Source organism: Salmo salar, chromosome 15 (assembly GCF_965601325.2).
Source record: "Salmo salar chromosome 15, fSalSal1, whole genome shotgun sequence".
NCBI classification, from domain to species: Eukaryota; Metazoa; Chordata; class Actinopteri; order Salmoniformes; family Salmonidae; genus Salmo; species Salmo salar.
In genome coordinates this window covers 84,553,535-84,625,623 of record NC_138305.1, presented here as the reverse complement: position 1 = coordinate 84,625,623, position 72,089 = coordinate 84,553,535, and the positions used below count along the sequence as shown (strand labels likewise).

Below are 72,089 nucleotides of genomic sequence, written 5' to 3'. Positions count from 1 at the left end.
GGCATTGGGCGAACTGGACCCTCCCAGCGCTCTGGAGACACAGTGCGCAACGCCGGCGCAGGATAACCTGGACCGAGGAGGCGCACTGGAGACCAGACACGCTGAGCTGGCACAACCCGTCCTGACTTGCGGGGGGCTGGCATGTAGCGCTCCGGGCTATCAACGCGTACTGGGGACACCGTGCGCTTTACCACATAACACGGTGCCTGACCAGTACTGCGCTGCCTCCTGTACGCACGGGGAGTTGGCCCAGAATTAAATCCTGGCTCTGCCACACTCCCCGTGTGACCCCCCCAAAAAAATGTTTTGGGGCTGCCTCTCGTGTCCGTCACACTCCCTTGCCTCGTACCAGCGCCTCTCAGCTATTGCCGCCTCGATCTCCCACTGCGGGCGGCGATACTCCCCAGCTTGAGCCCATGGTCCACCTTCATCCAGTAATTCCTCCCATCTCCAGGAATCCTGAACGATCCTCTCCATTTTTTTCAACGTCCATGAGTCCCGATAGCTCTTCTCCTTCCTCCGCTGCTTGGTCCGTTTCTTGGTTGGGGATTCTGTAACGGCTGTCATCGCAAGAAAACCAAGATGCAGCGGAGGTTGTGGATTCATTATAAATATTTAATAAAATGAACCACTATAAACAAAACATCAAACAGCAACGATAGCTAACAGTCCTGTCTGGTCAAAAACGAACGAGACAGAAAACAATCCCCCACAAAACCCAAGGGAAAAACATGCTCCTTATGTGTGACTCCCAATCAACAACAACGAACTTCAGCTGTGCCTGATTAGGAGCCACACACGGCCCAAAACAAAGAAATACAAAAAACCTAGAAAATGAACATAGAACGCCCACCCAATGTAACACCCTGGCCTAACCAAAATTAAGAACAAAAAACCCCTCTCCATGGCCAGGGCGTTACAGCATCACAATGGAAATCCCATTTCATTAGTAAAGACAGTTCTCTCCTTCACCACTTGCCAGTTATTCCCCCTCCTTTGGTGAGTTTGAGAAATTTTAGGTTTATGTAGCATGCCATGTTCTGATAGATTTGACTTGGACAGCCATAAATAAAAGTATAAATAAGTCAGGAAGGGGAAGTTAGAGGGGTTTCCCATCACTGGGCCGTGTTGAAGTTCTTATTTGCCAAAAATGCACAGCGTCTTCCTGGCACGCTCTGACCCTTCTGTTCCTGCATCACTAGATCTTCCTGCTCATGGTGTCTGGATCCTGCACATTGCTCATCGTGCAAGCTTTTTTACCAGGTCTGTTTGTGAAGTCCTGATAGTTTTTATTTTACAGTTTCCTGTCTGCTCTCAGGGGGATGGTGGGATACTGGTCCAAAGGGTAACAGAGGAATTCCAAGCCAAGGGCAGATGCTATGCACACTGTTACTGTTTTATGGAGGCTTCTTAATAAACCGCTCAGGACAAAATGACTAGCCAAATGCAGGATATCCCGTCTTCACCTCACATGTGAATTGCAAGTTCACATTTGAAAAACATTAACATGTGAAAATCCATTTGCAGTTGTACATGTAAGAAACCTCCACATGTGTAAATCTCACTTTCTCATGTAGAATTGCAAGTTCACATGTAAAAAACAATCACGTGACAATCACATTTGCAGTTTCACATGTAAGAAAACTCCACATGGGAAAATTGCAAGTTAACATGTGGGGGTGAAATTGTGTTATTCTCCTCATTTGAAAAGGTGGTGTTAACATGTTGCAGTAGCAATGTTTCCTCAAATTCTGTAATGCCATTCTGTAAAAAGGTTACTTAGCCTACCTGAGTAGAATAATTGAAGTGCATTAAAATGAGTGATTTCTTATTTCTGAGCCATCCACTCCATTATTACTGTAGTCCTCCATGGTGTTGCTTTGGATATATATGTATACTTAGCGCTACCACTAGGGAGAGTCATTTGGAGTGTTACTGCTGCAGGGGCGCACCTCTTCTTCGAACGCGTTGCTCCGTGACAATTGGAAGAAACACAGAAAAAGAACAAAGAAGCTAGCTCTCTGTGTCTCTTTATTTTCTTAATCCTCTTTTCTGGTTTGTAGGTTAGGTAACTTTTTTTTAAATCCAGAGATTACATGTTTAACTAAATTGTGTTGTGTTTTCTGGTCATATTGAGTGTATTTAAATGTGTACATGTATTTTAGAAGGTTAATTTTTATGAACTTTGTATCTAATGGTCGCATGCTAATTGTTAACCGCTAGCTAGCTTATTGATAGGTGATGGCTAGCCTTCCATTTCCTCCTAGCTAGCTATTTTTAGCTTCTGTAATTGTTAGCGGTCCATTGATTTTTGTTACATTTAATACACAGGCCTAAAAGGGATTTTAAGGAATTTGAAAATGTGTGAATGTGTTTGCTTTAGGAACGAATGTTGACAGATTCTTTTCCACAAAAAGATGATTTTGAATTAGGGCTGTCAGAGTTAATCAGTTAACTCGAGCACATTTTTGTGCACCATTTAAAAAAAAATCTTGATTATTGCATTGTCTGAAAGCATTCAAAATGCACAAAAAGCATCATAAATACATCATCTTTACAGCTAAAAATGCAATGTCAAAACAAGTTGACATTGAGGTTAAAGAAAGAAAGTGTGCTTAATCAATTTAACAGATTTTGCTAACCGTTACTTTCGACAAAATCAAGATGTCAGTATTCTGGTAATGCTTTTTACATAAAATATCTTAAATTAAATTATTACTTGAATTCTGAATTTGTGATAAATTGTGATTCTGAATTTGTGATTTTCAGATTTGTGATCCTTCGATTAACTTGATTACATTTTTAAACATTTGACAGACCTATTTTGAATTGAACAGTCAATATTCTGAGATTGAGTGAAATTGATAATAAATGGGAAGAAAACCCAGTGTCGGCCCTCTTGGTCAAATGGTCAAGACATTGGCTGAGACCCGGGTTGTAATCCCACCGTTTACAAAGATACACATGTGAAGCTTAGAATATCACATGTGAAAGGTTGGGAAACCGTGTGTCTGAGTCATGTGAAAAATGACAAATAACATGAAAAAAAAGTATGTGAAAAATCCACATACACTACATGACCAAAAGTATGTGGACAACTGCTTGTCGAAAGTCTCATTCCAAAATCATAGCCATTAACACGGAGTTGGTTCCCCTTTGCTGCTATAACAGCCTCCACTCTTCTGGGAAGGCTTTCCACTAGATGTTTGAACATTGCTGCTGGGATTTGCTACCATTCAGCCACAAGAGCATTAGTGGGGTCGGGCACTGATGTTGGGCGATTAGGCCTGGCTCGCAGTCGGTGTTCCAATTCATCCCAAAGGTGTTCAGTGGGGTTGAGGTGTGGCTGAAATTGTCGAATCCACTATTTGAAGTGGTGTCCATATACTTTTGTACATGGTGGATTCGGTTATTTCAGCCACACCCGTGGCTAACAGGTGTATAAAATCGAGCACACAGCCATGCAATTTACCATTGACAAACATTGGGAGTAGAATGGCCTTACTGAAGAGCTCAGTGACTTTCAACCTGCCACCTTTCCAAGTGTCTTACTCTTATGAAAAAAACAAATTCACATGTGAAAAATGTACATGTGAAAGTTCCATGTGAAACTTCACACGTCTGAAAAATATGTGTCTGACTCGTGGAAAAAAATATATAAATGTTTTTTAACATGTGATTTGTTCATACATGTGTCCAAAAACCACGTGATTTTGTCATGTTTTCTTTTGTAAGGGATGCACCATGCTTTGGGAGCCAGCAGCCAAACTGCATCGAGCTCACAGGGAAACGATCATCCATCATAAGACCTCAAAAACAAATATGACAAGTTACATTAAACACAGCGTACCGTATAGTGCACAGTACTTTTGACTTAATTTTCATGGATATGTCAAACATTACGTATGTTGAATTTAGGGAGTAAAACATACTACACTCGTCTGTGCACTGTCTTTGTGTGAATGAATGACAACTGCCATATTCATCTAGCAATGATAAACATCTGTGCTAAAATCTGCATTGAGTCTTTCCCAAATTCTAGGGGCCCTCTATGCAACATTTCAAGATTCCATAGTGAAATATTACAGTTTCCCATATTGCCAAGATCGACTCATGGAAGTTCTCTCTAAAGATGTGCTGTCTTCTCCAGAGGACTGGCCTTATTGTGACAAGGACTGTCTATATTTAGAGTTGGGGTCCAATGTGGTCATGTTGATAAATGGCTTATTTACAGAGAAACAGATGGGGGTAAGTCTTTCACAATTTACACTGAAATGGATATATCTAAATAGCCTGTCTAAGAGTCATGATAACTGGCTTTGTAATCCATTTCTCTTAACAATTTGTTCAGATGTGGTTACAGTACTAATTATATTCTACAATTTAATAGATAAACAGAAAATGAATGATTTTCATACAATACTGTTAATAACTTTGTTAATAACATTGAATAGAAAATGTCCTTTTTTCTTGTACAATGACTTGAACTTCCATTCAATAGCTTGTCATTTGGTAAAAATATACAGCAAGTTATTCAGTAGCCATGGACCAAGGTCAGTGTCATGAGTCATCGATGTCAGAGTTCCACAAGCCAAGCTCTTACTCCCACATTCTGTCATACAACCTGGTGGAAAAGACTGCAAAATTAAAATGTACCACAACACAAGTGCTCACAAACCTCCAACTCTGTGCAGAAGTGTTTTTGTCACTGTTCACATTATAAGGATTCCACTTCTCCAGCTACAAGGACACACTCTTCTATCTCCTTCTCTTCTCCTCCGCCTAGGCCCCCTTTTATCCTTTGATCTCTCTCTTCTTCTCCACCTAGGCACCCCTTTATCCTTCGTTCTCTCTCTTCTCAAGCACCACTGTGATCCTCTCCCTTAACCCTTTTAATTATTTGTTTTTCTCTGACCCTCTTCCTCCCATACTGTGTGAGTTGTTCTGTCCTTCTCTCAGTGTATTTTTCAGCACGTCTTGACCTTGGCCGAATACAACTGCATTCTCCATTCCTTCCTCCCTTCGTGATATCATGACCTTAATACGTCACACACTCCCTTTGTGTCACAGCTGCCTTGCATCCTTAGTAACACTCATGTATACACATACAGTGCCTTCAGAAAGTATTTACACCCCTCAACTTTTTCAAAATGTTGTTGTGTTACAGTCTGAATTTAAAATTGATTAAATTGAGATTTTATGTCACTGGCCTATACACAATACCCCATAATGTGAAAGTGGAATTGTTTTTCACATTTTTTACAAATTAATAAAAAATGAAAAGCTGAAATGTCTTGAGTCAATAAGTATTCAACCCCTTTGTTATGGCAAGCCTCAATAATTCAGGAGTAAAAATGAGCTTAACAAGTCACAAAATAAGTTGCATGTATTCACTCTGTGTGCAATAATAGTGTTTAACATTATTTTTGTATGACTTCCTCATCTCTGTACCCCACACACAATTATATGTAAGGTCCCTCAGTCGAGCAGTGAATTTCCAACACAGATTCAACCACAAAGACTAGGGAGGTTTTTCCAACGCCTCACAAAGAAGGGCACCTATTGGTATATGGGTAGAAATAAAGAAAGCAGACATTGAATATCCCTTTGAGCATGCTGAAGTAATTAATTACACTTTGGATGGTGTATCAATACATCCAGTCCCTACAAAGATACAGGCGTCCTTCCTAAATCAGTTGCCAGAGGGGAAGGAAACCACTCAGGGAATTCACCTTTTGGACAATGGTGACTTTAAAACAGTAACAGAGTTGAATGACTGTGATAGGAGAAAACTGAGGATGGATCAACACATTGTAGTTACTCCACAATACTAACCTAAATGACAGAGTGAAAAGAAGGATGCCTGTTCAGAATAAAAAATATTCCAAAACATGCATCCTGTTTGCAATAAGGCACAAAAGTAAAACTGTTAAAAATGTGGCAAACTATTGAACTTTATGTCCTGAGTGTTATGCTTGGGGCAAATCCAACACAACACATCACTGAGTGTCATATTTTCAAGCACGGTGGTGGCTGAATCATGCTATGGGTATGCCTGTCATTGGCAAGGACTAGGGAGTTTTTCAGGATGAAAATAAACGGAATAGAGCTAAGCACAGGCAGAATCCTAGAGGATAATCTGCTTGTCTGCCTTCCAACAGATACTGGGAGACAAATTCACCTTTCAGCAGGACAATAACCAAAACAAAAGACCAAATATACACTGCAGTTGCGTACCAAGATGACATTGAATGTTCCTGAGTGGCCTAGTTACAGTTTTGACATATGGCAAGACTTGAAAATAGCTATCTAGCAATGATCAACAACCAACTTGACAGAATTTTTTTTAAAGAATAATGTGAAAACTATTGTACAATCCAGGTGTGCAAAGCTCTTAGAGACTTACCCAGAAAGACTCATAGCTGTAGTCACTGCCAAAGGTGATTGTAACACGTATTGGCTCAGGGGTGTGAATACTTATGTCAATGAGATATTTCTGTTTTTTATTTTCAATAAATTTGCTAAAATCTCTAAAAATATGTTTTGACTTTGTCATTATGGGGTATTGTCTGTAGATGAGTGAAAAATGTTTTTTATGTAATCCATTTTTAATTCAGGCTATAACACAACAAAATGTTGACTAAATCAAGGGGTATGAATACTTTCTGAAGGCACTGTTTACACACACTGCTTACATACGTGCAAACCATACTTTCCGTTATATCCGTACTCACTAGTATTCACTAGTCCTCTAAGCAAAGATCTGCTAAGTTGGCCATTGTGTTTTCCTGATCCAGGTACCGTAGCTGGGGGTCATAGACTATATGAATGTGTTTGTGTGCATTCTTCTTTTGCTTCTTTATTTCTGGAGCGAGTGGATGCAAGTAAGTGTTTACTTTATGAAACCTTTGATTGGTTGCCAAGTTCTCCAAATCTCTCTGAACCTGCCCTAACAGATTCCACTGCGGATGTACCCACAGCTGCACATCCCAGTTTCTGTGAGCTAAACACAACAACAGTGTGTGTATGTGTGTTTGTGTGTGTATCTGCGTGTGCAACTGCGTGTACATCTTGTGGAGACAGACAGCAGTGCAAACCTGCACTCATATCTCTCACAAGATGTATAATGTGGTGCAACCAGAAGTTGCACTTGACACATTTATGAAATTGCTTATTCCAGTTACTAATAAGCATCCACCATTAAGAAAATGAAGAAAAAATTGTATGAATGAGAGGGACGAGGCAAAAGGAATGGCAAATAAGTCTGGCTACACAGCTGATTGGCAAACGTACTGTATATTGAGAAATCATGTGACTAAACTTAACAAAAAGAAGAAGAAACTGTATTATGAAACAAAGAACAATTATATAAAGGATGATAGTAAAAAGCTTTGGAGCACCTTAAATTACATTTTGTGTAAAAAAATGTGAACTCTGCTCCATCCTTCATTGAATCAGATGGCTCATTCATCACAAAACCAATGACATTGTCAACTACTTTAATGATTTTTTGCATTGCAAAATTAGCAAACTTAGGCATGACATCCCAACAACAAACTCTGAACCTACAGATCCATGCATAACTAACCAAATTATGAAAGACAAGCATTGTAATTATTTATTTATTAAAGTGAGTGTGGAAAATGATATTTTTTGTTGTTGTCTATCAACAATGACAAACCACCTAGGACTGACAATTTGGATGGAAAATGACTGAGGATGATAGCGGACTATATTGCCACCCCTATTTGCCATCTCTTCAATCTAAGCCTACAGGAAAGTGTGAGCACTCAGGCCTGGAGGGAAGCAAAAGTCATTCCGCTACCCAAGAACAGCACCCTTTACTGGTTCAAACAGACGACCAATCAGCCTACTACCAAGCCTTAGTAAACTTCTGGAAAAAAATGGTGTTTGACCAGATACAAAGCTATTTCACAGTAAACAAATGAACAACTGACTTTCAGCACATTTATAGGGAAGTGCACTCAACATGTATGGCACTTACATAAATGACTGATGATTGGTTGAAAGAAATTGATAATAAGAAGATTGTGGGCACTGTTTTGTTAGACTTCAGTGCAGCTTTTGACATCATCGATCATAGTCTGGTGCTGAAAAAAATGGTGTTATGGATTTACAACTTCTGCTATATCGTGGATCGAGAGTTACCTATGTAACAGTTCTTTAATAGAAGCCTCTCCAACAGATTCCAGGTATAGTTGGGCATACCCCAGGGCAGCTGTCTAAGCCCCCTACTTTTTAAATGTTTTTACTAATGACCTGCCACTGGCACTAGTAAAGACTGTGTGTCTATGTATGATGACTCAACATTATTCATGTCAGCTACCACAGCAAGTGAAATCATTGCAACACTTAACAAAGAGCTGTAGTCAGTTTTATAATGGGTGGCAAGTAATAAGCTAGTCCTAAATATTTCAAAAACTAAAAGTATTGTATTTGGGACAAATCCTTCACTAAACCCTAAACCTCCACCAATTCTTCTAATGAATAACGTAGAAAATGAGCAAGTTGAGGAGACTAAACTGTAACCCTGGATTGTAAACTGCCATGGTCAAAACATATTGATTCAACGGTAGCTAAGATGTGAAGAGGTCTGTTTGTAATAAAGCGCTGCTCTGCTTTCTTGACATCTTTATCAACAAAACAAGTCCTACAGGCCCTAGTTTTATCGCACCTGGTCTACTGCCCAGTCATATGATCAAGTGCCACAAAGAGGGACATAGGCAAATTACAGTTGGCCCACTACAGAGCAGCATAGCTGGTCCTTAAGTGTATACGGAGAGCTAACATCAATAATATGCATGTCAATCTCTCCTGGCTCAAAGTGGAGGAGAGACTGACTGCATCACTACTTGTCTTTGTGAGAGGTATTGACATGTTGAAAGCACAGAGGTTTCTGTTCAAACGACTAGTACACAGCTCAGACACCCATGCGTACCCCAAACAACATGCCACCAAGTGTCTCTTCACAGTCCCCAAGTCCAGAACAGACTCTGGGAAACGCACAGTACTACATAGATCTATGACTACATGGAACTCTGTTCCACATCAAGTAACTCATGCAAGCAGTAAAATCAGATAAAAAAAAAAGATAAAATCTTATGGAACAACATGGACTGTGAAGAGAGACACACACAGGCACACACACGCTTTACGCACACACAAGCACGATACACACATGTACATTGTAATGTATTATTGTTGTATTGTGGTATTATACAATTTGTATTGTAGATATGTAGTGGTAGAATAGTGGTGTAATAATGTGGTGTATGATGTACTGTTATATTTTTATTTTTTTGTGATGTAATTGCCTTAATCTTGTTTTGGACCCTAGGAAGAGTCCAAACATGAACAAACTAATGGGGATCCTTAATAAATACAAAGACAAATTACTTCTCAATCACAGGAAGATGACAGTCAGTGTGCCCAGCTCATCCTGCCTGTTAACATACTCTACTATTATCAATGTTTTCCTTTCATTCCACATGTTTCACTTCTCCTTTATCTCTCCCTCCCTTTCTCAGTGCCCTAGGGTCAGTCCGTGATGCTGTCTGCCTTATTTTAATTTGTCAAGGAACGAGAGGGAGGCGAAAAGAGGCATCACATTGTCCGTCAGTGATATGGTACCAGTGGGGTTGTGTTTGAACTTGTCTGCAAGAGTGTTGCTGTCTACCTGTCTGCGGTAAAAGTGTAATCAATCCATCCTTTGTCTAAGGCTGATCTCACACAGAATTGAAGCGTGTCACATAGCTCAGAGTAGACGCATGCGGAAATGTGTGTTTTACCTGGGGGGATAGATAAAGGAGATAGTCAGGAGTGTTCCAAGGTTAAAGGATTGACGGCTACCTCCTACAAAATCAAGATAGGATCTGTCGGATATATATCAAGGAATATTTATGGTATATAATGTATAGCAAAAGTTGTTTCGCAAACTTGATACATAGGCTACAAGTAATCACTTATAACAGTGATTATAACTTTTTTCACTGTGTCGCATGGCTTTCAGACTTTTCCTTTTACCCACCAAAAAAACAAACGTTTTTTTCTTGCAAAACCAAAAAGTAATGGGCTGCGACCCACCAGTGGGTCCTGTCCCACCCTTTGGGAAACACTCACTTCATTTTGTCACCAGCGAACCACATCAAAGTATTTCTCTTTGCTGCCACATTGTAAGTAAATGCAATCTCTTTTTTCCAGAGTCAAATTAATGACTTGTGAACAGGGCTATTTAACCAAATCAAATCAAATGAAATCAAATTGTATTAGTCACATGCGCAGAAAACAATAGGTGTAGACCTTACAGTGAAATGCTTACTTACAAGCCCCTAACCAACAATGCAGTTTAAAAAATACAAATAAGAATAAGAAATAAAAGGAACAAGTAATTAAAGAGCAGCAGTAAAAGAATAATAGCGAGACTATATACAGGGGGTACCGGTACAAAGTCAATGTGTGGGGGCACCGGTTAATCAAGGTAATTGAGGTAGTATGTACATGTAGGTAGAGTTATTAAAGTGACTATGCATAGTTAATAACAGAGAGTAGCAGCAGCGTAAAAGAGGGGGTGGGGGGGCAATGCAAGTAGTCTGGGTAGCCATTTGATTAGATGCTCAGGAGTCTTATGGCTTGGGAGTAGAAGCTGTTTAAAAGTATCTTGGTCCTAGACTTGGTGCTCCGGTACCGCTTGCCATGCGGTAGCAGAGAGAACAGTCTATAACTAGGGTGGCTGGAGTCTTTGACCATTTTTAGGGCCTTCCTCTGACACCGCCTGGTATAGAGGTGCTGGATGGCAGGAAGCTTGGCCCCAGTGATGTACTGGGCCGTACGCACTGCCCTCTGTAGTGCCTTGCGGACGGAGGCTGAGCAGTTGCCATACCAGGCAGTGATGCAATCAGTCAGGATGCTCTCGATGATGCAGCTGTAGAACCTTTTGAGGATCTGAGGACCCATGCCAAATCTTTTCAGTCCTCTGAGGAGGAATAGGTTTTGTCGTGCCCTCTTCATGACTGTCTTGGTGTGCTTGGACCATGTTAGTTTGTTGGTGATGTGGACACCAAGGAACTTGAAGCTCTCAACCTGCTCCACTTCAGCCCCGTTGATGAGAACGGGGGCGTGCTCGGTCCTCCTTTTCCTGTAGTCCACAATCATATCCTTTGTCTTGATCACGTTGAGGGAGAGGTTGTTGTCCTGGCACCACACGGCCAGGTCTCTGACCTCCTCCCTATAGTGTCTCGTCAATGTCAGTGATCAGGCCTACCACTGTTGTGTCATCGGCAAACTTAATGATGGTGTTGGAGTCGTACCTGGCCATGCAGTTATGAGTGAACAGGGAGTACAGGAGGGGACTGAGCACGCACCACTGAGGGGCCCCTGTGTTGAGGATCAGTGTGGCGGATGTGTTGTTACCTACCCTTACCACCTGGGGCAGCCCGTCAGGAAGTCCAGGATAATTGTGTTGATGTGAGCCATGACCAGCCTTTCAAAGCACTTCATGGCTACAGACGTAGTCATTTAGGCAGGTTACCTTAGTGTTCTTGGGCACAGGGACTATGGTGGTCTGCTTAAAACATGTTGGTATTATAGACTCAGACAGGGAGAGGTTGAAAATGTCAGTGAAGACACTTGCCAGTTGGTCAGCGCATTGCTCGCAGTACACGTCCTGGTAATCCGTCTGGCTCTGCGGCCTTGTGAATGTTAACCTGTTTAAAGGTCTTACTCACATTGGCTGCAGAGAGCGTGATCACACCGTCGTCCTGAACAGCTGGTGCTCTCATGCATGTTTCAGTGTTATTTGCCTCGAAGCGAGCATAGAAGTAGTTTAGCTCGTCTGGTAGGCTCGTGTCACTGGGCAGCTCTCGGCTGTGCTTCCCTTTGTAGTCTCTAATGGTTTGCAAGCCCTGCCACATCTGACGATCGTCGGAGCTGGTGTAGTACGATTCGATCTTAGTCCTGTATTGACACTTTTCCTGTTCGATGGTTCGTCAGAGGGCATAGCGGGATTTCTTATAAGCTTCCGGGTTAGAGTCCCGCTCCTTGAAAGTGGCAGCTCTAGCCTTTAGCTCAGTGCGGATGTTGCCTGTAATCCATGGCTTCTGTTTGGGGTATGTACATACGGTCACTGTGGGGTTGACGTCATCGATGCACTTATTGATGAAGCCAATGACTGATGTGGTGTACTCCTCAATGCCATCGGAAGAATCGCGGAGACCCACAATTGCACATGCCCATATCCATGAGTTCATCCAACTCTGTGTAAGAGGAAGGGCTGCGTTCATTGCCCAAATCTCTTAATGTGGTTGTTATTAGCTGTGTGTGCAGGCAATGGTCTTGTGAGTGCTGAGCAGCAGACAAACAAAGCAGTTGCTATGGCTACTCACAACCCAAAGCGGGAGACAGACGATTTCCACTAGATGGCACAGCCACAAAGTCAAAATTGCCTATATCGTAAAAATGCATGGAAACTCAAATGAAGTTTTAGGTTAGAGTTAGGCAGTGTGATTAAGGTTAGGCGGTGTTTATGACTTTGTTACTGTGGTAACTAGTGATGACTAGGACAAACAGACAGCAGCTAATGGAGGAAGTTACTTCTGATTTCCACTTGTAAAAATGGGCCCGGGAGGGATTTTTATCGGGGTGGGACAGGAACATTTCCGGGGTTATAGAACTTTTGTGGGATCAGGACTGTATGGGGATTTTTCTTTTACAGGACAAGACGGGACAGGAATACATTTTCACTCCCGTGTCAACCTGTAATTTGACATCCCAAGTGCTATTCTGATACCAGCTGCTATGGAAAGAGGTGCTCTGCTTTATAAGCAGTAGGCCTAATATAAATGTGTGTTTTACGTCACATTGAGCTATGATATAATGTGTTTACATGCATACCCACATATGTACTGTGTTTTATAGAGCTTTATAAACTTCTGAAACTGTGGTTTTGAGTCAAACTTTTGTCTGGTCTTTTCTCTTTGAAACCTCTTGTGAAGTGCACATATGCTCATCAATTGAAAAGCATATGATCAGTGTTGCATCCCGAGAAATCGGATTTGACTATGAAATGTTTCAATCAGTGTTAGCCTACATCTGATTACTATGCAATGTTTCAATCAGTTTTGTTTGCTAGGTTTTCTTGCTATTAATTTGTCATTAGGTGGCATCATATGAACTGAACTTGTAGCTCCTGCACAGAATGCCTCATATTTCTTATTTTCCCATGGTGTTCCTTCTAGATAACATATTGGGGTATGTACGTACGGTCACTGTGGGGTTGACTTCATCGATGCACTTATTGATGAAGCCAATGACTGATGTGGTGTACTACTCAATGCCATCGGAAGAATCTCGGAACATATTGTGCTAGCAAATATAATATTGTGCTAGCAAAACAGTACTGTAGCTTAGCATCTGCTTCATCTGACCACTTTTTTGATTGACCGAGTCACTGGTGCTTCCTACTTTCATTTTTGCTTGTAAGCAGGAATCAGGAGGATAGAATTATGGTCAGATTTGCCAAATGGAGGGCAAGGGAGCGCTTTGTATGCGTCTCTGTGTGTGGAGTAAAGGTGGTCTAGAGTTTTTTTCCCTCTGGTTGCACATTTAACATGCTGATAGAAATTTGGTAAAACGGATTTAAATTTCCCTGGATTAAAGTCCCCAGCCACTAGGAGTGCCACCTCTGGATGAGCGTTTTCCTCTTTGCTTATGGCGGAATACATCTCATTGAGTGCGGCCTTAGTGCCAGCATTGGTCTGTAGTGGTATGTAGACAGCTATGAAAAATACAGATGAAAACTCTCTAGGTAGATAGTGTGGTCTACAGCTTATCATGAGATACTCTACCTCAGGCGAGCAAAACCTTGAGACTTCCTTAGATATTGTGCACCAGCTGTTGTTTGCAAATATACATAGTCCTCTCCCCTTGTCTTACCAGACGCCGCTGTTCTATCCTGCCGATATAGGGTATAACCAGCCACAACTCCCTGAAGCATAAGATATTACAGTTTTTAATGTCCCGTTGCTGAATTGCTGAATTGAATCATTTGTTTTATTCAAATCTGCCTTTTTTCCCCCTTTATTCATTTCAATATCAGCTGCAGCTTGATGGCATCTACTGGCAGCATTTACCTGCCAGATTCAGATGCTCAAAAACCCCATTAGCTAAAAAGCTTGAAAACACCTTTTGATTTTTGCTCAAAGTTTATAAGAAAAAAACGAAAACTAAATATCATTTATGAAGTTTTTTTTACTTATTTTAATTCGTTTTGAAGTCAAAGATAATAGTTTCAGTATAGGTTTAGTTTTTCAAATGTTTTTCGTAAAAAAAATGATCAGTTTACCAAATAGTTTTTCTAATTGTAGTTTTTATTTTAGATTCAGTTTTTTGTTTACTATAATAACCTTGGAAGCTGCAGAAACAGATGAGAAGCACACAGTCAGACAAGATCATGGCAAGAGTAATACTATGTGATGAGTGAAAATACATAGAATTTGTTTAGATCAGATGCACACATATTCACACTCTGTTGCCCCGGAAAGCCACAATAATAAGTGTAATAACATGTAACATGTATTAGTCTCCTCAAATAATAGTGCAGCACACTCTTATTTATTCATGTTATATGGTTTCATGATATATAGTGTTCATACATGTTCATAATTCAAGTATGATGGTACATTTGTTTATGCGACTGTTCTGGATGTGTCTTTGAAAATATCTCCATAAACCCCCCCACCCCCCTCTCTTTCTGACTCACTGGTTCATCCTTGGCACCATTTGCGGGACCGGCACATCTTACAGTGCATCTGTATAATGACAAGGGGTCTATGGAAAGACAGGAAAGTGTGTGTGGGTGGATTAAGAGCAAGGCCTTTATGCAGTGAAACTGTTCATACAACCTGAGTACTCTGTCAAACTAATATCCTGCCTCATCAGTGTGGAATCCCCCGCCTAGCTGGTGTATATTAAGGACACGTCCCAAACGGCACCATTTCCCCAATTTAGTTCACTACTTACAGAATAGGGTGCCATTTGGGATGCAGACTAGGTCTCTGTAAAGCATCCTGCTTACACTGTCTTTCCATTCTTGAGTCTTCATTGTATTATAAACATTTCTTTATTTAGTAGGGACACAAATCATAAGTAGCCTATACAAATATTAAAAGTAAAGTAATTAAGTAAGTATAACAATTAAGAATAAGAGGCATGTGAAATATTTTCTAGTGAATCTGGCTAGAATTGCTGTAATCTCGTTGTCCACCCGACCTGCTAGTGTGTAGTGTGTACGGCCCAGTACATCACTGGGGCCAAGCTTCCTGCCATCCAGGACCTCTATACCAGGCAGTGTCAGAGGAAGGCTCTAAAAATTGCCGAAGACTCCAGCCACCCTACTCATAGACTGTTCTCTCTGCTACCGCACGGCAAGCAGTACCAGAGCGCCAAGTCTAGGTCCAAAAGGCTTCTTTTGTACCCCCCAGCCCTATTTTTATGCTGCTACTACTCTCTGTTTATTATCTATGCATAGTCACTTTACCTCTACCTACAAGTACATATTACCTCAATGACCTCGACTAACCTGTGCCCCCATACATTGACACTGTACATGTACCCCTGTATATTTTAATTTTTTTTACTTCAGTTTATTCTATTAAATACTTTCTTAACATGTATTTTTCTTAAAACTGCATTGTTGGGTAAGGGCTTGTAAGTAAGCATTTCACAGTAAGGTTGTACCTGTTGTATTTGGCGCATATGACAAATACAATTTTATTTTATTTTATTTTGATTTGCAGCAGCTTGCCTGATGGACCCACGTGTGTCTCTGGTACTTATCTCAACAGAGATGGAGCCACTAAGGAGGGTAGCAGAGTCGGTTGTATTTCAGAAAATCAGAGAGTACAGCCATGGAGCAGCAGGACCCCAGGAAGATGCCAGCACGATGAATCCAGAAAGCATCTCAACCACAGTGCTTCAGAAATATAGCTTTGTCGTATCGAAGATTGTGTCTGAGGTCACTGTACAGCTGGAGGGTCAACCTGGCAGGGCATTAAGTTCCCCATGTAAGCTGTGGAAATACCTGGAAGAGGTAAAAGGGGGTATATTTACAAAGTCACCTCTCCAGTTCTGGCAGTGCAACACACATTTTTTATTGGTCGCAAGGACGCTAGTGAAATGTTTTTACCTGGTCATGTTAGTTTTTGGTTCACAAAGCTTTTTTAATAATCATGTTTTATTCAAACAGTAATGTGCAATTGACCAAACATAAACCAAGTTTCTGAAGAGGCAACAGCTGCACGGGAATGTCCGTCTGTGTGTGTCAGGGCTCTACATACAGGGAAGATTTTGGAAACCCTCTGGGCCAGTCGATCTTCCTTGTCAGTGGCCCACTTTGGGCCAGTGAAAAATATATTATATTTTTAATCTAGGCTATATAATTGATAAATGGCTTTCCATACAAAGCGTTCCATTACAAAGGGAACCTGGTTTTTGGTTGCTTTCTTGTTTTAAAACGTGATACAATAACCCCTCTAACTCTCAACATTATAAATGGAAAGACTGACTAGATACCACATTGACAGATACTACATTGGTGTGTTTGTGTCGGGAGCATGTCTATTTAGCTAGGCAATGCCCACATTATTCTGACATATTTTAGAAAGTAAAAATAATGTGAATGTCAATGATATTGGGTAGGCCGATTAAAAAAAGTAATTATTTTTTAAGTGGTAAAGCAAACATTTTTGCATTCATTTTGGGGGAGTTGGTTTTCTATAGGCTATTACAACAATTAAATATAAAGGTCCTTGAAAATTACAATTAAGTGCTTGAATGTAATTGAAAGTCCTTGAATGTGACTTGCCAATGTCTGTATAAACCATGTATATGCTACATCTTGAAAATCAGATTTCATGTACCGCATAAAAATCTAAAGTTCAATGTGTATCCATCGCATTTACTTCCGATATTTTTCTCACAAAAACTGGGTCAAATAGCAAATGTGCCGACTCTGGTCTTGGCACGCGTGCTCTAGTCAACAGCAAGCAGATTCAGTACAGGTAGGATAGTCTACATGATGAGATAATTAAGCGAGATAATATTTTTATTTGTCAAATGGGAATCAAGCATCAATCATCACCTCGCCAGAATAAGACCCTTGATATTTATTGGAAAGGAGCATCAAGATCACTTTCGCTACACTGTGAAGTTCATCATAAATTATTTAAATCTGTAGCCTAACTAATAAACTGTATGGTTTCCCGAGTCAGTGGGAGGACCACACACCATATCATCGTGTGATTCCAAGTTTACTTTTATATGATGGTTATTAGGGTATATCCATATTTGCGCATCCCACCGCTATTTCTCGCTTAATTCAATTTACCTACACAAAAAGATCCCACCATGTCAGATGAACAAATGTTCTGTCAGCATTTATAAAATTGTGACGAAACTTACAGTTTCCATCACAGCTGTCATGATTTTATTAATATGGTTGGCCTACGACATTACTTGCATAAAAACTGTGGATGTAAACATGGTTAGTGGTGGGAAAATGCGCATATTTTTGTTTATGTGGATTTTCGAATATTCGCATGAAAATCTGTTGTCAATTGGAAACCTAGTTTGTGGTTAACAAATAGTTTTGTGAGAGATTAACAAAGGTCCTCTTTGCTTGTTATCTCTTTTGTTGTCTTCAGAAGAAGTTACAACCTCTTGAGAGACATCAATCTAAATTCTGAGTTGAACAAATGGGAGCAGGACAAAACTAAAATATGTGTCTTGTATTATTATTCAATAAATCTTTGTTGTTGATCTTTTTAAATGACCAGGTTTCAATTCAACCTTTTTATGCGAGTAAAGTAGCCTACTACATGTTAGATAAAAAATGTCAGGACAGGCCTGATGGAAATAGACCATTTTTATTGGTAAACTTTCCAAATGTCCACAAAACAAAATACGATGGAAAAGTTGGGATATTTTTGTGTTAGTAAAATTAATTGTGTTGTGTGGTCCTCCCACTACGACTCGGGAAAGCATGCAGTGTTGCCAACTTAGCGACTTTGTCGCTATATTTAGCTAGTATTCAGACCCCTCTAGCGACACATTTTCAAAAAAATCTACTAACGACTTTTTCTGGTGTTATTGGAGACTTTTGGAGACTTTGACGTGAAAGCACGTATCGTTCTTACTCTTCTCAACGAGCAGCGGGTGCTGCCGTGGGCCCCACCCCCGTCCCAAAGCACTCATAGGCGGCCCAGTTCTCGTGCAGCAGTCCCTCCCAGCTGCAGTCAGAGCAGGAGATGTTCACCCCTCCACGTCCAGACTGCAAATGAATCGCGCATGCGGGAAGCCGCCGCTGGCTGATCCCGCCCTGGCTTACATTCAGGGCGGGATGTAAATGTAAACTGTTCTTTGTCTAAAATAAATCACTGCATTTGACTCACACAACCTGTCACTTACTCACCTTGTCCACTGTGTGTGTGTGTGCCTCTCTGTGACATAAGCTAAACATCTAGCTGGCTAGCTCATCATGTCTCAGTCTAAACTGTACACTCAAAAATACAGAAAGGAGTGGGAATCAAACCCTGAATTCAAAGGCTGGTTGAAGCCGTTTATTGGAGATGATACACGGGCATACTGCCTGTATTGTAAGGCTGATTTCTACGCCAAACTTAGTGATGTAAAAAAACACATGACAACTCAAAAACATACTCAAAAGGCAAAGCCTTATAACAGTTCCACCCAAAACAAGCTGCCATTTATGGTTAAAAAAATTGACTCTGCAAAAAAGGCTGAGGCCACCATGGCATTAGCTATCGCTGAACACTGTTCCATGCTGGCATGTGATCACATTGGAGAAGCATGTAGAGCTGCTTTCTCAGACTCCACTGCTGCTACCCACTTCAAAATGCACAGGACAAAGTGCACAGAAATGATTAATGCACAGAAATTATTAATGGTGTTCTAGCACCATACTTTCTGAAAAAGTTGGTCGCAAATGTGGGTGACCAGCGTTTCAGCCTCCTCCTCGATGAGTCCACGGATGTAAGTGTTTCTAAGTACCTCGGGGTTGTGATAAGGTACTTTAGTGACACCAAGCAGACAATTGTATCAACACTTCTGGGGCTTGTTGAGTTGGAGGGAGGAGATGCCAAATCTATAGCCCGTGCTGTTGTGGCTTTCCTCGAGGAGTGTCGTCTTAAAAAAGAGAAACTCCTGGGGATAGGGACTGACAATGCCTCTGTTATGACGGGGATTAACAATGGGGTCCATAAAGTGCTGAAGGAGGAGTCTGGCCTCAAATATCTGGTTCTTATTCGCTGTGTGTGCCACTCACTGCAGCTTGCTGTAAGTCATGCTTCCAATGACACAATCCCCCATAGTGTGGAGTACTTGGTACAAGAGACTTATAACTGGTTTTCAGTGTCTCCAAAGCGCAGGGAGGCCTACAAGGCCATATATGAGACCATCAACTGAGGGGAGAAACCTTTACAGATAACCAAGGTGTGTGCCACACGTTGGCTCTCCGTTGAACCCGTGGTTTCATGCATTTTGGACCAGAGGGAGGAGCTTAGGCTGCATTTCGCAGTCACCAAGTCCAGTGAACACTACTACATGGCTCAGGTTTTATACTCCATGTACAGTGATCCTCAAAACATATTGTATCTGACTTTTTTGAAGTCAGTGCTGGATGAGGTACAGTTGGCCATCAAGGCTTTTGAGGGAAAGCAAGTAGATCCTCTTAAGCTACTTGACAGCTTGGTTAGCCTGATCAAGTCTGTGAGCAGCAGGGTGTTGAGTCCACTGGCAAATGTTGATGTACTCAAAGGGCCAATAGATGGATACATCAGTCCCAAACCGTACCTTGGTTACCTTCTTGAGTCAAAGGCAGCTGAGCTCCACCTTGCGCCTGAGGATGAAAACAATGTCCGAAAGCGGTGTGTAGCCTTCACCATCTCCCTCACTAATGAGTTGAGGGTGAGACTGCCGGACAACATCGAAGCATTGCAGTACATGTCAGTTTTAAATGTGGAGGAAACGCTAAAGCACAATAAGAGCTCTGGAGAAATAGAAAAAATAGCCAAGCTCCTTGGCTACTCCCCTGCAGAGACAGACAAGATTGTCCAGCAATGGCGTGCCATCCATCTTAGTAAATGGAATGAGACAAAAAACACACTGGGCTTCTGGAGTGCGATTTGGAAGTTCAGGGATGTAGCTGATATCAAACTGTTTCCAAGAACTTGCCATGGCTGCGATGTCTGTGTTGTCCTTGCCACACTCGAATGCTGAAGTCGAGAGAGTATTCAGCCAGATGAGTGTGGTAAAAAGCAAACTTAGAAATCGGATGTCCTTGCAGACATACATCCTCAGCCTTTGCCACCTTCTATAGGAATTGAACGACTGCATAGGGCTATGTTTTGGATGACTGGCTGCGAATGTTTGAGTTGTTTTATTTTCTGCCTTTCCTATTCCAGACATTCTGAAATTCACTAAAGCATCCCATGTATGTAGCTTTAGTCTTTCACTTTTCAATGATTCAATGTCCTTAACTCCATACTGTACATTCGATATGGACTGAAGCTGTCTGGTGAGGCTTGCTATGAGCACCAACTGCCTGATAATGTTTTGCAGCTTTTTGGCACATCAGCTGCTAACTCATTTAAGTCAGCTCCCTCAGTTGCTGAACCTGCCATAGAGAGCCTTGACCAAAATGATGATGGCCCACTCTTTCTGTGAGCCAGCACAGCCTGTGTGTGTGTGTGTGTGTGTGTGTGTGGAGGGGGGTCTGAAAAAAAAACAATTAACCTGAATTAGGGCCAGACTAGCTCCCATAATTTTCTCACATTGCCATTGACAGTTTTTCTATTGTCTCTTCTTGGGCCATTTAGATTGTATACAAAAAAAATGTATGGTTAAAAATGTTCATGTTTTACTGTGACTTATTGTAGGCTCCTAAGTGGACCATAAGGTTAAAAACCGAACCAAATTAAGAAAATTAAACAAAAAAACAAACAAAAAAAGAAATTAAATTAAATTACAAATTTTGTAAAAAACTAAGCAACTCCGCCAGAGTGTCTCTTTTGTGTCACTTTTGCCGGTCCCAAGCCCGGATAAAGGAGGAGGGTTGGAATTGTGACATAAAATAAAACAAGAATCGACAGAAGAAAGTTCATTTGTAGTTCTAAATATATTTAGGGTGTTTTTTACTCACTTTTTGTCTCTCCCACAAAGTTATTCCTCTCTCCTACAGCATCCATCACAATTACATGCACATGGCCAATTACGCAAATTGAGTGATGACGTCATTTAGCGACTTTTAGGACAGCCAATAGCTACTTTCCTTACTGAGGAGTTGGCAACACTGAAAGTGTGCAGTTTATTAGGCTACAGATGAAAAGTTATGATGAACTTCACAGTATGGTGAAAGTGCACGTTGATGAGCTTGAAGCTCCTTTCCAATAAATATCGAGGGTCATATAATAATTTCCCCCCATCCATTTACTCTTGCTGAATGAACGAACGAGGTGTTTCAGATCGTTCTACGTCTGTACAAGCTGTGTCTCAACGTTACAATTTTGAACACGACCTTGCTTGGACGCGTCAGCTCTTTGGTCAAATTGCAAAAAGTTCATTGAACTTTCAACCACAAGTAGATAACAACAACCTAGCTGAGCCATCATGCTAACAAAGTGAAATGGAGGAGGAAAGAACAAAACAACACTGTTTTAATCCAGTGTTGACTCCAGGTAATCGATAATGTTTTGCATTTATAAAGAAACATCAAGTGGGGTTATCTAGCTAGTTAACTTAAACTAGCTAACGTAAGCTAGCTAACTTAACATAGCTAACGTTAGCTGTCTATCCGCCAGCTGTTTCGAACAGTGAGTGCACATTAGCTAGAGAACTTGTATCGTAGTCCCCAGTTTATTTGGCTAGATAGCTAACTAGAACACTTAACTTATTTGTGTTGTCTAACTAGTTAGTGAACGTACTCATTTGAGGCAGCGTATGGAAGGAGGTAGCTACCTAACTAGCAAGTAGCTAAATATTTTTTTGGGGGGGACTTATTTTTGCCTGGGTTCAGTGAGTTTCTCCGTGATGCAGGAGAACATTTGTTTTTCATGTAGCTAGTTAGCACATTTTTGTAGATTTGTTGTTGCCCTTCACTGACTGTTCTAGTGCAGCATTCTTGAAAATATGTCAGATGTATCAAACCTTTATCAAGATATGATACATTTTGTTCATGTGTAATAGCAGTAACATTATCTGTCAATATCTTCAGATCCAGGGGGGGAGAAACCCGGTCGAGATAGGCCGGATGAACCTATCGCTGTGGCAGTGATTGGCAGGCAGCTGACTGAACCAGGGCGCTTTGCCTACGCTGGGCTCTGTGGGGTCTCCTTGGGCCAGCTATTTCCTGGACCTGAGAACAGGTACTGTACTGCAGGGGTTACCAAACTGTTTCACACGGGCCCTTTTCAGCATTGGGGAACATCCCCCCCGACGCACATGCCACGTCTATTTCTATGGGCACATGCACTGTACATGACAAACTGTTCACACCCCTCTTGTTGGAGAGAATTTTGCAGTTTTAAAGCAAATATTCTTGCAATTATATACATTTTGCCATGTCTAATGTGTATTCATGTTATATTTGAGTGACAAATTATAACTATCTATGGGCTAAAAAACATAAATAAAAAAACGTTAGCTGACATGGGCTAGTTGATCTGGACATTTCAGCCAAGTTATAAATATCTCTAAGGTATACAATGACAAGAGGAACTGATGATGCACCACCCAATTTCGAAATTGAGGTGGTGCATCATCAGCTACTATTACAACTCTGAAGAGTAAATTTAAAGCCGGACTGCATTCCTTAAAAAAAATTTTTTTAAAATATATATATATAACCTTGTTTTTGAAAGAAAAGCGCATTTTTTGTCCATTAAAATAACATCAAATTGATCAGAAATACAGTGTAGACATTGTTAACCTCTCTGGGGTATGTGGGACGCTAGCGTCGCCAACACTCAGTGAAATAGCAGAGCGCCAAATTCAAAACAAAAATCTCATAATTCAAATTTCTCACACATACAAGTATTATACACCATTTTAAAGATACACTTCTCGTTAATCCAACCACAGTGTACGATTTCAAAAGGGCGAAAGCATACCATTAGATTATGTTATGACAGCACCTAGACAAGAAAAACCACACAGCCATTTTCCAAGCAAGGAGAGGCATCACAGAAACCAGAAATACAGCTGAAATGAATCACTAACCTTTGATGATCTTCATCAGATGGCACTCATAGGACTTCATGTTACACAATACATGTATGTTTTGCTCGATAAAATTAATATTTATCCATAAACCCCATTTTACATTGGCATGTAATGTTCAGAAATGTTTTGCCTCCAAAACATCCGGTGAATGAGCACGTCAATTTACAGAAATACTCATCATAAACGTTGATAAACTATACAACTGTTATGCATAGAATTAAAGATAAACTTCTCCTTAATGCAACCGCTGTGTCAGATTTCAAAAAAGCGCGGCCCTTTGCATCGGCAGCGCCAGCACCACGCACAGGCCCGCCTGTTGGGGCAACGTCAGATGCTCCCCGACCCGGTGCACCCAGCCCCCCGCGTGCGAGTCCAGCCAAAACAAGGCTATGACCCCACGCCGTATTTGGTGGCTCCTGCACCCCGCCCCCCGGTTGGTTTCCGGGCCTGCCATATGAGTTCTGTTATACTCACATACATCATTCAAACAGTTTTAGAAACTTCAGTGTTTTCTATCCAAATCTACTAATAATATGCATATCCTAGCTTCTGGGCCGGAGTAGCAGGCAGTTTACTCTGGGCACGCTTTTCATCCGGACGTGAAAATACTGCCCCCTACCCCAAACAAGTTAATTTTGTAAATTACTATTGTAGCTGGAAACGGCAGATTTTTTTTTCAATGGAATATCTACGTAGGCGTACAGAGGGCCATTATCAGCAACTATCACTCCTGTGTTCCAATGGCATGTTGTGTTAGCTAATCCAAGTTTATCATTTTAAAAGGCTAATTGATCATTAGCAAACCCTTTTGCAATTATGTTAGCACAGCTGAAAACTGTTCTGATTAAAGAAGCTATAAAAGTGCTGCAGAGATAGTTGTCCTTCTGTAAGGTTCTTTTAATACATTTGTTGATATGAATATGAACAATATGAACGTCTTGCTGGCTTTGCCTAAACTTTGTCCTCTAATCGTTGTACAGGTGTTTCCGGGAGCAGTACCTGGAGGGGCTGGTGCAATGGCTGGGTCTGGACGAGTCGGTGATGCCCGTCATGGGGGCCTTTCTGGCAGGCCTGGGATTCGAGGGCAGCGACACCTTCCTCTCTATCCTTCAGGCTGAGCCACTACTGTCTGCAGGGGCCACTCCCATCACACAGGTGGGTTCGGTCACTGCCCTGCACCTATCCAATCAAATGCTGGAATGATTAATCAGTGTATTGGTGATATGACCATGCTCTTTCTTTTTTGCACAAGTGTCCTGCATGTAACTTATTATGTTTGTTGACCAGCACTTCAAAACAAAGTAAGCTTTGGGCATACTGACACTTCTAAGATCATTCACAAGTTCCTTGTGTCATTCTCTCTCACTCACAGGACCTTGTGTCTTTTTCCGTCAAAGATGGTAAGTAGCTTACATTAATTAATTAGTAGAGTTGGCCTTAATCATAACTGGAAAGTTCATAAAGTACTAACAATGTCTCTGAATGTGACCAAAACATACTTTGTCCACAGGCCTGTACGACTCCAGATCACGAGTCCTAATTCGCCATGTCAGCTGTCTACTGCGAGTGTCCCCTCAGCAACTGGAGGAGTTTGAGGCGACGCTGGGCGAACGACTGAGGGAGGGAGTGGTGGAGAGCGCGTAAGTTAGGGAGAGAAGAATGAATAACAACAAGCTTCCCTAGTCATGAAGATGTTTAACTAGATAAAATGTTTAACTATGTAAGCGGCAGTGGGATTTTTGCATGGGTAATTACATTGTGTACTCTCTTTTATGTGTCATTGCTTTGCCTCAGGACTGACTACAACAGTAAGTTTGTTTATCCTTTATGGTCTACTTGGTTTGGTTTCAGTATGGAATAACCCTGTGGTGAAACATGTATTCATAAACTGTAGTACTTCCGTCACATTGTAAACATTGTCGTTGAGTAGCCTATATGAATGCACCAATACATATATTGTTTATAGACCATTATGTATCTCACTGTATGTTCAGATTGTCTTTCTTTTATCTCTCAGAGAGGAGTCATCTCGGCGACAGACAAAAGAGAGAGGACGCAAGTTACGACGTTACCTCCTCATTGGCCTGGCCACTGTGGGTGGAGGAGCTGTGATTGGTCAGTGCTTTTACTTGGGCCAATCGCTAGTATGAGAGGCAACATTGAGAAATTCCCCCAAAAATCTATTACTCACTCATTAGAAAATTATGCCATTATTTAATGTACAGTTGAAGTCGGAAGTTTACTTACATTGGAGTCATTAAAACTAGTTTTTCAACCACTCCACAAAGATCTTGTTAACAAACTATAGTTTTGTCAAGTCGGTTAGGACATCTACTTTGTGCATGACACAAGTCATTTTTCCAACAATTATTTACAGACAGATTATTTCACTTATAATTCACTGTATCACAATTCCAGTGGGTCAGAAGTTTAAATACACTAAGTTGACTGTGCCTTTAAATAGCTTGGAAAATTCCAGAAAATGATGTCATGGCTTTAGAAGCTTCTGATAGGCTAATTGACATCATTTGAGTTAATTGGAGGTGTACCTGTGGATGTACTTCAAGGCCTACCTTCAAACTCAGTGTCTCTTTGCTTGACAACATGGGAAAATCAAAAGAAATCAGCCAAGACTTCAGAAAAAAAAAATTGTAGACCTCCACAAGTCTGGTTCATCCTTGGGAGCAATTTCCAAATGCCTGAAGGTACCACGTTCATCTGTACTAACAATAGTATGCAAGTATAAACACCATGGGACCACGCAGCCGCCATACCGCTCAGGAAGGAGACGCGTTCCGTCTCCTAGAGATGAACGTACTTTGATGCGAAAAGTGCAAATCAATCACAGAACAACAGCAAACGACCTTGTGAAGATGCTGGAGGAAACGGGTACAAAAGTATCTTTATCCACAGTAAAACGAGTCCTGTTTCGACATAACCTGAAAGGCCGCTCAGCAAGGAAGAAGCCACTGCTCCAAAACCGCCATAAAAAAACCAGACTACGGTTTTCAACTGCACTTGGGGACAAAGATCGTACTTTTTGGAGAAATGTCCTCTGGTCTGATGAAACAAAAATAGAACTGTTTGGCCATAATGACCATCTTTATGTTTGGAGGAAAAAGAGGGAAGCTTGTAAGCCCGAAGAACACCATCCCAACCGTGAAACATGGGGGTGGCAGGATCATGTTGTGGGGGTGCTTTGCTGCAGGAGGGACTGATGCACTTCACAAAATAGATGGCATCATGAGGAAGTAAAATGATGAGGATATATTGAAGCAACATCTCAAGACATCAGTCAGGAAGTTAAAGCTTGGTCGCAAATGGGTCTTCCCAATGGACAATGACCCCAAGCATACTTCCAAAGTTGTGGTAAAATGGCTTAAGGACAACAAAGTCAAGGTATTGGAGTGGCCATCACAAAGCCCTGACCTCAATGCTATAGAAAATTTGTGGGCAGAACTGAAACAGCGTGTGCGAGCAAGGAGGCCTACAAACCTGACTGTTACACCAGCTCTGTCAGGAGGAATGGGCCAAAATTCACCCAACTTATTGTGGAAGGCTACACGAAACGTTTGACCCACTTTAACTTCTTATGGCTTGAATCCCGTTAGCGGGATCGATATGACGACAGCCAGTGACAGTACACGGCAACAAATTCAAAACAACAATCTCATAATTAAAATTTCTCAAACTTACAAATATTATACACCATTTTAAAGATAAGATTCTCCTTAATCTAACCACAGTGTCCGATTTCAAAAAGGCTTTACGGCGAAAGCAAAACATTAGATTATGTTAGGACTGCACCTAAACAAGAAAAACCACACAGCCATTTTCCAAGCAAGGAGAGGCGTCACAAAAAACAGAAAGTCAGCTAAAATTAATTACTAACCTTTTGATGATCTTCATCAGATGACACTCCCAGGACTCAATGTTACAAAATACATGTATGTTTTGTTCGATAAAGTTCATATTTATATCCATAAACCCCATTTTACATTGGCGCGTGATGTTCAGAAAATGTATGCCCACCAAAACCTCCGGTGAATGAGCACATCAATTTACAAAAATACTCATCATAAACGTTGATAAAAATTTACAACAGTTATTGAAAGAATTATAGATATACAACTCCTTAATGCAACCACTGTGTCAGATTTTAAAATAGCTTTTCGGCAAAAGCACATTTTTCAATATTCTGAGTACACAGCTCAGCCATCAAAGCAAGCTATACAGATACCAGCAAAGTTCTGGAGTCAACTAAACTCAGAATTAGTATTATAAATCTTCCCTTACCTTTGCTGATCTTAGTCGAAATGCACTACCAGGACTCCTACTTCCACAAGAAATGTTCTTTTTGTTCGAAATACTCCATATTTATGTCCAAATACCTCCGTTTTGTTCATGTGTTCAGATCACTCTCCAAAGGCATAACGCGTGAGCGTAAAACAAGAGACAAAAAGTCAAATAGTTCCATTACTGTTTGTAGAAACATGTCAAATGATGTTTACAATCAATCCTTAGGGTCTTTTTAACATAATTCGTCGATAATATTCCAACTGGACAATAGCGTATTCATTACAGAAGAAAAAGAAGGAGCGGTGCGCCAAACGTGCTCGCGCAGTAAACAACTCACTGCTCCCAGGCAGTCCACTGATTTACTGAGCTCCTATTCTCTGCCCAGTAACAGGAGACGCATGAAACAAGTTTCTAAAGGCTGTTGACAGCCAATGGAAGCCTTAGGAAGTTCAAAATGACCCCAGACACTGTAGTTTGAACAGGGATTAGATAGAAAAACTACAAATCACTTCCTGGTTGGATTTTTTTCTCATGTTTTTGACTGCCATATGAGTTCTGTTATACTCACAGACATCATTCAAACAGTTTTAGAAACTTCAGAGTGTGTTCTATCCAAATCTACTAATAATATGCACATCTTAGTTTCTGGGAGTGAGTAGGAGGCAGTTTACTCTGGGCACATCAGTCATCCAAGCGACTCAATACTGCCACCATCCATAAGAAGTTAAACAATTTAAAGGCAATGCTACCAAATACTAATTGAGTGTATGTAAACTTCTGACCCACTGGGAATGTGATGAAATAAATAAAAGCTGAAATAAATCATTCTCTACTATTATTCTGACATTTCACATTGTTCAAATAAAGTGGTGATCCTAACTGACCTATGACAGGGAATTTTTACTAGGATTAAATGTCAGGAATTGTGAAAAACAGTTTAAATGTATTTGGCTAAGGTGTATTTAAACTTCCAACTTCAACTGTAGGTGTGACGGGCGGGTTGGCGGCGCCACTGGTAGCGGCGGGGGCATCGGCCGTACTTGGGGCTGGAGGGGCGGCTGTTCTGGGCTCAGCCACTGGCATCGCCATCATGGCCTCCCTGTTTGGAGCAGCAGGGGCTGGCTTAACTGGTGAGATCACTGGGAGATGAAGGGGCTTTGGCAGTGTATGAAGATAGTTGGTCTCCTTTTTGATTGGAGATAGTTTGTCTACTTTTTACATTTTTTGTTTGAGATCAGAATCTCTTTCCTATGATCGTTTACCTTATTGTCTCACTCGCTCTTTCTCTGTTTCTCGCTAGGCTATAAGATGAATAAGCGGGTGGGAGCAATAGAGGAGTTTGAGTTTCTGCCACTGAGCTCAGGGAAGCACCTACACCTGACTGTGGCTGTGACTGGCTGGCTGTGCACTGGAAAATACAGTGAGTGAGCACTGACTACCACTTAAAAACTACCAAGGTCATCTACTGTACATACTTTACAAACCCATGGAGGCAAAATGTAGGAGAATCTTGACGGAACAGGAAGTTGCAATGTTATTCATAAACCCATATGATATCGGTAGTGAATTCAAAAAAATGCAACTGATATAGATTTTCCATATTGGTGTCCATCACTATTACAACTAATAGTTTCATGGGACGCACACCTACTGGTATCCACTTTGCTGAACTCTCGCTTCCTGTCCTCTCTCCCACCCTCAGGTTCGTTCCAGGCTCCTTGGTGCAGTCTGGGTGCGTGCGGGGAGCAGTACTGTCTGGTGTGGGAGTCTCGTTTCCTTAGGGACCTGGGTTCCACCATGGCTGCTCTTCTTGACGGCCTGGTCAGCATGGTGGCCCAGGAGGCCCTCAAGTATACCGTGCTGTCAGGTAGGTAATCACACCACTCCTCCCCATCAGAACATGCCTCACCCCTGGCTAGTTGTTTTTAAAAAAATGGAGAGTGGAATTCCACTAAATTGTACACGTTTTTATTTATTTTATTTAGACAGACATTGCATTGAAATGAGAGGGAAGACATGGCGAGGGATACATTCAGAGAAGCTGGTTGAACAGATGATATCTTATGTTGATCTTGTCAAGGGGAGGCATATTTTTATGGGTTACAATATCTTGTGCTGAAAATGCCATCAATAGGGATGACACGTCGTGATGCGGAGGCTTGTCTGATAGAACGTCGGCAACAGCTGTTAGAAAGAAGCCTGAGGGTTCCTTTGATATTTGTGTTGGTGGAAATAAGGGGCCATGTGAGGTTATATGCAAGCAATGTGACTGAGTTAAATTAGCCTTTGTTTGGTTGAATGGGATTTTGTAGTAGGCTACACCATTGAGAATTATTTTTGGTTTCACCCAGGAGTTCAAGGACTAACTTTGAACATGCCCCTCATTCAATTAACCCTGCACTGTATAAACAATGTCTAAATACATTTTTGTTTAAGGTAAAACTTTTTCCATGAATATAGCAAGTTTGATTGATTGTTGAATTCCAACCAGCATCCTAAATTGAGTGTTGTCCTCCAGTCTCATAGATAGCCTAGTAACCCTCCACTACTGAGAAGCTCTTTCTCCTACTTGTCCTTGTCTAGGTATTGTGACTGCGCTTATGTGGCCTGCCTCTCTGCTTGCGGTGGCCAGTGTTATAGACAATCCCTGGTCTGTGTGTCTTAGTCGCTCAGCTGAGGTGGGAAAACACCTAGCCCAGGTGCTGAGGAGTAGGCAGCAGGTACGCTTCTCACTACTGATAACAGCTGCCACCACACACCAGCATGACCGCTCAGTAGGATTCAATCCCGTTGAAACGGGGATCTCTTGTTAATTACATAAGTAAATACTAATACGTTTAAGGATGGATGAAATATAGATTTACAGTGCCCTCCATAATTATTGGGACGGTGAAGCATTTTTTTTCTTCTTTTGGCTATATACTTCAAAGATATGGATATGAAATCAAACCATGACTGAGGTTAAAGTGCAGACTGTCACCTTTAGTTTGAGGGTCTTTACACCCATTATGGGTGAACCGTTTACAAATTACAGCACTTTGTGTACATAGTCCCCCCCCAGTGGAGCAAAAGTATTGGGACAAATTCACTTGTGTATCATTATTCACAATTCATTCAGGATTATCTGTAATCATGGTAGCATCTACATTAATGTAGAAGTGTTCAGAAACATATTCTATTTTTATTTACAATAAAAGTGACTCCAAAATGGCACAGTACATTATTTACCATTCATTTCTGTTGGGCACAAAATCATGTGAAACAACCAAAACAAAGAGTCACAGGCTTGATGTAGTCATTGCATGCTATGAATATGGGAACATATACTTAACTTTTTACTACACAAGTGAATTTGTACCAATACTTTGATGTACAAAAACTGCTGTAATTTCTAAATCCTTCACCCGATAAGGATGAAAATACCCTAAAATTAAAGCTGACAGTCTGCACTTTTAACCTTATAGTCATTGTTTGATTTCAAATTCGAACTTTTGGAGTATAGAGCCAAAAGAAGAAAAAATGCTTCACTGTCCAAATAATTACGGAGACACTGTAGCTGTAATTGGGGCTCGGCGATACATCAAATTAATAAAAATGATGTGAGACGTATTTGAAATAAATAAATGAAATAATGGAGTTTTATTTAATTTTTGTATGAGCGTTAATGTCCACTTGTTCGCATGTCTTTTTGTCTCGTCTCCTTCACTTCTTCTGCTGTGACTGTGCACCTTCCCATTTACACACACCAAGCCCCTGCCACTCACAACAACAAAGAAGAGAGATCACTTCTTCCTCTGTGACAAACTGTTTCAACTTGCTATTTGCATTTGAGGTTTGGTCCAACAGAATAGGTCATATGGACACCGAAAGACATTGAGACATTATTTTACTTTAAAAGAACATAACCTTGCTAACAATGCCCTTTTTCTGTCTCAACTCCTGAAATTGCACTCAGAACACACTACTAAAACAGGAGCATCAATTAACATTGATTCTGGAAAATGAATGCTCAGTTTGAACAAAGTGGACAGGCTAGCATGCTGTTCAAACAGTTGGAGACGGACAGAGGGGTGTGTTCATAACAGTTCAACTGTTCTACCTTGTTAGCTAGCAAGCAGTGTGCATTAGTCTCCGGAGTGGCGCAGCGGTCTAAGGCACTGCATCTCAGTGCAAGTGGCGTTACTACAGTCCCTGGTTCGAATTCAGGCTGTATCACATCCGGCCGTGATTGGGAGTCCCATAGGGCGGTGCACAATTGGCCCAGCGTCGTCTGGGGTAGGCCGTCATTGTAAATAATGTTTGTTTTTTTCTTAACTGACTTGCCTAGTTAAATAAAGGTATTTTTCAGTGAGATCTGCTATTGGCTCCTTGATTTGTCGCTAGATTATGTTTTTTCGTGACGACGTCACAGCACCAATTTGCCTTGCTGCGGTCCCGGACTTAGATTTTCACCCCCACCCCTTGTGCTTCTACACCTGTGTGTGCGCAGTTGCTGTAATTTTTGTTGCACAGACCGTTTCTCCTGCTCTCGTTTGTGGCAGAATTGAGTGGGAAAAGTTTAATGCTTTTCAAAACCGTAGTAACCCTTGGTGTCATAACTCCCGAAAGGCAGCCTGAAAAGTAGCTGAATTTGTTGCTAGAATCTTTTACCAATACAAGTTGCTGGAGGGGTATGAAAACTCGCAAAATATATCGACAACGTTGCTAATTTGGCTTACTTGAAATATAAAGATGAGCTGGCTACTCAAGAACACGTGGGCTTGTGCTTGAGAGATTGTTTGAGACCTGGTATTTTTTTAAATGCCTGCTACAAGAAGTTAGTCGTTATTAGTGAATGTGCATTATGCATGGTTCTGGTTAAATTGAGACAAAAAGGGCATTTTCATAGCCAGATCAGTGATTTTTGCAAAAAAGCTGGTTTAAACCATTTTGATAATACAATTATTTTTGTGGGTCTTATGGTTGTGGAAGGCTTATTTATCCTAGGTATAATTTCACAAGCACTGAATTCATTAGATTATTGCAGACTGTTTGAAATGCAGTGTGTAAAAATGTTACAAAATGTAAAAATATCGTGAAAATCCTGTAAATTAAAACTAAATCCAGATTTTTATGCCATATCGCTGAGCTCTAGCTGTAATTGTCATTGGAATTTGAACATTCACATTGAAGGTTTTACAATGAACATGTCCTTATACAACTAAAGTTAGATTTTATAGATTTTTTGCTGTAGATGTTTACAATTATCTGGATTTTGAAAGCCTGTGTCATGATGTTTGTTGTGTCAACAAATCAGCATTGTTTTTTTTAAAGGGAAAGCGTCCTGTCAGTCTCATTGGCTTCAGTCTTGGTGCGAGGGTTATCTACTTCTGCCTTCAGGAACTTGCCAAAGATCAAGGTATAGCAAACACACTAAACCCTTGCCTGACTTTATACATAGTATAACAAGCCTAACAATAGTCAAATTGTATTGTTGCATTTAACTGAAATGCCTTAAAAGAAATTGAAGAATCATCTAGGTATGCTTTTGATCTATTAATCAAAAGATTCATTTTTGTGAGAGATTTTTGCCAGATACATGTCACCGCTTCCACACACACACACAACTGCAATACAGAACTGTTCAAATTAACAAACTCTCTCTTTCTATCCTGTTGTACATGTTCTCAGGTTGTGAGGGCGTGGTGGAGGATGTTGTCCTATTGGGTGCCCCAGTAGATGGCACCGCCCAAGCCTGGGAGAGAATGGTCAAGGTGGTCGCTGGGAAGATAGTGAATGGATACTGCAGGTGAGAAAGATATCCCATCTTACCTTGGGGGGGTGAGATTGTTGTCTGGGTGATGCAAAATATGTATACAGCAAATTTTGAATTTGAGCTACTGTCAATTAAAAATATTTATATGACCATTTCGAAATTAGAAAAATGCATGAAATATTTTCATATGCATGCATTCTTTATCTACTAGGAATGGCATAAATAAGCATAGAAATTATTTAGTCTCTTCATTGATAAAGGTAGCATATTCATGATACAAAGGTGCTGTGGTTTTTATTAATTGGTCCATCAACCTGTCAGAGGGGACTGGCTACTGGGATACGTGTACAGGGGTTCGTCGGCACAGCTGTCTGTTGCAGGGCTTCAGCCAATCAGCTTGAATGATCGCCGCATATTCAACGTGGATCTATCTTCTGTGGTGAGTTAGACTATTGTACCTCAATTAGTCATTTCCAAATGAAAAGTGGCAGCTTTTACATGACATGACACTAGGTTTCAGCTTAGTCCATTTGTTTTCTGTCCAACACAGCATCATTGTGCTTTTGTTATTGCACTGACTGTTGTTGTTTAGCACATGCTGCTTAACAAAATAATTTGCCTGAAGTCAATAAGTACCAGGTGTAAGCAGAGGGAGAATTCACAGATCACTGTGCAGTACTGACTCACCAGGTGATTTTTATTTTTTATTTCACCTTTATTTAACCAGGTAGGTCAGTTGAGAACAAGTTCTCATTTACAACTGCGACCTGGCCAAGATGGAGCAAAGCAGTGCGACACAAGCAACACAGAGTTACACATGGGCTTAACAAACGTACAGTCAAAAACACAATAGAAAAGTCTATATACAGTGTGTGCAAATGTAGTAAGATTAGGGAGGCAATAAATAGGCCATAGTGGCGAAATAATTACAATTTAGCAATTAAACACTGGCGTGATAGATGTGCAGAAGATGACTGTGCAAGTATAAAGTTAGTTAGGGAGATTTAAGTCTCCAGCTTCAGTGATTTTTGCAATTTGTTCCAGTCATTGGCAGCAGAGAAATGGAAAGGCGGCCAAAAGAGGAGTTGGCTTTGGGGGTGACCAGTGAAATATACCTGCTGGAGCACGTGCTACGGGTGGGTGCTGCTATGGTAACCAGTGAGCTGAGATGAGGAGTGGCTTTACCACGCAAAGACTTATTGATGACCTGGAGCCAGTGGGTTTGGCGACAAATATGAAGCGAGGGCCAGCCAACGAGAGCATACAGGTCGCAGTGGTGGGTAGTATATGGGGCTTTGGTGACAAAACGGATGGCACTGTGATAGACTACATCCAATTTGCTGAGTAGAGTGTTGGAGGCTATTTTGTAAATGACATCGCCAAAGTCAAGGACGGTAGGATAGTCAGTTTTACGAGGGTGTGTCTGGCAGCCTGAGTGAAGGATGCTTTGTTGCAAAATTCTAGATTTAATTTTGGATTGGAGATGCTTAATGTGAGTCTGGAAGGAGAGTTGACAGTCTAACCAGACCTAGGTATTTGTAGTTGTCCACATATTCAGAACCGTCCAGAGTAGTGATGCTAGACGGGTGGGTGGTTGCGGGAAGTGATCGGTTGAAGAGCATGCATTTAGTTTTGCTTGCATTTAAGAGCAGTTGGAGGCCACGGAAAGAGTGTTGTATGGCATTGAAGCTCGTCTGGAGGTTTGTTAACAGCGTCCAAAGAAGGGCCAGAAGTATACAGAATGGTGTCGTCTGCGTAGAGGTGGATCAGAGAATCACCAGCAGCAAGAGCGACATCATTGATATATACAGAGAAAAGAGTCGTCCCGAGAATTGAACCCTGTGGCACCCCCATAGACTGCCAGAGGTCCAGACAACAGGCCCTCCGATTTGACACACTGAACTCTAACTGAGAAGTAGTTAGTGAACCAGACGAGGCAGTCATTAGAGAAACCAAGGCTATTGAGTCTGCCGATAAGAATGCGGTGATTGACAATCAAAAGCCTTGGCCAGGTCGATTGAATACGGCTGCGCAGTACTGTCTTTTATCGATGGCGGTTATGATATCGTTTAGGACCTTGAGCGTGGCTGTGGTGCACTCGTGATCAACTCGGAAACCATATTGCATAGCGGAGAAGGTATGGTGGGATTCAAAATGGTCGGTGATCTGTTTGTTAACTTGGCTTTTGAAGACTTTAGAAAGGCAGGGTAGGATAGATATAGGTCTGTAACAGTTTGGGTCTGGAGTGTCTCCCCCTTGAAGAGGGGGATGACCGCTGCAGCTTTCCAATCTTTAGGGATCTCAGACGATACGAAAGAGAGGTTGAACAGGCTAGTAATCGGGGTTGCAACAATTGTGGCAGATAATAGCCAGGTGGAAAGGATGGCCAGCCATAGAATTGCCATTAAAGCCATTAAATCATTATGTTGTTATCCAGAGCACATGTATTTATTTTCCAAGCTATAGCACACAATATTTTACATACAGCAGGTTTTTAGAGGACCAGAGTTTGGTCTGCTTCGTGTTTTCATTTTTGCCATGATGTATGATGTGAGTACAGTGGAGGTAAACCTAGGCGTTGAGTGATAATGAGAGAGGTTTTGTCTCTGGAGGGACAAGTTAAGCCAGGTGAGGTCTCCGCATGTGTGTGGGGTGGGACGAAAGAGCTATCTAAGGCATTTTGAGCAGGACTGAAGGCTCTACAGTGAAATAAAACCGTAAAAACTAGCCAAGACAGCAGTAGACAAGGCATATTGACATTAGAGAGAGGCATAAAGAAATCACAGGTGTTGATCAGGTGTGATCCTTTCATCCTCTAAACGCCCATTGTAGCTTCATGATGCTACAGGCCTCAATGCCTCCACGGCCTTAGGAATGGAGTTAGAGGCCAAGCTATTGAGATCTGAAAACGTTTACTATTGAGCTGCCGGGAGGCATTGATTGCGTGAGTTTTTCAGCAGACTGAAGGTTGAGAAGACTTCTAGCTACACAATGGCTGTATTCAATAGTACATTTTAGTTGGTGTCAGGTAACCTTGTACTTTTTCTTGTTTGCCAATACTGTCTCTCTAAAACCTTTTATTACTATAACATAATAGACATGTATTCATAATACACCATTTATTTCAAGTTGAAGGAAAACTATGTTAAGGTAACTGCAGCTTGTACTGTCAATTCACAGCCAGGCTTAGGTATTCAGCCATGGACTTGTCATATGAAAAGACAACCTTTGACAGAAAATCATGATGGTAGATTTTTATTTTATTTTAAATGTAACCTTTACTTAACTAGGCAATGCACAAAGGACAACTTTGAGAGCATTACCTTGACATGTGTTGAATAGGGTCGGGATGATACCAGTATCGTGGCAAGGAAACAAAACACAAAGCATCATTAAATCATTATGTTGTTATCCAGAGCACATGTATTTATTTTCCAAGCTATAGCACACAATATTTTACATACAGCAGGTTTTTAGAGGACCAGAGTTTGGTCTGCTTCGTGTTTTCATTTTTGCCATGAAAAAATATTGCGACACTGGTATTGTCCTGGCCCTAGTGTTTGAATGGAAATGATGGAACTCTACGTTTGCGGGTTATAAAGTGGCCTATTCATGGCCACTTTATGGCCACTCTATTCAGTTACCACGGCGTGAAATCAAAAGTGTAACGTAATTTCCAGGTATTAAAACAAGCCCACGGTATGTTTTTAATTTCCAGCGGTAAAAGGGTGAAAATGTGTCTACAAAGCCCAATTTTCCTTCTTCGCACATACTCAAATGATTTTAACCCCCCCTCCCCTTCTTTTAGGTGAAAGGTCACTTGGACTACATGCGTCAGATGGATACCATCCTCGTAGCAGTGGGCGTGCCTACCAGAGAAGTTCCAGGAGCTGGGGGCGGACCTCTTCAACCACTTACTATGACCGAGAGAATACTGGACATAGCCATGGTCCAATCAGTACAAGGGGACGTGGCTGAAGAGCAAAAACTGGTTGGTGCTTCGGCTGGAGCAGATGAGACTTGCATGGGTGAGGGAGGGCAGCTGGAGGAAAAAGAGGATATGGGAGACGGTTGGGATATCCCCGACATATCAGATCTATTGGACTCGCTAAACGAGATCGATGTTGTTTCAACTGAAAACATTCTTGAGGGTAACCTGCAACAGAGTTCTGAGAGGAATGCCACCCATGAGGACAACGGTGCACCTTCCCATCTAGAGTTTGATGGATGGGGAAAAGACCTGGAGGAGGAATGGGGGGAGGGAGTGGAGGGGACAGAGTCTGACACTGAACACACGTCCTGGAGTTGGGAGGACACACGCTGGACTTCCGAGCACAAGCACATGGGACCAAACAGGCGGACATAGGAGGTTACAGGACCAACTGCCTCACTGCAGTTTGTCTGCCTCTTCTCAACTTGAATTACCAACAACATCCCAATCGTGTGTAGAAAGACCTCCTTTACCTTCACAGCACACTCAGGTGCCAGAACACTCAGCTAAGGCGTCAGTACCACAAATCTAAAAGAAAAAGTCTTTAATTGAACTAGTCATGAACATGTGAACTCCTTAAGGGCTTTTTTATTTTTTTTATTTAACTATGGCAGTCTAAGTTTTGTCAATCATTTCATTTACCAGTTAATCTGAAGAAAAAATAGTGTTGCATAATGTATAGTGTGTTAAAGTATTGTCGGTTTTATGTAGGCAGGATGTAAATTTAAAAACATTTCATTACAAAACATTTAATTATAGACATCCCCCACTTTTATGGATATTAAGACAATGCAGCATGAATGAATTCTAACTATATTCCTGAATTCCTCCGGTCGATTATTCCATCTGTTGGGGATTATAGTTATCACAGTGACGTCACCCAGTGATTCTCAGTGCCTAGCTCTTCCTCATCCACTCCTGCCCTGTATGCTAAATTACACCTTCTAGATAATATTTCCATCTTGCTACCAACCCCAACAAGACACACCTTCCTCCAACCAACCTTTCCCCTCAGCCAAGTTTCCCATCCTCCACTCTTGGTCATACTTTAGTATGTAACACAGCATCTGTTCATGCTCTCTTCTTCATCATCCCCTTCAGTCCAGCGTGTCCACCTGATTGGGCAGCAGCAAGGGCAGCTCAATCCCAGCATGCTCTGCGTCATACAAGTTGACGGTGTCTGTGGCGGTGGGCTGTCGGGGATCAGAAGCCAGGGAGGGGGGCTCTGCTGTGGGCAGGTTGGGCTCACCAGAGTTGCAGAGGGAGAGCTCCGGCGAGGGTCTGCGGGGCGAGCGGGTAGAGCAGCAGGGCAGCAGTCGCCCCAGGGCCCGTTTGAAGTCACGCATGAACAGCGGGTAGATAATGGGGTTCATGGTGCTGTTACAGTAGCCCAGCCAAGTGATGGCATCGAAGAGGGCCGGGGGAACACACTCGCATACCGCCTGACAGGTGAGAGAGAGGGCAACAGACAGGCATTGGGGTTGTGTTCAGTATGTACACAACATTTAAGATTTTGTGAAACAAATATTCTTATCAAAAATATGTAGCTTGTCGGAAATATAGTGCCTATCATAAGTATGCACCCCCCTTGTATTTTTTTTCACGTTTTGTTGTGTTACAAAGTGGGATTGAATTTTATAGGGGGTCACCGATCTACACACAACTTTTTTTATATAAATGTTTACAAATGAATGAAAAAAGAATATTCAGACCGTTACAGCCTTATTCTAAATAAATAAATAACCTCATCAATCTACACACAATACCTCATAATGACTAAACAAAAACAGGTTTTTAGACATTTTTGCTAGTTATTAAAAATAAAAACTATTAAATTCACATGCACTACTGGTTCAAAAGTTTTAGAACACCTACTCATTCAAGGGTTTTTCTTTATTTTGACTATTTCTACAATAATAATAGTGAAGAAATAACACGTAGTCACGTGGTAACCAAGGAAGTGTTAAACAAATCAAAATATATTTTACACTTTGCCTTGATGTCAGCTTTGTACACACTTGACATTCTCTCAACCAGCTTTACCTGGAATGCTTTTCCAACAGTCTTGAAGGAGTTCCCACATATGCTGAGCACTTTTTGGCTGCTTTTCCTTCACTCTGCGGTCCGACTCATCCCAAACCATCTCAATTTGGTTGAGGTCGGGGGATTGTGGAGGCCAGGTCATCTGATGCAGCACTCCATCACTCTCCTTCTTGGTAAAATAGCCCTTACACAGTCTGGAGGTGTGTTGCGTCATTGTCCTGTTGAACAACAAATGATAGTCCCACTAAACCCAAACCAGATGGGATTGCATATCGCTGTGGTAGCCATGCTGGTTAAGTGTGCCTTGAATTCTAAATAAATCACAGCAGTGTCACCAGCAAAGCACACCCACACCATAACACCACCACCTCCATGCTTTACGGTGAGAAATACACATGCAGAGATCATCCGTTCACCCACACCACGTCGCACAAATACAGTGGTTGGAACCAAAAATCTCACATTTGGACTCCAGACCAAAGGACAAATGTCCACCGGTCTAATGTCCATTGCTTGTGTTTCTTGGCCCAAGCAAGTCTCTTCTTATTATTGGTGTCCTTTAGTAGTGGTTTCTTTGCAGCAATTCAACCATGAAGGCCTGATTCACGCAGTCTCCTCTGAACAGTTGATGCTGAATTTTTTTGGCCTGTAATTTCTGAGACAGTTAACTCTAATGAATTTATCCTCTGCAGCAGAGGTAACTCTGGGTCTTCCATTTCTTTGGCGGTCCTCATGAGAGCCAGTTTCATCATAGAGCTTGATGGTTTTTGCGACTGCACTTGCAGAAACTTTAAAAGTTCTTGAAATGTTCCGTGTTGACTGACCTTCATGTCTTAAAGTAATGGACTGTCGTTTCTCTTTGCTTATTTGAGCTGTTCTTGCAATAATATGGACTTGGTCTTTTACCAAATAGTTATATGTTCTGTATACCCCCTACCTTGTCACAACACTACTGATTGGCTCAAACTCATTAAGAAGGGAAGGAATTCCATAATTTAACTTTTAACAAGGCACACTTGGTAATTGAAATGCATTCCAGGTGACTACCTCATGAAGCTGGTTGAGAGAATGCCAAGAGTATGCAAAGCTGTCATCAAGGCAAAGGGTAGTTATTTGAAGAATCTGAAATATAACATATTTTGATTTAACACTTTTTGGGTTACTACATAAAAAATAAATTACAATTTCACCTTTATTTTACCAGGTAGGCCAGTTGAGAACAAGTTCTCATTTACAACTGCAACCTGGCCAAGATAAAGCAAAGCAGTGCGACATAAACAACAACACAGAGGTACACACAAACAAAAGTACAGTCCTTTTTTTTTCTTTTTTTTTAAACCAAGTAGGCTAGTTGAGAACAAGTTCTCATTTACAACTGCGACCTGGCCAAGATAAAGCAAAGCAGTGCAACACAAACAACAACACAGAGTTACACATGGAATAAACAAACAGTCAATAATAAAATAGAAAAAGTCTGTATACAGTGTGTGCAAATGAGGTAAGGCAATAAATAGGCCACAGTGGGGAAATAATTACAATATAGCAATTAAACACTGGAGTGATAGATTTGCAGAAGATGAGTGTGCAAGTAGAGATACTGGGGTGCAATGGAGCAAAATACATATTATAACAGTATGGGGATAAGGTAGTCGGATGGGCTATTTACAGATGGGCTATGTGCAGTGATCGGTGAGCTGCTCTGACAGCTGGTACTTAAAGTTAGTGAGGGAGATATTAGTCTCCAGCTTCAGTGATTTTTGCAGTTCATCCCAGCCATTGGCAGCAGAGAACTTGAAGGAAAGGCGGCCAAAGGAGGAATTGGCATTGGGGGTGACCAGTGAAATATACCTGCTGGAGCGCGTGCTACAGGTGGGTGCTGCTATGGTGACCAGTGAGCTGCGATAAGGTGGGGCTTTACCTAGCAAGGACTTATAGATGACCTGGAGCCAGTGGGTTTGGCGACGAATATGAAGCGAGGGCCAGCCAACGAGAGCATACAGGTCGCATTGGTGGGTAGTATATGGGGCTTTGGTGACAAAACAGATGGCACTGTGATAGACTACATCCAGTTTGCTGAGTAGAGTGTTGGAGGCTATTTTGTAAATGACAAGGCCGAAGTCAAGGATCGGTAGGAGAGTCAGTTTTACGAGGGTATGTTTGGCAGCCTGAGTGAAGGAGGCTTTGTTGTGAAATAGGAAGCCGATTCTAGATTTAATTTTGGATTGGAGATGCTTAATGTGAGTGGAAGGAGAGTTTACAGTCTAACCAGACACCTAGGTATTTGTAGTTGTCCACATATTCTAAGTCAGAACCGTCCAGAGTAGTGATGCTGGACGGGCGGACAGGTGTGGGCAGTGATCGGTTGAAGAGCATGCATTTAGTTTTACTTGCATTTAAGAGAAGTTGGAGGCCATGGAAAGAGAGTTGTATGGCATTGAAGCTCGTCTGGAGGTTAGTTAACACAGTGTCCAAAGAAGGGCCAGAAGTATACAGAATGGTGTCGTCTGCGTAGAGGTGGATCAGAGAATTACCAGCAGCAAGAGCGACATCATTGATATATACAGAGAAAAGAGTCGGCCCGAGAATTGAACCCTATGGCACCCCCATAGAGACTGCCAGAGGTCCGGACAACAGGCCCTCCGATTTGACACACTGAACTCTGTCTGAGCAGTAGTTGGTGAACCAGGCGTGGCAGTCATTTTGAGAAACCAAGGCTGTTGAGTCTGCCGATAAGAATGTGGTGATTGACAGAGTCAAAAGCCTTGGCCAGGTCGATGAATACAGCTGCACAGTATGACAGCTTGAACAATCTTTGAAAAGAATAATGGGCAAGTATTGCACAATCTAGGTGTGCAAAGCTTAGAGACTTAACCCCCCAAAACTCAGCTATAATTGCTGCCAAAGGTGTATTTTTTGTATTGACTCGGGGGATGAATGCTTATCTATTCAATATATATATATATATTTATATGTTTATATATTTATTTTACTTTGTAACACAAAATGTGAAGAAATCCAGGTGGGGGGGTCAATACTTATGATAGGCACAGTTTGTATCCAATGGAAATATGTAGCCAATAAGAGGTAAAACAGCAAATATTATTTCAAATGCTCTTTTCGTCAGTGTACAGCTACTGTAATTGGGCCTGAGTAGAACATATATATGTAAATTAGGGACATAACCCATAGAAGGGTGAGAAACTGGCTCACAATGGCATATCAGAGAGAGAGGGAGGAGACTGCTGTTGGAGGAAAGTGTCCTATCTTATCAAGATGGAAGGAGGCAGGGAGTGAGAAAGTGAAAAAAGGGAGGGGGTGTTCACATACCACATGGAGTGTGAAGGGAGGGGGGAGGACGGCAGACACACTGAAACCTCTGTTGGCTATATTCTGGAGGAGTGAAGTGAAGGACACAGATGGGAAATGAAATGACTGGATCATTGAAAGCCTGAAAGCAGGAAAACAATAATTACCAATTTAGATTAAATCCTTTTATGTTACACACTGAGCTGACACCTTTCCCAGTCAGAGGAATAAGGTAACCTCAGAGTTAGAGCACAGACAAAGGGGAGCTTAATTGCTATAAGACGATGCATCAGGCATTGAATTTATGTGATCTAGGTTCTGTAATACAGGGAATTAATTTCAATGAATAGGCTGTACACAATGAACATAAGGAGAACAGATAGACAATATACTGTGTGCTTGTGGTTTGCAAATTTCGACCCTGAGAAGATGAGCAGCAACCAATTTAAAGATTTCTATTAGTCTCAGCTCAGAGCAGCTAGCTGATCCCATAGTGTTTTGGCTCATCGTTCTTCCTGAAAATCCCTCGATTTAAGATAAGAGAGTCCTTTGAATCTAAAAGTTTACAGCAACAAGGCACAATATCATTGATAAAGAAAAAATAATGGCCAGATTTGATTACGCATCTTATAAGCCAATTTCATTTATTAACTTGGACGTAAAGTGCAAGTTTGGAAATTGAGATTTCACTAGAATTTCAGGAGAACATGTATACTCTTCAAAGCTTGACATTAAAGGGATGGATTGGTTAAATCACTGAACTATCCCTTTAATCCAGAGTCTCACCTAGTCTGAGCCACTGACCTGGGCTATGTTGGTGATGAAGAAGGGCAGCCAGGCGCTGAAGAAGAGGCCCAGCAGGACTCCCAGGGTCAGACTGGCCTTCACTGCCCTCCGGCCCTGCCTGTGGGCCAGCCGCCGCTCGCTGTTCACTGACAACTGAGGATAGAGGGACAGACAGGGCAGTCCGAGACGAGGACTGCATCACAATGTGTCCAAATCCTAGGTATTTAAATTTACATGGTAGCTAGGTCCACATTGTTACATGATTCTTAACTGTTACACACGTTTGCGGCATGCACATTTTCAAGGATTTTCAAATTAACTAAATGGAATTAAAACAATAATTCCAGGGTGAGTACAAATCTAATGCATAGAAAATTCGTTATGTAGAAACAGCAAACGGGTATAAATAGCTGTAAGTATTGTGTAACAATGTGCACTTACTCTGTACCTAAGAGCTACCATGTAAATACTTAGGTTTTATAATTGGAGTGGCGAAAGAAAATAAACTATAGCTTCCACCATATTGCTTTCAAGAGCAGAAGATGACACACTTTAGATGCATCCTTGGCCTGATATTGTCGAGGAGTCTGAAAAAAGTTAACGCTTGCATTTAACAAGATGTAATTATCACATTGAAAGAGATGTGACGTGTTGCTGAATACATTGAAATGTCTCTGCGTGGAACAACATTGTTATGAATTACTGTCCTTGGCACTCAATCTCAGGAGTGGAGACGCAGGCCCTTGACTACATAAATACAATGCAAGGTCTGTGCCATTTATTCTAACTAGCAACCACTTTGCCTTCAACAGGCGCCATCGTCTCTCCTCCCTCTGTCTCTTTCAGATGTTTTTTAATCGTTTCATTTCTGAATTTCAAGCTCTTTCCCATCTTTCATCTTAAACTGTCTTTCACTTATTTCACTCTATTCAGTTTCTTTTATTTTAATGGATGTAAGAAAATGTATTCAGTGTGTCAATTCCTCAGCTGCCCACCTCACTTTAATAGAGGGGAGATCAACGAGTGCAAAGTGGCTAAGCCAACACTCACACTCACAAACACACACTTACCTACAGTGCCTTCAGAAAGTATTCATAACCCTTGACTTATTCCACATTTTGTTGTGTTACAGCCTGAATTCAAAATGTATTAAATGTTGTTTTTTTCTCACCCATGTACACACAATACCCCATAATGACAAAGTAAAAACATGTTTTTAGACATTTTTGCAAATGTATTTGAAAATGAAATATAGAAATCTAATTTACATAAGTATCCACAACCTTTTGCTATGATACTTCAAATTTCTTTCATCATCCTTGAGATGTCAGTACAACTTGATTGGAGTCCAACTGCGGCCAATTTTTTTGGACATGATTTAGAAAGAAACACACCTGTCTATATACGGTCCCACAGTTGACTATGTCAGATCACAAAATATACCATGAAGTCCAAGGAACTGTCTGTAGATCTCTGACATATAATTGTGATGAGGCATGACTTAAATGTAAATGTAAATATATCTGGGGAAGGATATAAAACCATTTCTAGTGTGTTGAAAGTTTCCAAGGGCACAGTGGTCACCATCATTGGAAAATTGAAAAAATATGGGACTACCCAGAACCTGCCAGAAGGACAACAATCTCTAAAGCACTTCACCAATCTGGGCTTTATGGGAGAGTGGCCAGACGGAAGCCACTCCTGAGAAAAAGGCACATGACAGCACGCCTGGAATTTGCAAACAGGCATGTGAAAGACTCTGAGCATAAGGCAAAAGATTCTGTGGTCTGATGAGACAAAAATGTACCTATTTGGCCTGAACGCAAAGCGCTATGTCTGGAGAAAAGCAGGCACAGCTCATCACCCGTCTAACACCATCCCTACCAGGAAGCATGGTGGTGGCAGCATCATGCTATGGGGATGCTTTTCAGCAACAGGGACTGGGAGACTGGTAAGGATAGAGGGAACAATGAATGGAGCCAAATACAGGCAAATCCTTGATGAGAACCTGCTTCATAGTGCAAACGACCTTAGACTGTGGGCGAAGATTTACGTTCCACCGGGACAATGACCCCAAGCTTACAGCCAAGGCAATGCTGGAATGTCTTCAGAACAAGAATGTGAAAGTCCTTGAGTGGCCCAGCCAAAGCACAGACTGAAATCACATTGAAAATCTGTGGCAAGACTTGAAGATTGCTGTTCACCGCCACTCCCCATCTATTTTAATAGAGCTTGAGAAAATTTGCAAGGAAGAATGGGAGAAAATCACCAAATCCAGATGTGCAAAGCTAATACAAACATTCCCAAGGCAACTCAAAGCTGTAATCGCCACCTAAGGTACTTCTACAAAGTAGTGACTCAGGGGTATGAATACATATGTATTTCATTTTCAATCAATTAGCTAACATTTCAAAAAAACATGTTTTCGTTTTGTAAATAAATGTTGAATTCAGGCAGTAACACAATAAAATGTGGAATAAGTCAAGGGGTATGCATACTTTCTGAAGGCACTGTAACCCACCCACTATGATTTGACTATAAGATGTTCAATGTTTCTTTTTTATTTTTTATTTAAAAAGCAATAGTTTCACCTTATTAAAATGAGAGTTCAGTTCACGTAACAGGGTTGACCTTAAAATAATCACTAATCACATGAATAAATAACAATCTTCATGAATGACTTTGTCAAAGCAACCAAATAACTAGGGCTATGATGGTGAAAACTTGGAGACATTTTGGGGTTAAGTGGGTTAAAATCTTCCAGAAGTCACAGAGAGTCCATGGAGGGACATGGATGTTGAATATGAAAAGTATTTTAAAAATCAGATTTATTGAATTCTCCATGTGGTCTATATTAAAGGGGCACTTCATTTAATATAACAGGCTTTTACAATTCAATATTGGAGCTCAATTTCTATAAAAATATCAAAGGGACGCAAAAGGCACTCTTTTTGTGGAACGACCCAACTGATCTGAGAGGCAATGAAGGCATCATGGTGGAAACCTATCCAGGCACACAGTGATCATGCAGTGACAGTTTACACAGCAATGAGATGTAGCCTCAATGTATCTCCCTTCATTTCCTCTACAACTCCCCTCTCCGTCTCACCGGTACTTGGTGTGACATAGAGTGCTCCTGATGACTGCAGTCTTCTCTGTCATGGTGAGCATGTCCCGCGGCGCCCCCACCTGGTGAGGGAGGCTGAGAAGGCCCCCTGGGCGAATGTTGTGGGTACGGAGGGTGACTTAGCACCGCCACTCGCCTTGCCTGTCTCCGTGCCACCAGGAGAATCCGACAGTAGGTGAAGCAGATAGCACTGGATGGCAGGAAGAAGGTGAGGACGGATGCCACCAGGGCGAAGGGCAGGGTGACCCGCAGACGACACTGGAAGGACAGGCCATCGGAGGGTGACAGCTGGAAGTAGGAAGCGGGGTATCGCAAGCTTAGCTCTGGGTATGTGCTGATGTTGGCACTGCCAGCCCCGTGCATTGGGAAATGGCCACTTCGGTGACCCAAGCTGTGCCAGTTCATCTTGATGGGCAAGAAGGAGGCGAGGGCAGCCAGACCCCAGGCCCCTCCCACCAGAAGCAGGGCCCGGGGAGGGGTCATCCTCTGCTTGTACCGCAGAGGCGAGATGATGAGGAGATAGCGGTCCAGGCTGATCACACATAGGTTGAGAATGGAGGCACTGCAGCACATGACGTCGAAGCAGAGCCACACGGGGCAAAAGCCCGGCGACAACACCCAGGCCCCGCACACCACATTGAGCATGGCTGGCGGCATAACCACCAGCGCCACCATCAGGTCCGACAGGAAGAGAGACACCAGGAAACAGTTGGAGGTGTTGCGTAAGGAGTGCTGGGCAAACACCAGAGTGATCAGCAGAGTGTTTCCACAAGCCGTCATCAGGATGATGAGGGTTAACATGCACGCCAACAGCCACGGACCGCTGCCACTGATGCCCCAGGCACTGCTCGTGGACAAGCTGCCATTGGAGCTCCCTAAAGGATTAACAGCATCCACACCTGCTGCCTCTAAGCCAGTTAAGGCAGAGTCGCCCATAGCGGTAGTTGACATTGGTCAATGTGAGAGCTTCCCTGTTCCTCTCCCAGTCTGTGAACATGAAAAGTTGCTGTGAAGCGCAAAATGTATGTGACTTTCCTGACACTTGAGGAGAATAAAGAGAAGCCACTGAAGTCCTGTGTTGATCATGCATTTACCACATCCTTCCCAAGGTTAAAGAGGAGCCTGTGAGTCATTTCTCTCTCCTAAGTGTGAAAATCTCCTGTTAACACTGCGATCAGAAGTGCCAACACCGTTTCCATCGCTCCATCATGTCAAATAGTCCTGCTTCTTCTCAGCTTTGGAGCCAGTGTGAGCAATTCTGTGGCTGTCAGTGCGTCATGATGACACTCGCTGGGGGAAGGAAAATTGAGAGGTGGGCTACAACGTGGGAGCGCAAAGGCAGTTAGAGACGAAATGCGAGAAGAGGGAAAAATAAATTATCCAAGATATTCTTTACTACACACACAAGGTTAATGATATTACGTTGTGTGTGTGTGTGTGTGTGAGAGAGAGAGAGTGAGCGGTGTGAAGTCTATTTGCTGCTCCCTTTTTCTTGAATAGAATAAACACCACTGTGAGGCTGTCATTTGTAAGCAAGGCTCTGGCCACAAGTGCTCTACAGGTATCATGGTTGCTGTGGGGTTGCCTCTGGATCCCCGCTCCTGATAATCCCCATCCTGGCCACTCTAGCGTGCCTCCCAGCAAGAGCATTTTGCTCCCGGGGAAGGAGCGTGTCTGAGCATTGAGCTGCTAATACACAGCTAGGTGATGCAAATTCTGTATCACAGCAAGGAGGCAGTGTGGGCTTTATACACTCTACTTCTGTTGTACAATTTCATTTAATAGCCAGTGCTTGTTGTGACATTCTGCATTATTTCTGTGAAAAAAGTTGGAAATGTATTGACTCATATTTTCAGTGTAGAGCATTTATGGTATATATAATTATAAAATTGTGTACTATTCAATTCTGTGGGTATATGTGGTTTATCATATTTATTTAACTTACTTATTTAATAATAGCATAAAGCTTCATTTTTCACAGAACTACTAATAGCTTTTTGTCCCTCAATGTTAACATCTTAACAATAGACTAAGTAAAAGTCAAGGATGTCAAGAACATTGTGTTTCAGACAATTATGCAGATTCTCTGACACCGTTTACAATTGATTCTAAGACAAGGTAAATTAGTCGGCTTAGTCGGAGGGCACTTGAATGCTAATGAGTACAAAATGTGCTTCCATGGAAGTGTTTGTATCCGCACAAATTAATGCAGGTTTTGCATTGTTGATGTATCTTCCAGTTCACTCTATGACATAACACACAACACATCTAATCAGATGTTTTAAAGGTAGAATAAGCTATATGACTTAGATGCACAAGTAAACAGTATAGTGGGTCAATTACCGCAACAATAAGAGCGTTGAAGCGCGAGGCTAAACTTCTCCGCTGTTTTGCTCCCGTAACAACCACGTCGTAATAGTGTGAAGAGAATCCCTGCACATACGCAGATGTGACCGTGAGAGCGAAGTATTGCATGTCGCTATCGCAATATCTGCGGTGCTTCTCGTGGCAACGTAATTTTGTCTTCCTTCAAAAACACAAAAACCTAAATTGTCCTTATTTTACGATTCTTTTATTTAATAAACACATATTTTCCTGTTCAGGCACGTAGAAATTATATGAGTAAGTATGGAAGGGTCGACCCACAGAAAGAAATTAGTCTGGCTGGAGATCAGTGCAAATGATGGGCAACCAAAAAAAGACAGTTCGTCGCTGACGTGTGGCTACTGCTCCTGTGAGGAAAAGAGTGAAGATAAAATGGAGTCAGTTTTCATTTGGATTTACATCTCAGTACATTATACAATAACATTAATGCACGATATGGTGTTGAATATCGGTCCAATATACTATGCATTTGTACCACATCTTCAATACGAAATGTGCAAGGATTCTTATACTGACCTTAATGTTTCTCTGAAGTAGATATGCTTGGGCCAATGAAAAAAATATTTAAATAATGCTATTTCAATCTAGGCTTTGTAATTGATAAATAAAAAAAAATATGGATTCCCGAAGTGGTTATGAATTCTTTTATGTAGAATATTTATCACACTAGTGACTTCGGGCAGGAGGAGCCCGCATCTCAAACAACATCTCAAACTACTTGAACACAGCTCGGACACCCATGCATACCCAAGAAGACAGTGACCAAAACATTACCCATACTATGTTTTCCTGATAAAAATGCTAAACATTTGAGAAAATGTACATTTTCTCTCATGTTAAACTAACAGGAAGTCTGTAAAGACAAACTGAGTGGGCGGGGAGCTCAACTTGACTGGCAGTTCTTTGAAAATGGCGGTTTTTTGAAAATGACTACTAATGAAAGGCTGGTAATGGCTCACATCAACACCATTATCCCAGAAACACTAGACCAACTCCAATTTGCATACCGCCCAAACAGATCCACAGATGATGCAATCTCTATTGCACTCCACACTGCCCTTTCCCACCTGTGTAGCTCAGTTGGTAGAGCATGGTGTTTGCAACGCCAGGGTTGTGGGTTCGATTCCCACGGGGGACCAGTACGGAGAAAAAAAATGTATGAAATGTATGCATTCACTACTGTAAGTCGCTCTGGATAAGAGCGTCTGCTAAATGACTAAAATGTTTGTTTTTTTAAATAATGGACAAAAGGAACACCTATGTGAGAATGCTATTCATTGACTACAGCTCAGCGTTCAACACCATAGTACCCTCAAAGCTCATCACTAAGCTAAGGAACCTGGGACTATACACCTCCCTCTGCAACTGGATCCTGGACTTCCTGATGGGCTGCTCCCAGGTGTTAAGGGTAGGTAACAACACATCTGCCACGCTGATCCTCAACACTGGAGCTCCCCAGGGGTGCATGCTCAGTCCCCTCCTGTACTCCCTGTTCACCCACGACTGCATGGCCAGGCACGACTCCAACACCATCATTAAGTTTGCTGACGACACAACAGTGGTAGGCCTGATCACCGACAACGACGAGACAGCCTATAGGGAGGAGGTCAGAGACCTGGCCGGGTGGTGCCAGAATAACAACCTATTCCTCAACGTAACCAAGACTAAGGAGATGATTGTGGACATGGAACAGGACAGGACAGCGTCTGGACATTAACACATAACGACATTAAATACAGACACAGGGAACCGTTATAGACCGGGCAATCAACAAAGGGAAGGAATCCAGGTGAGTCCAATGAGCGCTGCTGCGCGTAATGATGGTGACAGGTGTGCGTAATGAAGGACAGCCTGGCATCATCGAGCACCAGAGAGGGAGAGCGGGAGCAGGCGTGACACAAATAGTTTCAAGTTTTATTAGTTGTACGGGATACGCATTGTATACATCATCCAATGAAATCCTTACTTGCAGATTCCTTCTCGTCTATGCAACAACAATAAGAATATGAACATAAAGTAAATGGCAGTGGAATAAACATTTTAGCGCAAGTGTAATACAGGAAGACACAATTTATAGTAAAATATTTACAGGTGTATCTGGGAATGGAAGATGGGGGCAAGTGTATAAATTGAGCTGTATAATAACCGTCTGGTAGCAGCAGTTGTGATGTGTGCTAAGGTGCGGATAATCACAGCAGGTGGTCAGTTCAGTTCAAATGTTCAGCAGTCTGATGGCTTGTAGATAGAAACGGTCTGAGCATGTTGGTATCAGATCTAATGCTTCGATACAGTCTGCCCGACGGTAAGAGAGAGAACAGCTCGTGGCTGAGGTGTGTGGGGTCCTTGATGATGCTGTGTGCCTTCAAGCAGCGTTTTGAGTAGATGTCCTGGATGGGTGGAAGCACAGTCCCAGTGATGTACTGGGCCATCTTCATCACCCATTGGAGGTGCTTGCTGTCGTGGACAGAGCAATTCCGTACCAGGCCGTGATGCAACTGGTCAGGACGCTCTCGATGGTGCACTAGTAGTATTTGGAGATGACCCGGGGCGGTATGCCGAATTTCTTCAGCCGCCTTAGGAAGTAAGGACACCGTTGCGCCCTCTTGACAAGAGTGGGAGTGTTGTTGGTCCATGACAAGTCCTCGGTGATGTGGACGCTGAGGAACCTAAAACTCGTGACTCTCTCTACTACAGTCCCATTGATGTGGATCGGGGCATGTTCCCTCCTCTGCGTCCTGAAGTCAACAATCAACTCATTTGTTTTGCTGACATTGAGGGAGAGGTTGTTGTCATGACACCACAATGCCGTTGCTGGTTATCAGGCCTACAACCGTGGTGTTGTCAGCAAACTTGATGATGGAGTTGGTGTCATGCAAAGACATGCAGTCGTGGGTGAACAGGAAATACAGCAGAGGACTGAAGACCCACCCCTGGGGGGCCCCTGTGCTAAGAGGGGGTGTTGTTGCCAATCTTCACAACCAGTGGTTTACCTATCAGGAAGTCCAGGATCCAGTTGCGGAGGGTGGTGTCCAGACCCAGGGCTCTAAGCTTGGTGTCGATCTTGGAGGGAAAAAAGAGTGTTGAATGCTGAACTGTAGTCAATGAACAGCACTCTCACATAGATGTTCCTCTTTTCCACATGTTACGGCTGTGTGAATAGCGATGGAAATGGCATCTTCTGCGGATCTGTTGGAGTAGTAGGCAAATTGGAGTGGGTCCAGTGTGCCTGGCAAACTGGAGTTGACGTGGGCCATGACCAGCACTTCATGATGACCGAGGTGAGCGCGACAGGGCGATACTCATTTGGGCATGTCACCTTATTTTTCTTGGGCACTGTGACGATGGTGGTCTCCTTAAAGCAGGTAGGGACTACAGCTTGGGACAGGGACGTGTAAGATGTCCGAGAAGACGCCCGCCAGCTGGTCAGCACACACGGAGGACGCGGCCAGGGATGCCATCTGGGCCGGCGGCTTTGTGAGTGTTCACTCTTTTGAGAGTTTTCCTCACGCCAGCCTTGGAGAGCGAAAGCACCTGGTCGTCCAGAGAGGCGAGAGTCTTCCTGGATGGCTCGGTATTGTCTGCCTTGAAGCGAGCATAGAATGTGTAAAGCTTGTCTGGCAGGGAGGTTTCGGTGGGTACCGCACAGTTGGATTTTCCTGTGTAGTCTGGGATAGTCTGTAATCCTTGCCACATGCGACGCAAGTCTGTCAAACATCAATTTAAGTTTTAGTCGTCTTTATGCGTCTCTAATGGCTTTCCAGAGCTCGTACCTGCTTGCCTTGTATGCGTCGCTCGCCACCGAGTCATCAGGGTTTGTTCTGCTGACATTGAATGCTGCAGTATGGGCTCTCAGCATTGTACAGATATCTCCCTTCATTCAGGGTTTTTGGTTGGGTTAGTACAGGTTGTTTTTGTGGGTACAACTTTATCAACACATTTCCTAATGAAGCCTGTGACTGACGATGTATATTCCTCAATGTTGATAGATGAGTCCTGGGTGGATGAATCTTGGAACATATTCCAGTCAGTATTCTCAAAACCATCCTGCAGCATTGAGTCTACCTCCTCTGTCCAGCGCCTCACTATTCTTTGTATTGGTGCTTGTAGGCAGGGAGTAGGAACAGAGAGACATGATTTGATTGGCCAAAGTGGGGGTGGGGGATGGCTTTGTACGCGTTGCAGATGTTTGTGTATGCATGGTCAAGCATGGCGGATCCTTTTGTGGGGAAAGATACATGTTGGTGATATTTTAGGAACATTTGTTTTAGACGGGCTTGGTTAAAGTCACCCGCAACGGAAAAGACTGTTTCTGAGTGAGAGGATTCTTGCATGCAAAGGATCTTGTACAGTTTGTGAGTGCCGCCTTGTTGTTTGCTTGTGGCGTTATGTACACAGCTGTGATAATAACACGTCAATTCCCTCGACATATAGTGGGGTCGGCATTTTAGCATCAGAAACTCTAGGTTGGGTGAACAGGAGCTCGCAATGCCTTCAACTTCGGTACACCAGGAATTGTTTATGAAACATAACCCCCCCTACTCTTACCAGAAGGCGCCGTTCGATCCATTCAGGAATATGGAAAAGCGTATTGGCATTCATATTGCACTGTACAGCCTTATCTAAGGATTGTGGATCAGTGAAATGGGGTATCAGTCTACTCAGTACCCAAGTGCTTTTTTCCCCAATGTCCTCAGAGTTATCAGACATACATTTCTTGGGACAAGCGAAGACCCAATCGGCATTCGATAGATTGGTGGTGCAGTCCGGTAAGACAGTTTGCTCATAGTTCAATGGCTGTGATTTCAGCCGTATTTGCTCCCGATGCACATAATCTTTTTTTGTGTGCCAGTGGACTTTTTGTAAGTATGCTTTAGTAAGAACTGTTGGGGTCAGGTACAACTATGTTTACCCACCCCCTAAATGAATATTTATGAGAAATCCCCCCCCACTTCTCACCTGAATGGATTTTTTATTTGAAGTGGTTGGGCGAAAATTGGAGTTGAGAGTTACCACCAATGCACATCAAATAGGTTACATAATGAAAGCATTACATAGTGCCATAGTATCCTACCTTCTTTTACACATTTAGCTAGAAAATGTAAATTAATATCCAACGGCTTGAGAAATCCAGAGCTGCCAACTCTCACGCATTAGCCGTGAGACACATGTATTTGACACTCTCACCGCCTCTTATATCTCACGCATTGAAAAGTACTGTATTTATTTTTTAAACAGTCCACTGTATAGTCAGTGCGTTAACATTTCAACAGTGCTCCAAATTGTAGCATCTGCGCCTGCAATTTAACATCACGAGCGGAACCTCTATCATTGTCCTGTCTTACCACAGCACTGTGACCCGCTGCACATTTAAGCATATGATTGGTCTAGTTATGTAAGGGATCAAGGGAATTGGATGTGCATTTTAAAGAAACGCCCCTCAAGATTAGTAGAGTGGAGCTGAATGGAGAGAGAGAGAGAACGTTCTCCGCTGAGTTTATAAAACTGTAAAAGAGACGGTAGCACTGTTTCATTTACAATGTTGTTAACAAAATTAGATTGCTGTTACTCTCGTCCCTATTGCAGAATGCAACCTTTTGACAGCATGTACTAAAGTCTATTTAATCCACACTTGCATTACTCCACTGGTTTGATGATTTTCAGCAAGCAGACAGTCCTACAGTATGTTTTAGCAGGGAAGTAACGGTACTTGGTGGTGATTTCATTGAGTACTCTGTAATCAATACATGGGCGTAACCCTCAATCCTTCTTGACCACGAAGAAGGAACCTGCCGACGCAGAAGAAGTGGACGTGAGGATAAAACCTTGTTGGAGCGCCTCGGATGTGGTCCTCCATGGCCTGGGTTTCAGCCACCGACAGAGGGTAGATGCATCTGCGCAGAGCCTGCAAGCAGGTCGTTGGCACAGTCCCAGGGACGATGAGGGAGACAGGTGGTGCGGGTTTTGGAAAATACCTCCCACAGGTCCTGGTATACCTCCGGAATGTTGGGCTCAAGGGCAACCACAGGACTCTCAACCGACGTGAAACCACAAGGGACGGGGAAGCAGGTCCTCCGGCATTCGGGTGCCCAGTCTGTGATTTTCATCCTCGACCATGAGATGGTAGAGTTGTGGCGTTGAAGCCAAGGTAGGCAGAGGATGATCTTGTGAGCTGGTGCGCTGGTGATGAAGAAGGGGATGTTCTCCTGATGGATGGACTGCACAGTGAGGGTGAGTGATTTGGTGATGTGTGTGATGGTCCCGGAACCTAATGGCACATTATCGAGGGCTTGAACCGGAAAAGGAGAGGAGCGCGGGTATGAGGTGATGTTGAGAGAGGCACCAGAATCCACTAATGCTGTAGATACAGTACATGAAGGACAGTCAACTAGTGCGATTGACACCAAAAAGGGTTTGGCAGAAAGTGATGAAGAGCGGATACTCACACCTGCCCCAGGAGGTGGAAGATCACGTGACCGTCCCTCTGCTCTCGTGGATCCCGAGTTGGGATGTACCAGACACTGCTGGAGCCCTCCTTAACCACAATAGAGATAGAGCCCCAGCTGTCTCCGTCTACGTCGCTCCATCACGGGGTGGCGTGTGACCCCTACCTCTATGGGTTCAGGCTCTGATCCAAAGTGTTCACTGAAGGAGGGAGAGAAGCGAATGAGAGTGCCGACGCTCCCGAAGAAGGTTATCCAGACGGATGGCCATCGCGATGAGTGCGTCTAAGGAGAGGTTGTCGTCTTGATAGGCCAGTTCCGTCTGAACCTCCTTGCGCAGTCCTCTTCTAAATAGCGTACGAAGCGACAGCGCATTCCATCTCCTGGATGCTGCTACTGTCTGGAAGGTGAGCGCATACTCGGCAACAGTCTGGTCCTCTTGCTGTAGTCAGAGTAGACGCTCACCCCCTTCTCTGCCCTCCGATGGATGATTGAAGATACCTATGGACCGAGCCATGAACCCCTCATACGAATCCAGCTCCTCTCCTCTCTCCCAGATGGCCGTGGCCCATTCCAACACCCAGTCAGCAGGGAAATAACCGTAGTAACCACCTCTCAGTGGTAGGAGCTCCCATCTAGTGTGCAAAGTAGAGAGAGTACTGGAGTAGGAACCCACGGCATGTAGATGGGGTGCCGTCATATTTATCCGGGAGGGACAAACGGGCATTGCTGACCTAGGCAGGTTGCTGGTGTGCTGGGTCGACTGGTGGTAGAGTATCCTCCGCTAGTTGAAGGCAACCCCTCTCGGGCATGTTCGAGACGTTGAACACTGCGAATAACCTCTTCCATAGCCATCCCCAGTTGTGCCAGCTGGTCGTGGTGTTGACGAAGTAACGATCTCTGCTCGTTGACCGTCTGGGAGAAATTATGATTTCCTGCTGCTTCCATTTTGTGAGGCATTATTCTGTAACGTAGACGCTGGGAGTCGAGAAGCATGTGGTAAGTTTAATATAACATGAAATGATACAACGTAGGTGTAGCGTCTAGACATGAAAAACAGAAACAATACTGTCTGGGGAAAGAACCTAAGGGAGTGCCAGATAAAGGGGAGGTAATGAGTGAGGTAATGGAGTCCAGGTGTGCCTAATGATGAAGTGCAGGTGCGCGTAATGATTAATGCCAGGTGCGCGTAATGATGGTTCCCAGGACCGGTGGTTAGTAAACCGGCGACATCGAACGGTGGAGCGGAGGAGCGGGAGAAGACAGGGCAGATTTATGTCATCTTGTCTTCAGGAGATTTTATTATCTATTTACTTAATTTAGTCTGATCAGTGGAACAATGTGCTAAAATATAGGGTAATTAGTGTGCTTGTCATCAAGAACACTGCTCTTATTCTCCACACGTATTTTATTATAAAATGTCTTCCTAATTTTGCCAGTGTAATCACATATTTGAAATCTGATATGCCTACTTGAGTCTTTGAAAATGAATTATGAGGCTATGTATTTTTGCAGCCATTCATGGACAGTTTTGAATAAGTCATACAAAAAAGCATTGGATATTGAATACTCCAGGCCTCAAATATAATTTGCCATTTTAATATTGTACACATGCTAGGCATAGGTGGTAGAGGGACTCACAAATCCTAAACACATATTTACTCTATATAGAGTAAGATGATGGCAAGGACCTTCAACTAGTAGGCATAAACCAAAAAGAAAGGAGGACCAAGGCACTCTTCATACAATTAATTATACAATGGGTGTGTCTAATCCTGAATGCTGATGGGTTAAAACCGCATTCCAGCTGGTGTCTATTCCACAAATTACCACCCGCTAAATCTATGACGATTTAAACTGTTCCATCTGATTGTACAATCCACTGTCTCATCAGCCCAGCCAGGCAAACTATATATTGCCTGGCTGGGCAATATAAAGCATCTGGACATTATCTCACATTTATTTTGGACTAACATTTAGTTTTCAACAGTGAAGATTTGTATAATTCTTGCTGTCTGTCTATCCAACATTTGCAACATTGTTTCAATATTCAAATTCAATCTCCAGCTGGCCCATAGTAATGAACGTGTCGGGAGTCGGGATGAGACAGACAGGCAGGCAGCTTTTTTCAGCCAGTCGAAATCATGAATCAGCATCATTATTTATGGATATATACAGTGCATTCGGAAAGTATTCAGACCCCTTGACTTTTTCCACATTTTGTTAAGTTACAGCCTTATTGACAAGGGAGCACATTTTATACACCTGGGTTTTCTGAACGTTAACACTAGAAGCTTATTACCTAAAATTGATCAATTGAAAGTGTGGGTTCCCAGCTCCAATGCAGATGTGTTGGTCATTACTGAGACGTGGTTAAGAAAGAGTGTTTGAACAGTGATGTTAACCTCTCTGGTTAAAATCTTTTTCAGCAAGACAGATCTTCCAAAGGGGGTGGAGTGGCAATCTTTACCAAGGAACACCTTCAGTGCTCGGTTGTCTCCACCAAGTCTGTCCCCAAACAATTTGATTTGCTGGTTTTAAGCATTAAACTTTCAAATAGCTCTTTGTTCACTGTTGCTGGGTGTTATCGTCCACCATCAGCACTGGCCTGTATCCTAAAGGCTCTAAGCTCTCTCCTGGCACCTTACACTAAGTCTGAATTTGTCCTGCTAGGTGTCACGAGAATTTTTATCCCAATTGTTGAACTCAACGATCACTTAAGCTTTGACCAATTCCCAGAGGTTTGTAAGACCCTGGTTAATGAAGAATTAGACAAAGCCCCCAGTCTGCAATAGATCAATCCTTTATTCAGAGAGTACTCTGAAGTCAAAAATGAGAACACAGTCATTTTATAACACACACACACACACACACACACACACACACACACACACACACACACACACACACACACACACACACACACACACACACACACACACACAGACACACACACACACACACACACACACACACACACACACACACACACACACACAGCCACTCCACCTCCCTTTAGGACACTCCACCTCCCTGACTGGCTCTCGTTCAGACAAATGAGATGGCCTTCCCTGTGGCTCAGTTGGTAGAGCATGGTGTTTGCAACGCCAGGGTTGTGGGTTTGATTCCCACAGGGGGCCAGTACAAAAAAAAAATTATACAAAAAAAATTCATGAAATTAAATGAAATGTATGCATTCACTACTGTAAGTCGCTCTGGATAAGAGTGTCTACTAAAATGTAAGTGCACTCAGGCTATCCAGAAGGCCAAAGTTAGATACTTTAAGGAGCAGTTCTCTCTCTGTGGGTTTAACCCCAAGAAGTTCTGGAAAATGGTTAAAGACCTGGAGAATAAACCCTCCTCCTCACAGCTGCCCATGTCCCTTAATGTTGATGATGTCGTTGTTACTGACAAGGAGCACATGGCTGGGATCTTTAATCACCACTTTATTAAGTCAGGATTTCTATTTGACTCAGCCATACCTCCTCCTAACATTTCTTCATCTCCTTTCATCTCCCTGGCTTTCTTGATGTTTATAGTATTCTCTCTGGTTTGCAATCTGGTTTCCGCTCAGGTTATGGATGTGTCACTGCAACCTTAACTTCTATGGGCTACTCAACAGCCAGTGTAATCCCGTGGCGCGTTATTCAAATACCTTAGAAATGCTATTACTTCAATTTCTCAAACATATGACTATTTTACACCATTTTAAAGACAAGACTCTCGGTAATCTAACCACACTGTCCAATTTCAAAAAGGCTTTACAACGAAAGCAAAACATTAGATTATGTCAGCAGAGTACCCAGCCAGAAATAATCAGACACCCATTTTTCAAGCTAGCATATAATGTCACATAAACCCAAACCACAGCTAAAAGCAGCACTAACCTTTGATGATCTTCATCAGATGACAATCCTAGGACATTATGTTATACAATACATGCATGTTTTGTTCAATCAAGTTCATATTTATATCAAAAACCAGCTTTTTACATTAGCTTGTGACTAGCATGTGACTAGCATTCCCACCGAACACTGCCGGTGAATTTACTAAATTACTCACGATAAACGAAAAAAGGTTTCAAGACTGGGCATTCAACTGAGACTGCTCTTCTCTGTGTCACGGAGGCTCTCCGCACTGCTAAAGCTAACTCTCTCTCCTCTGCTCTCATCCTTCTAGACCTATCTGCTGCCTTTGATACTGTGAACCATCAGATCCTCCTCTCCACCCTCTCCGAGTTGGGCATCTCCGGCGCGGCCCACGCTTGGATTGCGTCCTACCTGACAGGTCGCTCCTACCAGGTGGCGTGGCGAGAATCTGTCTCCGCACCATGCGCTCTCACCACTGGTGTCCCCCAGGGCTCTGTTCTAGGCCCTCTCCTATTCTCGCTATACACCAAGTCACTTGGCTCTGTCATATCCTCACATGGTCTCTCCTATCATTGCTATGCAGACGACACACAATTAATCTTCTCCTTTCCCCCTTCTGATAACCAGGCGGCGAATCGCATCTCTGCATGTCTGTCAGACATATCAGTGTGGATGACGGATCACCAGCTCAAGCTGAACCTCGGCAAGACGGAGCTGCTCTTCCTCCCGGGGAAGGACTGCCCGTTCCATGATCTCGCCATCACGGTTGACAACTCCCTTGTGTCCTCCTCCCAGAGTGCTAAGAACCTTGGCGTGATCCTGGACAACACCCTGTCGTTCTCCACTAACATCAAGGTGGTGACCCGATCCTGTAGGTTCATGCTCTACAACATTCGCAGAGTACGACCCTGCCTCACACAGGAAGCGGTGCAGGTCCTAATCCAGGCACTTGTCATCTCCCGTCTGGATTACTGCAACTCGCTGTTGGCTGGGCTCCCTGCCTGTGCCATTAAACCCCTACAACTCATCCAGAACGCCGCAGCCCGTCTGGTGTTCAACCTTCCCAAGTTCTCTCACGTCACCCCGCTCCTCCGCTCTCTCCACTGGCTTCCAGTTGAAGCTCGCATCCGCTACAAGACCATGGTGATTGCCTACGGAGCTGTGAAGGGAACGGCACCTCCATACCTTCAGGCTCTGATCAGGCCCTACACCCAAACAAGGGCACTGCGTTCATCCACCACTGGCCTGCTGGCCCCCCTACCTCTGAGGAAGCACAGTTCCCGCTCAGCCCAGTCAAAACTGTTCGCTGCTCTGGCACCCCAATGGTGGAACAAGCTCCCTCACGACGCCAGGACAGCGGAGTCAATCACCACCTTCCGGAGACACCTGAAACCCCACCTCTTTAAGGAATACCTAGGATAGGATAAAGTAATCCTTCTAACCCCCCCCCCCCCTTAAAAGATTTAGATGCACTATTGTAAAGTGGTTGTTCCACTGGATATCATAAGGTGAATGCACCATTTTGTAAGTCGCTCTGGATAAGAGCGTCTGCTAAATGACTTAAATGTAAATGTAATAAACGTTCACAAAAAACCTAATTATTTTATGAATTATAGATACAGAACTCCTCTATGCACTCGATATGTCCGATTTTAAAATAGCTTTTCGGTGAAAGCACATTTTGCAATATTCTCAGTAGATAGCCCGGCATCACAGGGCTAGCTATTTAGACACCCAGCAAGTTTAGCACTCACCAAAGTCAGATTTACTATAAGAAAAATGTTATTTCCTTTGCTGTTCTTCGTCAGAATGCACTCCCAGGACTTCTACTTCAATAAAGAATGTTGGTTTGGTCCCAAATAATCCATTGTTATATCCAAATAGCGGCGTTTTGTTCGTGCGTTCAAGACACTATCCGAAAGGGTAAATAAGGGTGACGAGCATGGCGCATTTCGTGACAAAAAAAATCTAAATATTCCATTACCGTACTTCGAAGCATGTCAACCGCTGTTTAAAATCAATTTTTATGCAATTTTTCTCGTAAAAAAGCGATAATATTCCGACCGGGAAAGCCTGTATACATACAAAGAGAGAGAAAATAAATACATCTCGTGCCCTCGTGCACGAGCGTGAGTCTCAGAGTACTCTGACCAGCCACTTTCCAAACGCGATAATGTGTTTCAGCCAGAGGCTGCCTCGATATCATTCAGATTTTTCCCGGGTTCTGAGAGCCTATGGGAGCCGTAGGAAGTGTCACGTTACGGCAAAGATCCTCAGTCTTCAATAAAAAGAGCCAAGATGAACAACAACTTGTCAGAGAGGGCGCTTCCTGTTTGGAATCTTCTCAGGTTTTTGCCTGCCATATGAGTTCTGTTATACTCACAGACACCATTCAAACAGTTTTAGAAACTTTAGGGTGTTTTCTATCCAAAGCCAATAATTATATGCATATTCTAGTTACTGGGCAGGAGTAGTAACCAGATTAAATTGGGTACGTTTTTTATCCGGCCGTGTCAATACTGCCCCCTAGCCCTAACAGGTTAAAGGTCCTAAATTATGTCAGCATGTTGTGCTGCTATTTTTATTGACTTGGCCAAAGCTTTTGATATGGTAGACCATTCCATTCTTGTAGGCCAGCTAAGGAGTATTGGGGTCTCTGAGGGGTCTTTGGCCTGGTTTGCAACAGTGGGGGAAAAAGTATTTGATCCCCTGCTGATTTTGTACATTTGCTCACTTACAAAGAAATCACCAGTCTATAATTTTAATAGTAGGTTTATTTGAACAGTGAGAGACAGAATAACAACAAAAAAATCCAGAAAAACGCATTTAAAAAATGTTATAAAATGATTTGCATTTTAATGAGGGAAATAAGTATTTGACCCCTCTGCAAAACATGACTTAGTACTTGGTGGCAAAACCCAATCACAGAGGTCAGACGTTTCTTGTAGTTGGCACCAGGTTTGCACACATCTCAGTAGGAATTTTGTCCCACTCCTCTTTGCAGATCTTCTCCAAGTCATTAAGGTTTCGAGGCTGACGTTTGGCAACTCGAACCTTCAGCTCCCTCCACAGATTTTTTATGGGATTAAGGTCTGGAGACTGGCTAGGCCACTCCAGGACCTTAATGTGCTTCTTCTTGAGCCACTCCTTTGTTGCCTTGGCCGTGTGTTTTGGGTAATTGTCATGCTGGAATACCCATCCACGACCCATTTTCAATGCCCAGGCTGAGAGAGGGAGGTTCTCACCCAAGATTTGACGGTACATGGCCCTGTTCATCGTCCCTTTGATGCAGTGAAGTTGTCCTGTCCCCTTAGCAGAAAAACACCCCCAAAGCATAATGTTTCCACCTCCATGTTTGACGGTGGGGATGGTGTTCTTGGGGTCATAGGCAGCATTCCTCCTCCTCCAAACACGGCGAGCTGAGTTGATGTCAAAGAGCTCCATTTTGGTCTCATCTGACCATAACACTTTCACCAGTTGTCCTCTGAGTCATTCAGATGTTCATTGGCAAACTTCAGACAGGCATGTATATGTATTCTTGAGCAGAGGGACCTTGTGGGCACTGCAGGATTACAGTCCTTCATGGCGTTGTGTGTTACCAATTGTTTTCTTGGTGAATATGGTCCCAGCTGCTTTGAGATCATTGACAAGATCCTCCCGTGTAGTTCTGGGCTGATTTCTCACCGTTCTCATGATCATTGCAACTCCACGAGGTGAGATCTTGCATGGAGCCCCAGGCCGAGGGATGTTGACAGTTCTTTTGTGTTTCTTCCATTTGCGAATAATCTCACCAAATGTTGTCACCTTCTCACCAAGCTGCTTGGCGATGGTCTTGTAGCCCATTCCAGCCTTGTGTAGGTCTACAATCTTGTCCCTGACATCCTTGGAGAGCTCTTTGGTCTTGGCCATGGTGGAGAGTTTGGAATCTGATTGATTGATTGCTTCTGTGGACAGGTGTCTATTTTACAGGTAACAAGCTGCGGTTAGGAGCACTCCCTTTAAGAGTGTGCTCCTAATCTCAGCTCGTTACCTGTATAAAAGACACCTGGGAGCCAGAAATCTTTCTGATTGAGAGGGGGTCAAATACTTATTTCCCTCATTAAAATGAAAATCAATTTATAACATTTTTGACATGCGTTTTTCTGGATTATTTTGTTGTTATTCTGTCTCTCACTGTTCGAATAAACCTACCATTAAAATTATAGACTGATCCTTTCTTTGTCAGTGGGCAAACGTACAAAATCAGCAGGGGATCAAATACTTTTTTCCCCCACTGTACCTACCTTTCTCAAAGAGTGCAGTGTATAAAGTCAGAACATCTGCTATCTCAACCACTGCCTGTCAGCAAGGTAGTATCCCAAGGCTCAATCTTAAACCCCGCGCTCTCCCAATATACATCAACTACATAGCTCAGGCAGTAGGAAGCTCTCTAATCCATTTATATGCAGATGATAAAGTCTTATACTCCCCTGGCCCCTCCCTGGATTTTGTGTGGAACGCTCTACAACAAAGCTTTCTTAGTGTCCAAGAAGATTTCTCTGCTCTTAACCTTATTCTGAACACCTCTAAAACAAAGCTAATGTGGTTTGGTAAGAAGAATGCCCCTCTCCCCACCGGTGTGATTACTATCTTTGAGGGTTTAGAGCTTGAGGAAGTCACCTCATACAATTACTTGGGAGTATGGCTAGACGGTACACTGTCCTTCTCTCAGCACATATCAAAGCTGCAGGCTAAGGCTAAATCTAGACTTGGTTTCCTCTATCGTAATCACTCCTCTTTCACCCAAGCTGCCAAACTGACCTTGATTCAGATGACCATCCTACCCATGCTAGATTACGGAGACGTAATTTATAGATCGGCAGGTATGGGTGCTCTCGAGAGGCTAGATGTTCTTTACCATTCGGCCATCAGATTTGGCACCAATGCTCCATATAGGACACATCACTGCACTCTATACTCCTCTGTAAACTGGTCATCTCTGTATACCCGTCGCAAGACCCTCTGGTTGATTCTTATTTATAAAACCCTCTTAGGCCTCACTCCCCCCATCTGAGATACCTACTGCATCCTCCACGTACAACACTTGTTCCGCCAGTCACATTCTGTTAAAGGTCCCCAAAGCACACAAATCCCTGGGTCGCTCCTCTTTTCAATTCGCTGCAGCTAGCGACTGGAACAAGTTGCAAAAACACTCAAACTGGACAGTTTCATCTCCATCTCTTCATTCAAGACTCAATCATGGACACTCTTACTGACAGTTGTGGCTGCTTCGCCTGATGTATTGTTGTCTCTACCTTCTTGCCCTTTGTGCTGTTGTCTTTGCCCAATAGTGTTTGTACCATGCTGTGCTGCTGCAATGTTGTGTTGCTACCATGTTGTTGTCATGTTGTGTTTCTACTATGCTGTGTTGTCATGTGTTGCTGCCATGCTATGTTGTTGTCTTAGGTCTCTCTTTATGTAGTGTTGTGGTGTCTTTCTTGTCGTGATGTGTGTTTTGTCCCTTATTTTTATTTTTAATCCCAGCCCCAATCCCTGCAGGAGCCCTTTTGGTAGGCTGTCATTGTAAATAAGAATTTGTTCATAACTGACTTGCCTAGTTAAATAAAGGTTAAATAAAAGAAAAATATGCCAAATAAATGTCACTAGAAAACAGCTTAAACAAATGCAGCTACTTTGGTGTTTTTCTGGCTTCACTGTTTGACGTGACTGTAAATTAGCCGTAATTGGCTAGCTAGCAAGCAAGGGATAAGAATGTTGACTGCCAGTATGGCAATAGAACATTTAGAAAGAACGAATGATTGGGTCGTGTCAATAGATACAAAACAAAAAGACTTGGTCGCGTCTCTGGCAACTGAACCAATAGAACGAACTACCAGCCAGTTTGGGTAGCAACCCTAGATTTATGTCGGGACTATATCTTGTGGGATGAAATAGTATGAATAAATTCATCAAAATAAAAGAAATTATGAAAATATGTAAATCATTATTTTAATATTGGTAACCCATTGTATAAAAGTTATAATGCCCTCGATGCCGGTGTTTGGAGGATATATTGGCACGGTTTGCCGACCCGAGAGAACAACACCCATGCCAATATATCCCCCAAACACCGGCTTCTCTGGCATTATCACTTAATTAAAATGTATTTATTTGTATAACTACCTGAATATTGATACTCATAAAAATGTTCTTGAAGGTTGAGTGATTTTGAGAAATGAATTGTAATAAGAACAACATTTTTAAACACCCAGCACTTGGGAAACATAGATCAGGCGTGGCCAACACTCCTGGAGCGCAAAAGAATTCACCAAAATTACAAAATGTTTCTGTCCTTACCTTGAAAGCAGTCTATGGACAAGGAGACTGCAATCTATGTTTGGTTACCCACTGCCATCAACCATTAAATTAGTATTTCATGTGCAGAGCCTTGGTGTAGTGGTAACACTGCCCGACATGTCGCATACAACTTTCCACCTGAGAACAGGAATCAATCACTGCTTCCAACCTTCCACTGTCTCTCCCATTAGTGTCTCCCCATCTAATTTCAAACAACCTCAAAATTATGTAAAATAAATATATATGTGCATACTTTAAATTGAATCCCCCAAAAATCACAAAGAAAGAAAGTGATACAATTTTGAGTGTTCTTTTAATGTTCAAAGCATCCTGAATACAATTGACCTGTATTCAGATGATAGGCGTAAACCATATAAAAATACATAGAATTGCAGGAAATGAGCTTTAAAACAGTAACATTTTCAGACCCCCATCTTGGGGTTGTGCCAGGGGGCAATAAAATTATCATAGCAAATCTCATCTAATTTTCTTCAAAAGTTGGCAGCCCTGGAAATATTAGGCTACTCTTATGCAGCCCAACACCCTTTTGGACCGACACTGACAGTTAGGTAGCAGCAATATAGTGAGACATGTCATTAGATGTCTGCTACTAGCAAAATATATGGTTATGCACATCCTGCAGACTAGCTGGACTGACAGTGAGTGTAAATTACTGTGTTACTATACTAGCTATATAATGAGAATAGGATGACTGGCTACTACTATACTAGTCTTTAGCAGACCAAGCTAGCAGTAAGTGACAGCTAGATAGCTAGCCAGCAAATCAAGACATGCGCATGCTTTTATTATCTGGCAAAGCAGAACGTAGCTAACGTTCTGGAACAAATTGGGTTATTTACCAAGTTTGATGGCACTATATGCGAGGCATTAGTTAAGCTTTTTTCCTGGCATAATTAACTTTTTTTCTTGCTAAAAATGTCAAACGCAGTCCCTGGATTCTGGAGCCATAACCTAAATCTCACGATAGCTTGTTTTAATTGAAGACCTAAAAGCAATATGTGTCCATCTAGCGAAAGCCCCGAATTTCAGATCGCCATTACTTTTGAGTGAACTGGGAAATTCAAAGAACATTTTTGTCATCCTGAGTAAAGGGACATTTTCACCAAATCTATCCATCAAGCAAGTGCTCCATGTCTTGCAATGTCTGCATTTCCTTTTGCTGTAAAAATAAAATCAGTAAAATTAGGCATTTGATGACAATTTATTTGACACATCAAATTAATAAATTCACTCATCAAAGCATTGAAGAAATTGCAGCTCACTTTTGCAATAATGACAAGAAAGTTTCCTGAGATGACAATGTCATAAACAATTTGACAACAGTCCGTCAAGCTGTTGGATTGTAAAAAAAAAAGATTTAAAAAAAAAGAGAGCCTCTAATCAAAGTTATGGTCAAACGCTAATGTCTAGAACATGTTACACTCACACACTGACTCATTGTGTAAGTATTATACCAGACATGAAAAATGTTTTTTTTACACATCAATTACAGACACTGACAAAATATTTCAAATAGTTCTAAAGTAACAGATAATTACATACAGATACAAACTGTTAATCTGCTACAAGCAAGTCAGACTGAAAATTGATTGACTGAATTTCTTACTTTTTAAAAACTCTGCATTGTTCATTAAGGGCCCATAAGTAAGCACATGAAAAACGCAATTTGATTTGAAACATTTGGAGACAACAAGAGGTCATATGAGGCCCAGGGGAATAAACATCAAGACTTGCATTTTGACAGCATAACATCTGCTAAACCATGTGGGGAGAGTTGGCATTTGGTTTCCCGTGAATTGACCACGTGATTATTTCTACAATGTTGCAAGTACATTTGAACAGATGACTCAAAATGAAAAGCTAGAGACCATGCCATAAAAAGCAAATGTGATTCTCTTTGGCCAATGCAAAAGTTCACCCTCTATACTAAAACTGTTGTACAGGAGCTAATCTTTCCTGACAAAAAAACAGTATTCTCTCTTCTCTGTGCCTTTACAGTGCTTCATTGGGCAGCAGGAGCACCTTTGGAAATATATATTAAATGGTAACTAACAACACAAAAAATGGACTTTGTCTTAAAGGGAAGGGGTGACCGGTGGTGAAAATGTAATCGACCCTGTCTTGTGGCCCTGGGGAACTGTTCTTCTCCATGAACAATCCAAACTCCTTTCTATGGGAAGTTCTCAATTGCATACTCCTCCTGTCCTCTCTCCTCAAAACCCACTGGAGGAGAACGTCAGAGGGGCGGGACCTCTGGCTTTCTCATCCAAAGGGTTTTGAGAAGGAGACGAGAAGTGGATGCGAGGAGTATGCAACTGAGATCTTCTCTATCGATTCCATCACTGATTGGTCCCTGGTTCGGCTTCTTCCTCTGTCGCTGATTGGCTGGAGTCTTCCTTCTGTGGCCTCACAGAACTCTTACTAATGGTCAGTAGATCTCGCAGCTCCTTGTTTTCAATCTAAATGCATGAGAATATTGGCCATGGGTTGATAAATAGTATTTTTATTTACCCGGACCCAGAGTCATAGTCTTAGATAATAATAAAATAGTAATAAAATTGCTTGATTTAACAACATTTTACCTCTAGCTGGGCAAGCCTCTCTCGCACAGAGCAGTAATGCTGGTCATCCACCTGAACAGCTCTTCTCATCACCTGACCCATCTCGCATATCCGCTCCAGTTGGCTTTGCACTTCCTTCATGATAATACAAATTCAAACAAATAAAACATGACACATAGCTAATACATTTATCACATGATAAAAACAGAGTCAATGTCAAATGTTATTACATTCATTCTGAGTAGACAGAAAGGGTGTGTACCTTGGCATGGTCCTCATGAAGGCTAAGAACAGGCTTTGTGTCCAGCTCCTTCTTTTCCATCATAAGCTGTAGCATTTGCTTGCGGTATCTACCCATGATCAATTCTAGCGCATACTGGTGCTCCTCCAAAGACAGCCACAGTTCTGTGGAGATTTAACACATCACCGGTCATATCTGTGCCTCAAATATATGACACATACATTGGTGTAATATATTAACAGCTGATGTTTTTCTCGTGCTGCAAACATTTGACACCGAATGACATTTGACTGAGACAAAGTGGGGTAGAATAAAATATTACAGTGATTAAAACATATGAATTGTGTCTTGCCTCGGTTTTCTTGCTGTAGTTCCTTTATTTGGGTATTCTCTTGCGTTAACAGGACGTGAGGCTTGTACTTTGACAACTCCTGTATCTCAGAACTTTCCTCCATGTACTAGGGGAACAGTGAACAGATAAATCCAAGGCTCTCATCTATATGCCATTAAAAAAAATACTAGATACGTATTCAGCAAGCTCGAAAGATAGCAGCAACCAAATGTACCTTGTCTGGAAGGGCATTCCCCACCTCTCTCATGCCCTGAACCTTCTGGCTGAGCGCTCCAGACTGTTCGATCAGTCCTTCCGCCGCCGTGTCGTGCTCTTTGAGCCTCTCAAGCAGCGTGCGAGCATCGCCAAGAACCTTTTCCAAAGTGCACGCCATACCTTTCTGCACTAGCTTGATTACAAACGGAAGACGCAGGTCCTTTTTACATTACATTTGCTAGCTAAATTAGCTAACCAATCATCGAAATAGCTAACCTTAGCTAGCTAGTTACAGTGGCAGATCTTTTGTAGATTAGCGGACAGATTAAATCCTTGCTTTACTGATATACGTCATAGATAAACATGAGTATCGTCAAGTATTTTGTGAAAATTGACCAAAATATCAAGAAATACTTCAAAAACAAACTCTCTGACCTGGAGACCGCTGTTTTCGGAACAAAATGTGACTCATTAGTTTTACATCACTTCCGGTCGTAAGCAGGGTTGCGTTCAAGATAGTAACACAGTTTCTAAACCCATAGGCGCAACATCGCGAGACTTCCAGGAACGCTTTTGAAATAGATAAACCAAACCAGCCTGCGGTTTGGTGTTAGAGAAGTCACTGAACACCTTTACATGCAGACCAATGTCCCGTTATTATTCGGGTACTGAAGTATTCGATTTCTGAGTTGTCATATAAACATCATATCCCGTTTACAATAACCCGAAAAAGTTTGTATCCCAGTTATGAGAAACCCGGATAAGATGCATGGGATAAGCTGATTTTAGACGGGATACTGTGGCATGTAACCATCTTATCCCCTTTACCACAGATAACAGTGAGGTTTAGGTATAAGAATATTTGCCTTTACAGTTGTTTTTCACGGTCTGCGCAGTTTCGCATATCATAGGTGTTGTGTGATGGCAAACAAATCACTTCAAAAAGTCGGCTACCTGCGCAGTTTGATCCACCATGATTCCATAATAATTTATTGTGCTGATGGACTCCGCACTCTGCTCTGCACTGGACATTATAGCGGAGCCTACTGGCCACTTTCACATCTAATTTAGACACGTTTCTGCTTATAATTTCCAACATTTGGTAGGCCATTTGTTTGTCAACTAAAGTTAGATACATGCAGCTTCTCTTCTGTCTTAACTTGTTGCCACAGAAAACTATGAAGTAGTTCTCACCTGAATAATGTCTTACATCGATAGAATGAATGCGTTTGTAATCTAGTTAACATCGGTAAAGGTGTCTGTTTCGTTTAGGGACCGGGGATTAAACGCAATAACTTCAAAACAGTGGAAAGATTGGTCCTGTGCAAAATGTCTCAATGTCATCAGTTTGACCGGTTTTAATGGGAAAAAACGGAGAAAACAATAAAACACGTTTCTGACTGCATTCAATTCCTCTTGGGTGCATATTTTTGTGGTTGAAATACTGTCTGCTTGCATAACAGTGTCAAAGATAACACATTACATGCATATTCACATTCTCTCAAGAGATGCTGAAATAATGAAATAATATTTCTCCATTCCTGTTCCCAAGACAAAATTAACATTTGTTGTATCATTTTACTGCAAGAAATGCATAATTTTTCAAGAGTTAATGGCATATTACATCATGTGAGAGGTTATAGGCCTACCTACAGTCAGTGTCCATATTTCAATATTCTGTTTAATCATGGATACAGGGATACTCATGAGCGGATATAGAAGGTGCATGTAAACTGCTTATCCCGAATAAGACCTTAAGCGGGATATGAGTTACTATCCGGAATACTGTGCACATGTAAACGTGTTCACCTGAGAGTAGTGAAAAATGATTCCTTAGTTGTTCATTTTCTCGAAATCTAATGGCACAACCTAGATTCGAGCCAATGTCTTAAGTAGATGAACATGTTATTACCTCCAACCTTGTGAAAGCATAAACTGACAAACATAGTCTCAGAGCATTTCGTATTATTCAGTACGTATTATTCAGACAGTCCATTTAGTGTGAAATGTTACGTTTGGTATGATTACATAAGACAGATGGTTACTTAAGGCAAAAACAAAAGGACTTTGGTCTTTACCTCGTCTTTACCACGTTCACGTGCTCGTCAGAACCAGGAAACGTACATTTTTTAATTGCTAACTTGTTGTAGTTAAGCCACATTCAATACAACTGGGGACTTGGAAAAAACGACCACCGACTGGGATATATTTTTTGGAACGGTCATCCAACTCAGAATTCCAACTCGGGAACTTGGGCCTCTTTCTAGCTCTCCGACTTTCCAACCTGAATTTCACTGACATCAGGATTTGACCTCATATTTTCCAGAGTTCCCAGTTGCCTTGAACGCACCATTATACCACATTGTTCTATCTAGTTCCGACTAACATGTGAACGCGGCATCATACCCTAACTTTGTGAAGGTATTGCGTGACGATTAGCTAGCTATCGTGTGACTCAGCATGATAACGTGAATGCAATTGGTCGACAGTCTGCTGGGTGGGGCGTTAGACGTTTCTCCATTCATTGCACAATAGGATTCCTATCTCCTTCTTTCTCTAATATCTCTGGGATCCGTTTTGATTTTAGCATGTAAATCTTGGTGGGGCAACTCCCCCAAATGTTTTTAGATGCATGCCAGCAAAGACACTACACAGCACAACACTAAACAATACATGGATTGCACTATAACGGCGACAAGCGGTGCCCACAAACTGTTAGGGCCTACATAAAGTTGTCCCAAGAGCAGAGCTTTCTTTCCAGCACAATGAAGTGAATCCTTACCAGCACTACACTTGGCTATCAGCGGAGCCTTGTCTGACAGCAAAACAATTCATTCAGCCTTGTTTACTGCCTTTTTAAAAACATAGCTGATCTTTTTTATTTATTTTTATTTCACCTTTAGGCAAGTTGAGAACAAGTTCTCATTTACAATTGCGACCTGGCCAAGATAAAGCAAAGCAGTTTGACACATACAACAACACAGAGTTACACATGGAGTAAAACAAACATACAGTCAATAATACAGTCGAAAAATAAGTCTATATACAATGTGAGCAAATGAGGTGAGATAA

The 72,089-nt window shown here is 42.2% G+C and overlaps 3 protein-coding genes across 6 annotated transcripts; 1 reads left to right on the top strand and 2 right to left on the bottom strand.

The window, feature by feature from the left end:
• The first annotated feature begins 21,409 nt into the window (after nucleotides 1-21,409).
• tmco4 (transmembrane and coiled-coil domains 4) lies at nucleotides 21,410-39,103 on the top strand. Of its 2 annotated transcripts, XM_014145725.3 has the most exons (14): nucleotides 21,411-21,767; nucleotides 22,304-22,454; nucleotides 24,291-24,465; nucleotides 24,683-24,710; nucleotides 24,821-24,950; nucleotides 25,328-25,425; nucleotides 28,596-28,739; nucleotides 28,910-29,029; nucleotides 29,312-29,476; nucleotides 30,193-30,329; nucleotides 32,923-33,007; nucleotides 33,280-33,397; nucleotides 33,686-33,803; nucleotides 37,173-39,103. In XM_014145725.3, exons 1-14 carry the CDS (start codon nucleotides 21,716-21,718, stop codon nucleotides 37,728-37,730), a joined length of 2,079 nt encoding a protein of 692 aa, XP_014001200.1. In that variant the 5' UTR covers nucleotides 21,411-21,715; the 3' UTR covers nucleotides 37,731-39,103. The 2 variants fall into 2 exon arrangements, with proteins under 2 accessions (XP_014001201.1, XP_014001200.1); XM_014145726.3 differs by lacking the exon at nucleotides 28,596-28,739 and having other exon boundaries at nucleotides 21,410-21,767.
• A 7,299-nt stretch (nucleotides 39,104-46,402) lies between these two features.
• Nucleotides 46,403-47,553, bottom strand: LOC106572282 (5-hydroxytryptamine receptor 6-like). The gene has a single exon (XM_045696155.2). The coding sequence runs from the start codon at nucleotides 47,551-47,553 to the stop codon at nucleotides 46,576-46,578; it is 978 nt and encodes a 325-aa protein (XP_045552111.2). The 3' UTR covers nucleotides 46,403-46,575.
• Nucleotides 47,554-65,941: 18,388 nt separating this feature from the next.
• Nucleotides 65,942-71,367, bottom strand: sike1 (suppressor of IKBKE 1). 3 transcript variants are annotated; one of them, XM_014145627.3, is made up of 6 exons: nucleotides 71,096-71,367; nucleotides 69,037-69,210; nucleotides 68,823-68,928; nucleotides 68,492-68,634; nucleotides 68,251-68,364; nucleotides 65,942-68,127 (listed from the first exon to the last, which is right to left on the bottom strand). In XM_014145627.3, exons 2-6 carry the CDS (start codon nucleotides 69,193-69,195, stop codon nucleotides 68,008-68,010), a joined length of 642 nt encoding a protein of 213 aa, XP_014001102.1. In that variant the 5' UTR covers nucleotides 69,196-69,210; nucleotides 71,096-71,367; the 3' UTR covers nucleotides 65,942-68,007.
• Between the last annotated feature and the right edge of the window lie 722 nt (nucleotides 71,368-72,089).

Coding starts and splice junctions, on each gene's coding strand:
- tmco4 (XM_014145725.3), top strand. CDS start 21,716: ATGGAGGAGGAAAGAACAAAACAACACTGTTTTAATCCAGTGTTGACT. Junction 28,740..28,909: donor AGCAGGGGCTGGCTTAACTG/GTGAGATCACTG, acceptor GTTTCTCGCTAG/GCTATAAGATGAATAAGCGG. Junction 33,008..33,279: donor GGAACTTGCCAAAGATCAAG/GTATAGCAAACA, acceptor ACATGTTCTCAG/GTTGTGAGGGCGTGGTGGAG.
- LOC106572282 (XM_045696155.2), bottom strand. CDS start 47,553: ATGGGCGACTCTGCCTTAACTGGCTTAGAGGCAGCAGGTGTGGATGCT.
- sike1 (XM_014145627.3), bottom strand. CDS start 69,195: ATGGCGTGCACTTTGGAAAAGGTTCTTGGCGATGCTCGCACGCTGCTT. Junction 68,929..69,036: donor GGAATGCCCTTCCAGACAAG/GTACATTTGGTT, acceptor CTGTTCCCCTAG/TACATGGAGGAAAGTTCTGA. Junction 68,635..68,822: donor ACTACAGCAAGAAAACCGAG/GCAAGACACAAT, acceptor AAATCTCCACAG/AACTGTGGCTGTCTTTGGAG.